The following is a 53,124-nucleotide window of genomic DNA, read 5'->3' as shown; positions in this document are numbered from 1 at the left end:
CACCGCAGCGTATCTCGCTGAATCATTATTGTGGATTTCCTGAATTTCACTCTTAAAATCTATGACTTTAAACCAAAAATGTTACCGCAATGCATACTTGGTGAGTGAATTTCCTTTTTCTCAATAAGAGGAAATCGATGTGCAGTGAATGCAGTAAATATTTGGTAATATTTCTCAAATTGGGATTTAAATTGCGTATTTCGAATTCCAGCTGTCATGATTAACTCATATAACGTAGTGGATGCATGGAAGGGTAACCCAGCAGAGGTGGTTAGTTTCTTTGTTTCAGCACTCAATGAGTTAATCTGAGGTTGATTTAATGTGTTTCTTTGTGAATGCCCTCTGTATCTGTTCTGGCTAGAGGTGTCATCTTCCCAAAGGACCCCTGTGGTGATTCATGGCCTAACAGATAAGGACCCTGAGTTATAGGAATTCCATTCCTATCTTAAGTGGAGGGGTTTCCATCACCTTTACCCCACCATAACTTATTGGCACATCAAAGATGGGACCCGATTCTTGGGGATGGTGTCATATAATCAGTCATGTGGTCAGAGGGGCGTTTGCTTGCAAAAGTCTGATTTAGGGACAATGCAGCGACCTCAAAGCAGAACTCCATGATATACTCTGATCGGAACAACATCATAAGAAACCATCTGGACTTAAGGAGTTCCCACAGGCCTACTTATTGGAGAAACTCGTGAGTGAGGGTCCTGTGTTTAAGTCCCTTTGTTTTTAAGAACTGTTTGCTGTTTTATTTTTATTTTGTATGTCTTGTTTTTTGTAATTCTGGCACTGTGTAATCTTTGTCTTTTTGTTATTAAAATATTCATAATCCAAGTCTGTCTTTGGGCTCTAGTATCGATATCCACGAACCCTAAGAGAGGATAACACGTTACCATATTGTTGTTATTACGTTTTACTGGATATATATATATATGTTGGTTGGGTTGATATATATATAGAGATAGAGGTTCTAATTCGGATTTCTCACGAATCCGGTATCAAAATCGTGAGTGGTGGCAGACTACCTGGGGGGATACAGGCAGGATTTGGGGGTTAATTTGGTATAGCTTATGCCTTGTTAAGAGGTCAAGTTAGTAAATCCAGAGGCCTGGTGCTATTAACCCCTTCATGCCCACGCCCTCCACACAGTCACGGCTTGGCAAGTAGTCCTGACCGTGACACCAGCTACTGGCCAAAAGTTCATACGTCTTTCTTCAGCACCCAAATCTTTGTTTCTAGAAGCTGCTCTGGAATGCTCGGGGGGAACGAGAGTCTCATCGGGTTCTGGAATCCACGATAAAACAAATAAAAATGTTTATAAAATAAATATTATAAATCGAATGCATTCTTTTTGTAAATGATCTGTTCGGCTGCATAATCCGTTCTCAGCAGGTCTCAATGATCCCTGGATACCGTCTGACGACAGCCCTAAAACGGCACGTTCAGAATATATCAGGTGTGTTGGGGGTGTGGCTATGTGTGTGGATGGGCGTGGCTACCCCCAAAAGCCCCCCTCGTGGGGCTCAGCTACAGGTCTGTCCCTCAGCAGGACAGCGCTCCATTGACTTTAAAGCTTCAGAGGATCTCCCTGGGACTGTTCTGTTAAAAACAGGACACTTGGGAGGTACGCTCTCCTAGAAGAATCGCTGACTGGTTTAGCAGTCATGGTTTAGTATTGATTTTTCCTTCGGTGTAAAGTATCAGCCAATTCCCAATACAGACCAGATCTTTCTCGGCACTTTAATGCATTTGATAGCCGCTTGGTCCCCGTAGAATCTCCTTAAATCCATTTGCTGCCCCCCCCCCCCCCGAGCTCCTAAGTTCGCAAGAAATGCGTCAGCTTAACACATCTGGTCGCTAAAGCACACGTGGGATACTCAGCGCTGTGCTCTACGGCTCTGGAGCTGCAGCTTCTCCTACAGGTGAGTGCTTTATTTTTTCCTTGTTGTGACGATCAAATAAATGACGTAATCTTATGTTTCTATCCAACGAGGGGGAGTCCTCTCCTGTTTCACTCCCACCCACCCCTGTTTCACCGGCTAGATTGTAAGCTCACACGAGCGGGGCCCTCTTTGCCTTTTGTACCAGTTTGTTATTGAGCGTGATTTAAAATTATTCCTTTTCGACCAACGTGAAAGTGCTATTTTGGGGTAAATAAGTGGGAATTTGGGAAACTGGACGGCGCCATCAATTCTTCAATCTAAAAATGGATTGGTTCCCAATATTACCGGGAGTTCTGGGGGATGCAGAATAGTCTGACGGGGTCCCTGCAGACCCCGGGCTCAGATCCTTACTAGCAGGAGGAACGTTAAAGTGCCCCCCGCCGGCGGCAGATACCCCCCCCCGGGAGGCCGACTGTTTTCACAGTTGTTTGCACTAAACTTTTGCACGGAACTTTGTACTAATTGTAGCTTTGAAACGTTGTTACACCTGGTGCTGTCCAAACAAGGAAACGCTATTTTAAGCCCTGTCAACGGTCTGTGCAAATCCCCCCCCCCGATTACAAAATCCCCCCCCCCAATAGGGATAAATAATCGTAAAACTGATCAAACTTTAGCTTTGACAGCTGGAGGTACATGTTACAGGGAAGCTGCAGCCCTCATATGCACTCGATCGCTGAGCGGTCCCTTTAAATTTACATGGCGTCCTATCTGCAAACCCCCCCATATGCATTTGGCCCCCAAACAGATCACTTGGCACAATCAGGGCTAGCTGTGGAGCTGCAGCTTCTACCGAGGTAAGCACTTTATTTAACCTTTTTTTTACCCAGAATTACTTAAATTTGCATTATTCTTAGGAATAGCTCCCAAGGACATTAAACGGTCCGCTCTCCCAGAAATAAACCCAGACGCCAGTATTAGAGTGTAAGCTTCACAGGGCAAGAGCTTTGTGTGTTACATTTATCGGGGCCTATAAATATTGGCAGATACGTAACAAATACTACAAAGAATAACAATTTTCATTTACAGAAACAAACGGTAAGAAGGGCCCTGTTCAAAGGAGCTTACAATCTATACCCAGATACTATGTATACCGGCTTTCGGGGCGCGTACTGATTTCTGATTTGTATTATCATGTTATATGTCGATAATTATTCAGGATAGATGTATAATAAAAGCGATTCTCCCTTTAATAAATATCGCTATACGCGCTGCACTCTCTCTAATGGTCTATTCCTGCTCATCCGCGGGATTTTATATCGCCCCCCCCCGTCCGGTTTAAGGCATTTTGTATATTAAGGTCATTATTTCTTTTCGCGAGAGCCACGCGGAACGCTTCTCATTAATTACCTACGTGGCCCCTACAGAGCAAACCGTATTCAATGCCCAGAAACCTCCCAGGTGGTCCCGGTCGACAAATGGCCATTGTTATAAACAGACCCTTATCTCCCGGCCACAGCGACCACTCGGCAAATAATACTCCCCAGGAACATGTTTAATAAAGAGCCGGAGACATTGTTTCTTCTTCTTGTTGAAGATAAAGGACGCAGTTATAAAGTAGACATTTAAGCGGTAAGGGCGGGGGGGGGCTATTTCATTTTTAGGGATTGGTACGGAATGTAAATCATTGTTAGGCTCTAGACGGTTCGCGTGAAATCTCCCTCCAGGAATATGCTTTAGATACATTTTCTCCTTCCGAGAATCCCCTGTAACATTCTCAGGCCTGCAGAAATTAGGAAATGTTTAGCTATCAGTCTTGTGCATTAAAACCATAGGGGTTCTCATTGAGAAGTGAAGAAGAAAGAAAGAAAGAAAGAAAGAAAGAAAGAAAGAAAGAAAGAAAGAAAAGAAAGGGAACCAAAAAGAAAGAAAAGGAAGGAAGGAAGGAAGGAAGGAAAGGAAGAAAAGGAAAGGAAACAGAAAGAAGGAGGGAAAAATAAGAAAGCAAGTAAGAAGAAAGGACAAAGGAAGGAAGGACTAAAGAAAGAACAAATGTATCAATTATTATAAATTATTCATCTTTTGGAAAAACCAAACTTGAGTGTATTTTCATATTTGTAGGGATATCGTTTGATAGAAATCGATGCTGTTTGCTGGGCTTGGAAGGTAGGAACCATACTGACCCCGCATTAGGGTGGCGCATGAACTGGCAAATGAGGATTGTACTGCGCTACGGAACATGCAAGAGCTTTAAGAGTCTGTAGGGTTCCTCTCCATCATCATCAGAGATCAGGGATACGGGACAAGGAACCGCGTTATCCAGAATTTGGTTCCAAGCCCAGTAAGTAAAATGTGAATTAACGGTAGATTTAACCCTTTGAGTGCTGGGGCCAACGGGATGTTCAACCAATAGGTACACAAAGAGTTAAGTGTGATGTCAGCCCTGAAGTAAATAGCGTTCTCCCTGCCGGTCGATATCATCCCACCATACACTGCAGATCCGCGTCAGGAAGCTGACCGCTGCATTTAACAGCAGACCACAAGCAATTAACCCCCATCGGAGGCAGCTACCCATCAATTATACCCCTACCCCCCCCGCCACGCCACAGGGGCACGTCATAGCCTTTAAATGGCTTTAATATCAGTCTGACGGTGAACAGACCAGTTATTATTACTTATTGTTTTATATAGCGCCATCATATTCCGTAGCGCTGTACAACGGGTAAACAGGACATAACAAGTAGTATGTAACATAACGGTCTGACTTACAGCTGAGGAGGGCCCGGCTCAAAGGAGCTTACAATCTAGTGGCAGTTAGTTACGGTATATATACCGTATATATAATATGATATATTTATTATTAGTTATCTCGTACGGGATAAGCGACCCGTTAGCCAAAATACTTTTTAATAGGAAGCCTTTTTTCCTCCTTTCTTTAATTTGAGATTTACTGGAATTTGTATTAAATAATTATATATTCGCAATCCTCGTGCCGCTTGATCAACGGGGCCCTAGATTGTTCCTTAAGCCGGTAATTTGGTTGCAAATAGGGAACGATCGTCTGTGTCCTCCCCGCAAGCTCAGAGGGAAGTGAAACCTACGAGGTTTCAGAGGGGAACACAAGGTCACGGTCTAAAACTAAAAGAGGTTTTACTTTACTGAGAGGGTGGTAGATAAAAGGAACAGCCTCCCAGCAGAAGTGGTAGAGGGTAATACAGTGAGGGTATTAAACATGCATTGGATAGACATACGGCTCCTGAATCTAAGACGAGACCAATGACTGATTAAGATTTGAGTCTTTACAGCAGGAGAAACGGGCAGACTAGACGGGGGCCGAATGGGGCCGATCTGCCGGCGGGTTCTATGTTTCTGTATTAAGATCTGAAACATGGAACAAACCAGGATTGAATTAAGACGCGCAGTTAAAGCGATGGTGTCCACCGGGGTATATTTAAAAAGGTTTTTACAGTTTTTAATATTAAGACAAATGACGGCCCGCGATGGTCAAGGAAAGATGCGTTTGCCTTAGTGGGTGTGGTTAGAGGTGTGGCAGGGGCGGAGCTTTACCAAGCTTTACCATTATCGGAGCTTTTAGGGCAGTAGAAGCCTGCGATACCCTCATACCCAGCAAGCATTCTGACCTCCTAGAAAAGAGGGGCATCGGGGGAGGAGAGAGGGGCATCAGGGGAGGAAAAAGGAGAAACTTTATCAGTGGGACAGGCTGCTACGTTTCAGCCTGAGAGGCAAAACCCAAGGAAATGACTCAGTAATATAACTGGTTTGAACCACAAACCCCTGAACGAGCATAATGGAGACATGCTGAGGTCACTAAAACTTCTGTAACCTGACATCTTTTCATGTGCTGGTCGAACAAAAAGGTGCGACTCCTTTTTAAACAGCAGAAGAAAAAAAAACAGAAAAATGTGCAGGTCTTTATGGCTTGAGGGCAATAAGGGTAAAATGTTTGGCGTAACAACTGAATTGCCACATGAGGGATAATCCTGTTCTCTACTCCCCCATGTGGCCATATGTGGAATAACAACAATACATTTACACATTGGTAAAATGTAACGATAATAATAATAAATGGATAGTTCCAGGTGTGTTCTTTTCTGTGCATGCACGAATAATTTTGTTTATTGAGAAATGTAGCATTTTCAGACGAGTAATCGGATTCCCGAGGCAATTGCTGTCAGTACCTGGCATGTTGGTGGGGCAGTGATTACCTTATTATGGGACCTGGCATTGCCGTACTAAGTAATGCTGCAGAACTCAAGCAGAAGACAGATGACATAGCAGGAGAGAAACCAAGTTCCCCATGTGATAGACCACCAGAGAGAGTTGCCCCCGCACTGCCCTCTTCCCCTCCCCATCCCATCTCGTTGTGTTTAGCACAGGTTGCGGTGATTGGCATGATATTCTGCGCCGAGTTGTAGAAATGCATCCTACATTTCCCATAATTCAATATTTCCTTCCTATTTACATTTACCTGCGGCTGCCTCCCATAATGCATGCTGGCGCCTGGAGATCACTGGTAAGCGATAGCCGGCGACCAAACAAACATTTTCCTTTTCGTATCAGTAAGAACACGCCTGGACCTGTCACCCAGTTGCTGTGCAACAAAGTAGCTTCTAGAATCGCTTGCAACAAAGTAATCAGAAAGGAACTCAGACACAGGTGGGAGAGGGTGACAGGTACAGGTGAGAGACTGATACAGGTGAACGAGACAGATATCAGAGGAAGGAATGGGACAGAATCTTTGCGAGACAGGCAAGGTGACGGAGAGACATTGATGATGACAGCAACTTTAGCAAAATTACCTTTTCAACAAGAAGAACCGGAAACTATGAGATGGTAACCAAGAGGTAACCAGACACACAGTGAGGCATTCATGATCCACAAGAACATCTAGGAGAAACTGCGCTGTAGAAAGCGTATACGAAAAAAAGAGACAGATCATAAATCTGAGAGACAGCAGAAGATCACATGGTAGCAGGAACCTATTCTGTGATTAAGAAGAGACAGACGTGAGGGACATTTTTCGTTTTGATTCCAGCATGGACCGGTTTTACAAACCTTTACGAGAAGAGCTGTGTCTTTTTGAGGAGCAGGTTCACAAATGTCGCGTGGACTTTGACCTGCAGACCCTACAAAGAGTGCTAGCTCTGCTGTCTGAGGCTCACAAGACACCCCTGGACAGCTGGAGGCAAATAGAGAATCTTGTGCAGAATGGTAACATCTTGGGAGGCCAAGGAGCGCAGTTTCGAGATTACCTCTCCTGGCTTCTGTCCTACGTGGAGTATCTGCGTACGATGAAGACCGCTTTCGACGACCGCATTGTTTTTCCGCTTTGTGATAACTTGTATGCGAATGACGAGGGGGAGGTTTTATCACCTAACGGTTTGCAGGTTCCTCTCGTCCCGGACAACATTGCAGCTACTGCTCGACAATTGTTTCACCATCGTAGAAGTTGGGCCCTTCTGTTGAGTTCTAGGAACCAGGGACAGGCCCAACAAATCCAAGGGGCATCTCACTCGACTCTTCTTCTACATCGTATCCCAGATATCTTCGAGGAGAGTCTGGTGACAGCTAACCTGGCGCGCCACTGGGTCCTCCTTCATGAAACTCGCCACAAAAACATTGTGGCTTCCCCCCATGACCACCTGAGCCGTGAATTTCACAAGGACTCTCCCAAAGAGAGAGAGCTTTGGAGAGAGTCTCAGGTTGTGGCCGATGGTAGCCCAGAAGCCCAGTCTCAGATAAAAGACACGAGGGAATACATGATGTTTTTGCTCTGGAGAGCTGGGAGAGCCGAGGCTCTAGAATTACAGGTGAAGGAAACAAACCATAAAGTTTGGAGTCTTCTACAGGATATCAACGAGATACAAAAATTAGAGCAGGAGAATGGACCGGGAGGTCTGGAGAAAATGGAGACGTTGAAAAGACAACTGGATCTAGAACGGTTCCACCAGGCAATTCTAAACTCTGATTGGCAGCTAGAACTCGAGGTCCGCCCTTCGCTGATCCGAGAGATTGACGCAGTGAGTTGTGCCAAATAAACACACGCTATTTAAAGTTGGAATTATACCCAAAATTCTAGCCAACCATGAGGAACGTCCCTAATGCCACCAGACATTTTCACGTGGATGTTGGTGATTTTGGGATCTACGTAATAAACAAATAGTAACATTAAGTCAGTAGAAGAACCATTTTCGCTTTCACAAGCTGGTGCTGGAAAGAATAATGGCCAAAATGCCAAACAAGAGAAGCCGGCTCTGGTTCCAACTACTCCATTCTTTTGGAACTATCTCGCTCCACTTTATATGTAATAAGTATATATTGTGACTGCTTTTTGTAGCGCCGTTTGTTAGAGCAGTCGCTCATATTGTTCATTCCGTGTATTATTCCGTGTTCTCTTTTCTTTCTGGCTAATCAAAGGACCATCTATGCGTTTTAGATAATAGGCCACAGTGCCCTCTACTGTCAGGAGACTAGAATGCAGAGTTAAAGGCGGATGCTCATTTTTTCTCCTTAGAGTTATAGTCAGGTATAAATGATTCATGATAAAACGGGAAATATTGGTTATCTGATAAATGTGGCCTTTTCCCCGATATCCGCAACTAGCATGGGCTAAAAATAAGGACTATTCTGTACCCTTGGTTTTTGAGGACTATCAACTCCCTGCTTCCACATTTTGTACACCCCTTTCCAGATTCGGCATTTGCACCATTTGTGCCAAAATCATTTTTATAGAGTAACATAATTCAGCTGGGTTATATAGTTTTTTTTACATTCGAAATAATACTTGATTATCGGTTTGTTTTGATTTTAAATGATAATTCCGAGCCATGATTGAGGCACCGAAATAAGAATGCTGACGGTATCCTTGTTTTTTTTTCAGGTACGAGAATGCTGTAGCCAGCTGGAAGCTAACCTTAGCCCGAAGAAACAAGATGGCGAGGAATCCCCCCAGGATTCCGTGGGGGTATCTAGCGACACCGAGTGGGACAGCAGCTCTGTCTTCTCCCACTCCTCAACCCGCTTGTCGGACGCCTTCACTCCACGTTGACTTTGGATACAATGTAGACAATGATCGTTCCAGGAAGCCGAGATACAAACCAACTCTCCCGATCCCAAAACCTCTGCCATAAACCTTCTGAATGTAATAAAATGAAATCAGATTTTACAGTTACTCCTAAATACGGAAACTGACCTAGTGACGGGACTGAGTTTATTGGCTGTAAAATGAACTATTTTAACTTAAATTTGGTTCCGGTGTTTATGCATATTTAGGAAGCTTAACTTTGGAAGCCGATGAATAGAAATTGTTGAACTATTTTATGATTCTATGTAATAGAATTCAGCTGATGGATACAATAAAGAGTACCTACGGAAGTTGGATACTGGGGTTATATTTGAAGAAGGGATCTCTGTGGCCTCTAAAGTTACACTTAACTCTCACCGAGTTAACTGAAAAGTATCCCAAACCTTTGGACTATCTTTTCTAGAACTGATTATTTTATATCCCACGGTCCTGATTTCATTCTAAAGTGTGTGGGAAATTGTGTCTGTGCAGAATTGTGTGCATGCGCTCTACCTCCCAATGGGTCCTGGTTTGCCAGGGGGGGCGGGGTTAATACGGTATTTTAAGAGTCTCAGGGTCAATTCATTTAGAAAGTTCCTATGATAATGTCTCAAAACCACAACATACAAAGCACTAGTCCTAGCGATAGAGCGCTCCAAGTCTAAGATTTAAGGTCGCCTCTGGTAGCCATGTGTTGCAGCCTTTCAAATACTTTAAGGTGTGAGTAGAACAGATCCTATCATGCGTGCAGTGATCAGAAAACCTTTATATAACACTATGGTTTGTTTTTTTTGCCTTGGTGCACTTTTAAGAAATGATGACTCAACAGAGACAAGCATTGCAGGAACGTCTCATAAAGTACCTTTATATCATCGAGTCTAAACAAGACAGAATGTTTAAGAAAGAAAGTCCATTCCGTCCAAAAACAAAATAAGACGTGAAGGGAGGAGGTAGAAACCCGAAGGTACGGAGCCTCAGACCGGCATGTGTAGCTCATTGTACTCATCCTGCCCGTCTTCGTCAAAGTTCGGCTCGACGTCTTCGGAATCCAGCTGATTAAGAGAAGCATGAGAAGTCAGAGAACACGGTTACTGGAATGCGGAGTTTAAATAGTAACCACAAAGACAATGTAAGAAAACCAAAAGGAGGGCCGGGTCTTTGTGGACAAGAAGACAAGCGGGGAACCTAAGCCTCTTTGTATCTGTTCTTCTAGAACAGGGGCGTGCAACATGCGGCCAGGGCAACCGATCTTACGCGGGCCGCACCTCAAGTCCTGCTACTTACCTGTGAGAGGGTCTTCTGTACTGCATAGAGGAAGCGGAACCTAGCAGAGTTCACGTGACATCACATGACTCTGCCCCAGTCCTGCTTCCTCTGTGCAGTACCAGAGAACGCAGAGGGAGGCCGCGCCCTCTGCTGAAGTCTGTGAGCGGCATCGAGGAGCTGCAGCGCAGGTAAGGGGGTGGGGAGGGTGTTTGAATGAGTATGCGTGATTTAGGGAATGAATCTGTGAATGAATGAGTATATGAATGAGTGTGTGTGTGATAGCATGGATGTGTAAGTGCTGGAACCTAGGCATGATGGGACTGTGATTGCTGTTAGCAATCACACTCCTATCATGCCAAGTCAGCCAGTACATGCTGAAACCTAGCTAGCTGTCCTCCTTGTGTATTGATGCTGCCGGCAGTATGGGGTCTGCACATCACTTACAGCCACCCTGTACCAGCATGTACTGGCTGACTTGGCATGATAGTAGTGTGATTGCTAACAGCAAACACAGTCCCATCATGCCGAGGTTCCAGCATTTACTGGTTGGATGTGTAAGTGCTGGAACCTAGGCATGATGGTACTTTGATTGCTGTTAGCAATCACACTCTTATCATGCCAAGTCAGCCAGTACATGCTGAAACCTAGCTAGCTGCCCCCTTGTGTATTGATGCTGCCAGCAGTATGGGGTCTGCACATCACTTACAGCCACCCTGTACCAGCATGTACTGGCTGACTTGGCATGATAGGAGTGTGATTGCTAACAGCTATCACAGCAAGCACAGTCCCATCATGCCTAGGTACCAGCATTTACTGGTTGCCTGGGTATGATAGGAGTGTGATTGCTGTTAGCAATCACACTCCTATCATGCCAAGTCATATTGCTATTTTTTTTGTCCAATTGTGGTGTGTTTTCTACTTTTATTAAAAATGTGAGTTTTTATTATTATTTATAAAGGTGGGGGGTCATTTTTGGTTTTGGCTAAGTGAACTGTGAATGTTTTGGTCCAGAATTTTCATTTCGGTGCATCCCTAGAATAAATAGAAGTATTTCATTTTTAATTATCCTGAATTTGCAGTCACAAACCTTTCTATGCCCTGAAATCAGTGAGAGGGAAAGTAAAGGTTTTGTGTCATTTACTTTTTTTTTATCTGCATATCTTATTAAAGGCCATATTTTCTCACAGTGAAAAATGAGTGCGGCCCTCGCACGTATACAATTCTGATGAAGTGGCCCACTGCAGAAAAAACTTCGACACCCCTGTTCTAGAACGTCAGCTCTGTCGGTGAAGGCGTGCGTTCCGGAGAGTATACACTTACGGCTTTCAGCTCTCTCTCGTGGAAGAATCTGGGGAGTATGAAGAGTCTGAGTGGAACCGTGAGAATGAGGAGGAACGGAAAGGCCAGGGATACCGGAGAGGACTTCACGACCCAGAGAATAACGATACAGGACAGCTGAACACAGGTGAAGAGGTGCATTCTCCACGTGCACACCTGCGGACAAGAATACATGTCACGTAGTGTTACAGGTACCACGTACGGCGCTGTATGTACTTAGACGTTCAGAACACATTCAGAACTTTGCAATCATGTATCTCAGAGGGGAAGTTGCTGGAAGAGTTTTCACTCACGTCACTAATTATCATGAAGGTCCAACCGCAATGAGCTTCTGCTGTAGCAAGAGATTGGCTGGTCCTTCATAATGTATTATTAAGTCACCCATGAGATTATGCATTTTACAGGGCCAGCTCTCCTGCTAACTCTCCCTTTAGTGAATAAACCCTGTAGCGTTTGAGACGTAACCCAGAACTAGCCCAGCTCGTATGATAATCATCATCATCTTCATCATCAGTTCTTGGGTACCTAACCCCCATCTAACAGTTAACTTGCCTCCTCTGCATTAACCTTTACCACCTCTTCTGGAAGACTATTGTTTATCCACCACTCTCTTGAGTTCCACCATGACTTGTCCCCTTGCATTTCTAACTCTCAGTATGGACCACGATTCACGCTTACCTTGACAACGTAGGGGTGGTCAGGATGATGTTTGGGGTGCATGAGAATAAGAAGAAGTCTTTCAAAAAGCTGGATGCCGGTAAGCGACGTGACCCCCATGTACAGGAATATCCCAAAGAGCACGGCCAGCGGGATCTGCCGCAACATCTCGCCCATCGCTATCGAGAGACCTGCAGCCAAGAACACAGGACACGACTCGACACAACTTTGACCGCAGCCCGACCCAGCGAGACAGAACATAATAGCTTATTACAATGTATCATTTCTTCCACTAAACCTCTTGTTCTAGCTGATCGGGGTATAATTGGGAGGCCATAGACCGGAGGAAAAGTGAAGGTTCCTTAAAAAAAGGTGTTAAATATGTGTTTCTTGTCTTTATGCAATCTGAGATTAAGCCAAAGAATGCTCCCTCCTCTATTAGGACTAAAGGGCTCAGACGGTACAATCAGTGCTGTGGTTACTCTTACCCACTAAAGCCGAAATCAGTACTCCAGTTACTCTCTGCTCCTTGACCTCTGCGATGCGCGGCCTTTCTCCCGGTGCCGTTTTGCTCATCAGAGTCAAAGCGTTGACGTGGGTCACAGAGCGCACGGTTGTTGCCGTCAGCCAAGGTAACCCAAAGAGGGCGCACAGTCCGCCCAGTGACCCAATAAGCAGCAGGTCCAAGTGGAACCCGCTACCTTTCTGCAATTGCCTCTCCTTCCGGCTGACAATCAAACTGATGGTGGGGGAGAGAGAGACAGCAAAAAGAGGACTCAGCAATGAGATTTATTTAAATATGTTTCAATAAAACATTCTTCTATTCATCTTGAGCTGCTGAGAAGATGGTGGATAATCGGAACAGACTCCCAGCAGAAGAGGTTTATACAGTGACTGACTTTAAACATGAACGGGACAGGCATATGGATCCTAAATCTAAGGCGTCTTTACGGTAGGCAGGTGAGGTGAATGGTTCTTATCGGTCTTCAAATGTAATCTTTCGATGTGTAAGACTGAGAATGGCTCAGTCTTAATCACCCAGCCAGACACTCTGACTAATGAAAGTCTATAGAGGAACGGTCATTAGCATTGCCATAAAGCATCAGCTCAATGTGGTGTTTGAGCCGGCAAATGGGGCAAATGAGATAATGCTAAACTACATTAATGTATCTAGGATACATCACTCCATACAATGACTGTCCCAACTAATACTGATCAGACGAACACAGCACCAGCCAGCGCAGGGGCCTACAGGCACACACATCAACACCAACACAAGATGTTAGAAAGCCCTTACACGTATAAATATACATAACATTTATTTGGGGTCATTGCGTGAGCCCCAGAAATACAGAAACTGGGAAAGGAGGAGGTGGGATGAGGAGGACGTGGAGGGATGTTGAGTTTATTGAGCGAAGACAGGGCTGGTTCTGGAGTTGACAGAGGACAATGGGTTCACTGGGTCCAGCAATGGCGTTTCCTTTATTCCTCACTTACGTGGTGATCTGTGTTTCCATAAAGATGAGAATAAATACCAAAAGTGCTGGGATTGCTGAAGCAAACATCATCCAGAGAGGAAAAGGACGTGAGGACCCCAGCGGGTGTATAAACCATCCACGCTTTCCTGGAGAGGTCACCGACAGCCCCGACGGCACATTCAGTTTCTACCAGAGAGGAAACGCGCAATAATAAAGCAATCTTTGGGATATAGAACTTTGCCAGTACGTTATGAACCTTCAGGGATAATGGGCTGAGTGAAGAAAATAGGAATTGTAGTCCAACAGCAACAGCAGGTTAGCAATAAGTTGGGTTGGACAACCGGCCAACCTCCAGGTGAATGCTTAACAATCATAATTCAAGGGTTCTTACAGCCAAAGAATAAAACATGCAGGAAGATTCTAGGCATTGCCTTCTGGAGATAAGCCTGAGTGTGAACCAGATCTTCTTGGTCTTTCTCAAGCAGCGAGGACCACTAATGTCTTCAAGAAAAGACAGGAACCAAAAGCCACCAAGAGGAGCCACATCTTCTAAGGATGCAGTTCCACTGCAGAACTTCAATATCTAAAGGCGAGTCCAGACACTGACCTCCTTGCACCTTATTAAGCTGTTTTCTCTATAATGTTTAAACAGCTTATATTTAATTAAAATAAAATAATAATATGGGAGAGTTAACACAACCTCATTGAAATAAATTCAAAGAAAATAATTATTTAGGCCATATCTATAGCCTATAACGTCATGTTATCGGCTGCTTCTGTCCCTCCAGAGCTCGCTGTTTATAATGCTTTTGGGCCCAAAACAAGCTATAGGTATACACACTGGGTATCATTTATTTACATGTGCTTTTTATGCGTACATTAGATACACAAGTATACCTGAGTGTACGTGTCAGTTATCGTATAATCAAGTAAGACCATTACTAGGATAGATATGGGAATCCCGAAATCTCCGATAACTCGCCGTGCCTGCGAAGAGATAGACAATAAACCAATGAATGCAGCGGATAGTAGCCATACTAACAAAAAATACGGAGGGTATCAGTAAAAGCGGGGCTGGCAGAAATCATCGAAAACCTAAAAAAATAGCGATAATCGATGTTGAGCCCCAGAGGTACATCTATAGCCCCCCACCTTTCCTCCAAGGAAACGGCTGTTCTTGAATTTACGTAGGAAGAAGGCGATGAGGAAAGTTCCTGACATAAGGATGAGAGAGAGCAGGGCTGTATTTGGCTGCATTCTTGGACCCACGGCAGGAGTACGGCTTCCCCCGGGTGGGTAGGTTCTGAGCAACGGGTGGTCGGTGAAGACCTGCGAGCCAACACAAAAAAGAAGCCATTATGGGGATGGACATTATATATGCTTACTGATTCAATGGCAAGCTGACGGCTTTTTATAAGTGGGGTGAGGTTTTCTACGGACTCTTTATATTTAGGAAAGGTCAACAAAGACACGGAAGATGAGGACCCTCAACTCTCAGTGCCTAACGGGCCTGAGTGTCATGGCAGACAGATTCTGTCTGGATTTCAATGGCGGACTCTCCCTGTGGTCAGGACAGAGATGTCTCATTCCCACCTTGTACAGCTTGTAAAATGTCTCATTGATGAAGATGAGGGAGATAAGGAAGGCAAAGATCTCCTGCGTGAATGGAGAGATATATCGAACAAGGAAGCTGCCCTCAGCCGCTACCATCACCAGAATGAACAGAATCAGCCAGAAACCAATCCAGACGCGGCCGGTCAGGTACTCGATGTCCTGTGTCTGACAGAACTGCGGAAACAGGAGATCGCAACAGCGTTTTCTCTATAGTGTTTAAACAGCTTCTACTAAATTAAAATAAAATAATAATATGGGAGAGTTAACACAACCTCATTGAAATAAATTCAAAGAAAATAATTATTTAGGCCATATCTATAGCCTATAACGTCATGGTTACCCGGGTAACACCATAAGAACTGAACATATCTCTGTGTTACCTAAATGGATTTTTTTTTAGGACCAAATATTTAGGTTCTAAGGCAGGGGTTCTCAAACTGCGGCCCTCCAGCTGCTGCAGGACTACATCTCCCATACTCCTCAGCCAGCCCCTTAGCTGAAGGAGCATTATGGGAGATGTAGTCCTGCAGCAGCTGGAGGGCCGCAGTTTGAGAACCCCTGTTCTAAGGCATCTCTTATCTACCTAGATACTTTTAGTATAGACCTTCCTATCACTGTCACAGCTCTATTTTCCCCCAACGTTCTACTATATCAGGGGAATCAATACTGTATCTAATATCTGTATCTAATTCCTGTGATCTTACCTTAAAAAAAGCCTCTTCGAAGACAAGCAAAGGCCCAGAAAACCCGATAATGAGCAGAGGTTGAGCGGCAAGGAGTGAGAAGATGACCCCCAAAATCGAGGTGCAGACTATAAGCTCTGACACTCCCATCAGCCCCTGCGTCTTCTCGCCTTGGGACAGGATACACAGTAACACAGATTACACCAACGTCCAACGTGCTCCTCGAAAGGACACCATGCGGCCAGAGCTTTAGGATTTCTCTAATTAACATGTAATCGCAACCATTAAGGCAAAGGGCTAGGTATCCTCACAAAAAGTGGTCCTCAAAACCCTGAGATGGGTGGCTTTATTGTAGAGTAATTGCACCATGTTTCTACATATTTAAAATAGCATAATTTCAATTTAAAGCCAAAATAATGAAATTAAAGCTCCTTTTCTCATTGATTTTATTAACCCCTTAAAAAAATTGCCAAATGCTAAGAAAGTACTATGGGAATTCTAATTCAAAGAGTTGCTCGTCTGTAATAACTGATTTCCTTAGATATTTACCTAAAAGACCCCCAAAGGTAATGGCCGGTGATAGAGCCGCAAAATAGATAAACAGAGCTGCCGCTAGACACTGGCTATTCAGACCGTCCTTAATGTCGCTCCAATATTGGACATAACGTCTGCGGATGTCACGGACCAAGCCACCAAACAGGAATCCAGAACGCTCCAGCGGATCCAGTTCATTGTCCCCATCGTTATCACCATCCTCGTTATCGTCTTGCTTCACCTGACCTAGATCTGCTTGGAAGATGAACGAGAAGAGAATCACCGGCTGATTTATTCATAGTGCATAGTATTCATTATTCATGTGTGTCTATAATGACACCAGATCTTTATGAGTCTTCCATAAGTTGAGGGACCACAGAAGTCTTCAATAGAACACGGACACCAAAAATCCCAGATGTAGATCGTGTTCCTTCCTGACCCCATCAGCAAGCGCAGAGGTCCACATCTGGACTCACCTTTACACTTGAGGTGAGCCTACGGGAAGAGAGGTACGAGAAAAACTCAACTGAGAACAGACAGCATACCTAATAGCCTGTCCCACTCAGGTGAGTTTTAGCTCACTTGTGCCATTACAGAATTAAAATCCCAATTGACGTATCAGCCGGATGCTGCCCACACAGGTGGTTCAGAACCGGCATGCAAATTCTCTCTAAATGAGGGGAAAAAATAGGTAGGTAGATGTCCTATTTTGCCCAGGACTGCCTTTACAGGGCAAATTGGCACCTTCAGGAGCCCACAGCCTGTTGTAATAAATGGACCAGGCTCTTTGTTTGTCTGCCCCAGATTTCTATATGACTTGTAGTGAGCTATCCTGATGATGTTTACCTAAGGTTATCCTAAACATTAAAACCAGACCTGCAGAGACTTGTCCTGTAATTTTTGGGGCTACGTTCTCCCTGGCCGAACGCCGCTGTTCCCTCTCCTTCCTCTTTCTCAGTAAGTCCTTCTGAAAGGTGACGATGGAACGTAGCAAGTCCTTGCCCTGGACTTCACACGGTGGAAGGACCATACTGCAGTCTAGAAACTCATTGATGGCGTTGAGGAGGTCATGGCGTTCTGCTGCCATATATGCTGCTTCATGAAAGACCTAGGAAGGACAAGATCGGATTACTGTCATATTTTGTCCTTAAACTTACTATTTCCATTGTTACAATGTTACTGCTCGAGAAGATTATATATACTGGGGAAGTTATACCCAACTGGAGAGTCTTCACTCCATTGAAGAAAGACTCTTTAGATAGTTCCTTAAACATTTAAGTGCTTAACCTGGTAGACGTTTTATGCACCATGATGTTCATCTTCAAAACGCTTCATTTAGATAAATTACGGCGAACAGGTTCATTTGCATAAAAATCTAAAGTGTACTTCTTTGGCCAATTGAAATGCTCAGAGAAGAAATATCAAGTGTATTAATACTTATAGAATTACAATACTTTAGAACCATGAACTTTTCGCACCGTATCATATCGTTATCATACCTTATCATTAACTATCATTTTCTCATAATTACTATTCGCGTTAACCTTTCAGAACATGTAAAATAACAATAATTAAACCAATTAAATGAAGTAAAAATATATCCCAGCTGTCCTCTGGGGAGTAATAACAGCGCAGTGTCACTGATCCCTTTTATTAGTCCTGAAATCCTTCCTTCTTCCGTGTGTCAAGAAACGTCTTAGGATGAGATACTTCCATTCAGGATGGTTTGTTTTTTTTTCATTACCTTCTGTAATCGGGAGGCAGTTAATTATAATAAATTAACCTCATTAAAGCAAATCTAGATGATCTCATTATCTTTTGACAGTTTCTAACTTAAGCATGTTCCACGGTGTTCCCAGTAAGGGAAACCGCAGCTACAAAGTATCGACGTGAAATATTTACGGCTGTCCGTAGAGAAAAGCAAACATTGGCTAGGATTGGTTGTTGAAACCCAATTTATTTTCGCACTTATATTTTGACATCACGTCTGGCCCTGTTTGATTCCATCATTCACTCCAAGCAAACCAGTAAGTGACTGAACTCACAACTCATGGGAGCTTGGAGTTTCTTGCTTCCACTCGTCTGCATCCACTTGCTTGCTAACATATAAAAAGAGAAACATAACAGCGCCCCCTATAGTACCTATAAGATGGGACAAGCTCTGGCCAAAAGGTTCTGAATAGTGAATACCCCAAGAATTGCCCCGCTTGCCTCTCATAACATAACATAATTGATTAAAGCTACTTGCGGATAATACTTTTTTTTTGCCTCTGTAACTCGATTCTTCATTTGGTGAAAAGACCTTCCTTTATTCTTACCTTGTCCGACATGAGAGTAGAAATGGAGCGTCCAATTTCATGGTAGTCCATATTAGATTGAGTTGGGCCAAGCAACAAAAAGAGGAAACGGACCGGGATCGGCACCTCTAGGACTGATTCTAGTAGGACAGCCTCATTCAGGCGGACAAAAGCCATAGCGGGATGGGCCAGGAATTCTACGCAACCTGTCAACGACAAAGAATGGGAAACAGAAAAGTGAGCAGTTTTGAGAGGCAGTAGACGGTGCAGGAATAAATAAATATATTTTATCGAATATGAAATAAAGATAATTTGCATTGATAACTATTTCTGGATAGAAAGGGTATGACCAGCTATCTTCACGCGATCTGAAAATATGGCGTTGACCTAATGAGAACAAATACTCTTTTTCCCAAATCAGGCGCATTGTACGCCCGAGCCTATTTGTGACAATTTTCCTGTTTCAAAAATGCTATATGGATAAAATGGAAACATAGAAGACTGAAAGAACAATTATGTACCAACCAACAAGAACAACCGTGGCCTCTGCATTATCTGGAATCTTCTCCATCAGCTTCCAGTGTTTAACTCGATGCCCTTCCGGACAGCTTGTTGCTTTCTGAAGTTGTTGGTAAAAGAAACAAGAAATAACTTTCTATATAACGATGCCATTTGCTACTCTGTTTCTAGGTAGCATTCCTTGTCCAGAAGTCCTCCAGCCATCTACTCTTGCTCCTCACCTGTTTATTGTCAGGGTCCTGAGGAACTTGGGGGTCTTTTGGTGGACTGCCAGGTATAGCATGGTTCCCAGCACTAGCGGTGGGATTGTTTCGAGGGTGATGTGAATCTCTTCCGTCATTGGGGTGACTAATGAGAAAAATCTAGAGGTTACTGCGGAGAACACTAGATTCGACATAATGATTACATTGGAGAGAACATGGATAGAATGTTATGGTGGGTGAGAAACAGCTGGGGGGCAGAAAGTAAAGAAGGACAGGTGTGCGGCCGAGATACCCACACAATATCAGACACCTGTGCTTCATTTGTATCAGACCTGCTGGCTTCCCGTATCAGCAAACCTGGCCCTTACATGGGACCCAGCCGGCACTTTGGCAGGGGCAGGAATTTGCCACCCCAAGGCATATTCTTTTGAGGGGGTTGTGTGAGGTCACGTCGGTTGTGACTGCGTGCTGGTCATGGGTATGTGTTTTGGTATGTTAATTTGTGTGTATGGGTATGTTAGTGTGTGTCTGGGTATGTTAGTGTGTGAGTCTGGGTATGTTAGTGTGTGTGTCTGGGTATGTTAGAGTGTGTGTGTCTGGATGTGTTAGTGTGTGTTTGGGTATGTTAGTGTATGTTAGAGTGTGCCTTGATATTACTGTGTGTAAGTGTGTGTGTGTGTTCAGTTGTGTAAGTGTCAGTGTGTGATAATGTATCTGGTTGTGTCGGTGTCAGTGTGTGTGAGTGTTAACATGTCTGGATGTGTTAGTGTGAGTGCGTGTCTGATTGTGTCAGATATATTTGAAACGATACGTTTTCCGCTACCTTTGCACTTGATGCACAGACGTATCTGGTACTGCCTTAGGAGATAAGATCTTGGCTAATTGCCTCTCGCAGTTACCTGTGCTTCAACAAAAGGGACCTCAGCACATTGGCTCGATCAATTGCCCTGATCTGCTCAGAAACTACCATGGTCTCCACCACCATCTGCGCAATCCCTGGCAGAGTTGTTTGATCCAGATCCAGCAGGACAGCTCCTGGGAAGGAATGACAGAAACGGTCAGGATGGACCCACATTCCCCAGTAGATACTTTAGCTTGGTGGTGGGCAATTCCGGTCCCGAGTGACACCAAGAGGTTAGGATTTTAAAATGGTCCCCCTTAATCCCAGGTGTGTTCTACAAACGGATCATTTTTCATGGTTTTGCTGCCTCATTTAGTGAACCGACACAAATAATATATATTTTTTTTAATATTAAGCTATGTTAGACATTTTTAATAAATAAAATTAACAAAATGGGATATTTGAAAAAACCCACTTTATTCACAGTTTTACAGGTATGTAAATTCTACCCAGCTAGCATAAATGAGAAAAATACCAAAACCAAAGAAATATCGCACGTGGGACATGACAATATGGGACCGCTTTTAACCCATGACGTACCTGGCATGTCATTGGTCACAAAGGGGTTTAAATATCTGAAATGTCAACGAATAACAATACACATATCTGTTGTCACCAAAGCAGCCTTAATGGAATTTCTGGTGCCTTCTCTTGCAACATACCATGTGCGATGGTTTTTCTGAGCTCGAGAAGGCTACGGAAAGACAGAGAAGCGATATGAGGCTTTCCCCATCGAGATGTGTCCTGCTCCACATCCTCCTCAAATTTTATCCAGCGTGCCGTCTCTTTCCACTGCATCTCCTGCACTCCATCACAGACCAGCTCATTTAACTCCACAAACACCTGGAAAAACAAATTCAGAGGAATTTTTACAATGCAAAAATCCTAACAGAAAAAGTTTTTCATCATCTTTTTTATTTCCCATTTTTTCGGGGGTTTCCTAACGCTAGCCATTAGTCATGTGACACAAATAATAACAATAATAATAATAATAATAATAATAAGTATCTTTATAGAGTAACCAGCATTGTGTGATTAACATGGAGAGATGAAAATGTTGGTCTTTCTGTGCAAACCCTTCCCAGGAATAATTCTTTAATCATGTAAGATTGGAGTCATGATGTCACATCTTCGGTTGTGATATGACATCACACTTTGCAATACCCCAGTCCTTTAAGGATACACTACGCCTGCTTCCTTGAACAAGGGGGATTAAACATGAGTGGGGCAAACCTACTCGTCAATATATACATCGTATACATCTAAAGCCCTCTTACTGTCTTACTTCGTGGGGTCCTTGATCAAAACGCTTCTTGCTCCAGTGCAGCTTTGGGGGGATGGCGGAGGCTTCCTTCCGGCTGCTCCTGTTCTTTGCCCCATGTTGTGTGCGTAGGGCCTGTGGCTCTTCCAGGGTCAGACCTGCCCAGAGAGACACCGGATTAATCGCCTTATTTACTATACCTACTAGATAGCAACATAAGCTGGTCTCTCTTTACATAAATACTCAGTAAACAACCTGTCTGGACGCCTAAAAAAGCCACGTTGTTATAGAATGTCAACAATTAAACATTTTATTCATGTCCCTTTCTATTGGCCAACAAACCCGTATCTAAACCTGTTATTTCTTTTCTACTCTACCCTGATGAGAGTTACCGTTTGCAATAAAGTATTTCAGGAAGAACTCCCAGTACTCACCGCTGTTGTTCTCCTCGGGATGCGTCAGATGGTCTTTTATGGATTCCCAAAGATCATAATCATCAAAATTCAGGACAAATTCTTCAAAGTCCTCGTACCCTACTGAGTCTCTCATGTTACGGCTGGAGCTCTCTTTTCTGACAATTAGGTCTCCCTTGGCTTCGTTTTCATCGCCTTCTTGTATCGTCCTCATCTTGATGGCCCTTCGTTAGTTGAGTCCTCGTGTTTCGAGTGACCTGAATGGCTTTAGCTTGTTCTAGAGATTGCGATGTCTGTAGCCCCTCGTATACGAAGACTAAATTCCTGGCAGGGGTCAGCTACTAAGCGTTGGGACCAAGTAAACACCGCGTAATAGGTCCCACGCTCCACACATACCACAAGCGGCGTCTTCACTGACGATGGCGCTCACTCTTGGTTTACGGAAAATAAATCCACTTACTCTACATCCTTAACCAACTCTCTTTCTCCTTGTGCCTATTACAACAGATACAATTGTTTCGAGGTCAACAAACAAATTAGAAGGGTCTGCTGGTTGTCCGGTCGTGGCCAACCCTTCCGTTACTTTGTTCTTCCTAAAAACCTCCCTGCGTTCTAATGTTTGAAATACCCGTCGGCTCTTCCGTTAGTCCCTCTATGGTTTCCACCCTCGGTGTCACTCTGTCATATTGAGTTCTCTCTGTGTCCTGGGGCCATCCTAATGGATTTCCATGACGTTTCATTCGTCCCATCGCAGAGTGGTGGCAGTCGGTGGCACAAGATCTATTTTTAGACTGTAAAACATGTGAGATGATTCCCTGGTTCATGTCCCAGATGCAAAATACAAGGGGATCGATGGGACAAGTGCATCACGAGATGATTTATAAGATTGTTACCCTTCTGTACACATATATTGTGTTTATATATACATTACCCTTCAGAAGTTTGGGGTCACTGACATTTCTGTCTGTAACAAAATTGCATAAGGGTTTCTACCTATCAATTTGCCTTTTTAACTTAAACTTGTATCAGCGAACACAACGTGCCATTGGAACACAGGAGTGATGGGAGTGATAAAGGGCCATTGGAACACAGGAGTGATGGGAGTGATAAAGGGCCATTGGAACACAGGAGTGATGGGAGTGATAAAGGGCCATTGGAACGCAGGAGTGATGGGAGTGATAAAGGGCCATTGGAACGCAGGAGTGATGGGAGTGATAAAGGGCCATTGGAACACAGGAGTGATGGGAGTGATAAAGGGCCATTGGAACGCAGGAGTGATGGGAGTGATAAAGGGCCATTGGAACACAGGAGTGATGGGAGTGTTAAAGGGCCATTGGAACACAGGAGTGATGGGAGTGATAAAGTGCCATTGGAACACAGGAGTGATGGGAGTGATAAAGGGCCATTGGAACGCAGGAGTGATGGGAGTGATAAAGGGCCATTGGAACACAGGAGTGATGGGAGTGTTAAAGGGCCATTGGAACACAGGAGTGATGGGAGTGTTAAAGGGCCATTGGAACACAGGAGTGATGGGAGTGATAAAGGGTCTCTGTACATCTATGAAAAGATTCCATTAAAAATCAGCCGTTTCTAAGTCACCCTAAACTTTTTAATTGTAATATACATATATATATATATACAGTATAATGCATAGTTAAAAAAAAACATGGTTTGTTGTTAAATAAATTACAAATTACAACAGATCAATGCCCCCCTCAGTGTGAATATTGATCATTGTGACATTGATTTTCTTCCGAAGCCTCCGGCCGTTCCTGCACTTGGTTCAATGTCAGAGTCCAGCTCGGTGTAGCGAACGGATGATACAGCGAGGAATCCTGACCTTCTGAATACAACATTATTATTACATTGTATACTTTGCGTATGCTTCTGTATATTAATACAATGTATATATATATATAACACTATGATAGATATATATACTTATACACAATATATTTATATATATATATGTATATATATATATACATGTATATATTATCATTATTATTACATTGTATACTTTGCGTATGCTTCTGTATATTAATACAATGTATATATATATACATTTATATATATATATATATTTATTTATATATAAATGTATATATATATTATCATTATTAATACAATGTATATTTCTATCCTGCTTTATACAGTTAGATATTAACACTTAGTAATAACTAACAAACAGTCAAGATACCTGTAAGCATGATACTATTGGCATTTCTTGCTGTTATTGAGTAATTTTAAGGTGTATCAACTAATCCCAAGTACCCCAATTTAGAATTTCCTCCCCAATGCCATTCTTTTCTAGGAGGTTAGAATGTTTGCTGGGTATGAGGGGATCGCAGGGTTCTACAGCCCTAAAAGCCCCAATAATGTGTATAGAAACAGCAGGAAACGGCTTTATAAATTAAACGTGTAAATAAAATCTATTATTCTTGTTCTAAACAACCCACTCGGTTACACAAATACCCAGCAATGGGGCACAAAGTCACATAAAAAGTCTCAATAAAGCCACACCCCTTATTACGCCTCTAACCACGCCCACCACACGATAGCGTAGCCCTTTTGGTGGCTGTTGTGTTTATTTGTATAATCAGCTGGAATCTATGGTAAGGGAGCGATAGGGTTCATTAGGAAGCCGCTCTTTCCGCCCAGCGCGCTCTATGATAAGCAGGAAGAGACGGGACGCTTCTGACTGTGGTCGCGTTTGTGTGAACGGTAACCAGGAAGTAGGGATCGTGTGCAAAGTGTGTGACAGGAATTGGAGCGTAGACTGGCCCGGGCGCAGGAGAAGGGACTGGGTCCGGAGAAGGAGGCAGCCGGCAAGCTGTAGGCAACCTGCGAGGGGTCACTGTTTATGTGCCTCACTGCAAGGTAAGCTGTGTGGGGGAGAGCTGGAGGGAGAGCTGGAGGGAGAGCTGGAGGGAGAGCTGGAGGGAGATCCGGAGGGAGATCCGGGGCTCCCAGCTTGGAGGGTCACTGTCCCTGTTTATTGTGCATGTGATGGAAATTAGACTGGTTAACCCCTTAGGTGTCAGGTAATGTAGTGCAATTGTTACACTTAGGGCCATGAAAAGAAAGTGATAGTAAATGCTAAAAGAAAACCTTTTTTTTTTTTCTTTTAGAAAATGCTTTTTATGTGAAAGCCTGTAATTTCCCTTTACAGTCCCTCCGTGCAGTTGAGGGGTCTTGGTGTATAATAGGGGGGCTTATGCATCATATGTCCTTAAATATATATATTTGGGAATAATGATAATCACATGTTATTTTTTGCCTAACCTTTCTATAGAGAGAGGGTAGGAGGGACACTTAATCCCAATTCTCCCTTTATTAACACTAATTATATATGTTCACGTATCCATTCAATTTTTAATATTTCCGTGCATGCCCATTAACCGTTATTGTGTATTAGAGCGTCAGAGGGATTGACGATGTGTTATCCTGCGTTAATTAAATAAGTACAAGTCAGGTGACCGGCCCCTAGGGACGCTTCCCGTAATGTCGCAATCTCTTTAGCACGCGCTCTGGGCCATCGTTGTTTTTCTGCGCATTTAAATGACCGACAACATAGAGGTATTCAGGTATGAAAAAATATTCGTCTTCTGACAGGGAATCATGTGACCCAAATCTCGTAGGGTGCATTACAGTATAATATAATTATAATTAATGTATTCTCCAAACTCCCCAGTATTCCATGGTTTTTAGCTGGGTATTTAGTTTTTTTAGTAGCGTGTTTTAGAGTAATTGCAAGTTTCTGATTAAATCGCTTTTCATATTTTTTTGTTCTAGGTCAATGCCAACTGACGCTCCGGAAACGCAGGTTCAGGCGTTAGCCCAACTGTTGCGGGATCATGGTGAGTCCTGAGCGGTGTTTGAGACATCAAAGTCTAAGGCGTTTTTAAGTAGTGGGGTTGACCCTTGTTGCGTTGCAGGGGATTCTGTGCTGGACGGATCCCGCGTCCTGTCCCTTCTCACGCCGTGCCTGCAGGTTGCCACCCGCCTATTCGAACAGCTTTTCCCGCGAGGGCCGGGATCTGGGTTCCAGGCGCTGCCGGCTCACCCTGCCGATAACCTCCCGGTTCTACGGACACAGTTCCTGCTAGACATGTTTCAGAAAGCGCCTTCGCTCAAGGTAACCCTTGTTACACGCCGAAGTGTCTCGCTTCCGCACCCATTGCTCACTAAAAATTCTATTCAGTGCCGCTCTTGTAACAAAATGTGTATTTTATGTATTTTTTAGAATAATTACAGGGGATTTGGTCGCTTTTATAGCACATTTTTCTCCAGAAGTAATGGGTTCCTTCCAAGACGTTCTTAGCGCACACATATTGTCTTTGATTACTAATGAACCATACAATTCATACCTAATCTGATTCTTTCTGCTCTCTAGCTCATTCACCCCTCTGATTCCCCTCGCCAGCTGGATGTGAATATTTTCCCCTTTAAGTCGCTGCGAAGTCTGGAGGTGAGAATAAATCGCTTGCGCGTGTAAGAAAGGTATAGCAGCAGGCGGTAAACGGGGGTGGCTGTAAGGGGCAGAGGACCCTCAAGGAAATTTTTGGGGGTGGAGGGGTGATGAGGCCGTGACGTTTAATCAGGGCCCATCATTCAAACTACTTGTTTCTTTACCAATTACTGCTTTGCCGGGTCTGCCTATTGTACAGCCGTGTGTGTATACCGTTTAACCGGTTCCATTTCAGTGTATTATATCTGCGTAATGATCTCTAACCGCCTCTTTCAGTTGCGTTCGCTGCCTCCGCATTGCCTTCGTGGCTTGCGTTCAGTTTATTCTCAGCTGGAGGTGCTGACCTGCTCCAAGTGCGTCACCAGCTTGGAGGTGAGTGCAGATACGTTGTAGCCAAGCTGAGCGCGTCGGGAGCTTTGTGACCAGACCCCATGCAATAATATGTTCTGATTATCACGCGCCGGTACGGTCTGTGTCCCGATGCAATTTACGGATTGCTTTATTCTAGAGGACAGTACATTTCCAGTTAAATCACCCCCCCACACACACACACAGATCTTTAATAGCCACTTGATCTTCCCAGACTTCCATTATTTACCAAAAAGCCATAAGATAAGATTTAATAGCCTTTTTTTATCTCTGAGATAAGAGAAGATCTTTGTACACAAATAGTGTGTATATAAAAGGACAGCATATGACTTGGTAGCTGTAAGAAACAATGATGGGATATATGCATTAACAAGCTCTGTTCCGTAGCCTGTGTGGTAAACCACGTCATGCTTCTCTTACTTTAGTATATGGTCCGAGTAACGGCATCTCATGAGAGATTTGTTGCTGTAACGGATTCGCTGTTATCACACCCGCAGCGTCTGTCACGCGGTATCCTTCCCTATTAGACAGATAATGTATTTATAAATCATTATTTTGCCTACAAGTGGCGCAAGGGGATCATCGCTTTACTGGTCAATTTTATTCATCCTCATCACATAAGTATATCATTACACACACAAAATAACCGTGTAACGCTCTGAGGCTGCGGGCCTCATTGGATAATTAAGTCTTTACATAGAATTTTCACAGCAGATAAGAACCGTGCGTCCCGTCTAATCTGCTGTATAAAGACTTAATCAGTCTGTGGTCGCATCATAGATTACTAGATATAGCTCATGCGTGTTTAAATTTACCGCTTCCACTGGGAGACTATTCCACTTATCTACCCCCCTCTCAATCCGGTATATATGTGTAACTGCATGCTTCTGATCTGCCGCAGGAATTGATCTCTCTCTGCGGGGGAGATCTGAGTTCGGCTTTACCCTGGCTGGAGCTGCACACGCTGAATTTTGGCTACAATACAATCAGTACTTTGGATAACTCCCTGGTAAGCCCGTGGCCATGCATAGATCTGCGAATCGCAGGTTCGGAACGTTTGCGCGCGTGCAAACTCACTAATCATTTGTGTTTTATAGTACTCTGTAGCAGCTTTTATTGCATCAGTCGACGTTGCATGTTTTTAGTGATTCTGCTGCTTTTGGGTGTCTTTTTAAAGCGTTGTTTGCCATGCATTGTTAGATGTTTTCTGCTTACTGTTTCAGGAATTATTAAACAGTTTGAAAATCCTGGATCTAAGTCACAACCAAATTAAAGAATGCGGGTCCTATTTAAAGGTGAGATCCCCCCCCCCCCTCTCTGCACACTCTAGAATTGTTTGGATAGCGATAGCATTTTGGGATAAGATAAACTGAAGTGCGTTGACTTTTTTAATGAGGGCCCAGCCTCCCAACGTCTCGTGTTTTTCTTCTAGGTGCTCTCAGAGCTTCAGTATCTGAATTTAGGATATAACCTATTGACGACGGCCCCGGGACTCGGCACGGAAGCCTACGCCAAACTGCAGACTCTGATCCTTAGACACAATCAGCTGTCCAACACCAGCGGTCAGTGTGTATGTATTTGTGTGCGGGGAGCGTGTACTATTTTGTGAATAGGTTAGTGCACGGACTGGCTTTAAATCATAAGGTTGGGAGTCGGAACGTCTGTCGTGTCTCGCTGACTCTTTGTGTCTCTTTACCCACCAGGATTGGAACTGCTATCCAACCTGCAGCACTTAGATTTGTCCTTTAACCTCCTCCATGACCATGCGCAGCTCAAAGGCTTGGCCAGACTACACAATCTCAGAAAGGTAATGGACCCTCCATTATTGGGTATTCGGTATTCGGTATCGTTGTCGTTGTAGTTATAAGGTCCATTGATGATTTTGCTCTCCTGGCTGTGCCACTTCTGATCACACATACCTTGAAGAAACCTATAGCAAGGTGTTTTTTTTTAGTCGAGTCTGGGTAAGGGTCGTTGTTGAGGGTGGGGTGTGAGTGAATATCCCCTGCCCCCTTCGCTTGCTCTCGGTGACTCAGATGGTATTAGGCTGGGTGTAGGTTCGTTCACTGACCTCTGCTCTTTTCTCGCAGCTTTACCTGAAAGGGAACCCCATTTATTTTCATAAAGACTATAAAGTGTTAACAGCCCAGCATTTATCACCCAAAAGCTCTGACAAGGTGAGTAAACCCATATATTCTATGTTCTCTCCACGTCCGGATACCTGATGTTCCTGACATGTCTTTGGGTCTTCTGCAGATGTTTTTGGATGGGGTGTTGCTGGCCAGGCTAGAGCTAATGGTAAGATGACCGAGGGCATACGTTGTGTTATACTGTATGTTTTTTTTGTGAGTATATAGATGTTTGTGATCATTCAGTATACAAATACGTGTTTTTTACGTGTTGCAGTTACTTTCTTTCTGATTATAACTGTATTCCACCTGCAGAATATACAGGTAATGGGTGAAACGGTCAGGCAGCCTCCCACAGGCTCTGCGAACGAGAGCTCATGCACCGGCGATTTAACAGACAGCTGCTCGGCTTTGGCCCGACTCCCGCGGAAGAAATCCAAGGTGAGACCGTATTTACGCAGCGGCGCTTAGGAGATCGGCCAAACGGTCTGCGTGACTCCCGTATTTCCAATTGCTTCCAGGTTAAAGTCCGTAGGGCGAGTATCTCTGAGCCGAGTGACAGCGAGTGTGAGCAGCGAGGACAGCCGATCGGTGAGTTCAGTTCTGTTCTTTTTCCCAGTATGTGTGTTGCAGGCCCTTTTGTCTATTAGGTGTCTACAGAGCAGCCACTGGGAGGCGCTGCTGCACTTTGGTAGTATATATAAGTTTGGTCACTATTTGCACAAAGTATTTATTAAGAGGGTAGTAATTATTATGCAGGGTCTATGGAGAGCATAGAACATAACATTCTGTATTTCCAATATGTCTACCCCATACCTGTGGGGTTAATTATGTTTCTGCTCTTCATTGCTCGTTTATTTTTTAAGACATTACCTTAATCAAACGAGTAAGTAGTTTGCTACCATTTCATTTTTAGTTATTATTTTTAGTTTGTGCTTTGTGAAAGTTCTTCATTGTCAGAGACATGCTCCTTTTACATAATGATCTATAATGTATCAAGTCAATTCTGATATATATTCCAAGCCTTGAACCTCTTGGTCGTTCTGTCTCCTTTTGTAGAGCCGGTATTGCAGCACCAGAAGGATATCGAGCGTACCGACAGCTTTCGGGAGCAGTTCGGGGTGGACTGGCTGCAGTACAGAGCTCACTTGGAGAGCGAACTCGGTCAGGATCACCCCGACGGTCACGGTCCTCCTCCTGCCAGATGTTCTCCATCTCCTGTCCAGAGCCCTTCTGTTTCTCCTGTACCAAACAGCGAGATCAAGCGGAAAAGCCCATCCCCTGCTCCGGAGTTACCCAACCCTACCCCGGCCTGGTCTCCTGACAAAAATAATAGCCCCGATGTGGCTGTAGACAAGCTGATAGAGAAGATTGAAGATGTTCTGGAGGATAACTTGTGGGGGCAAGAGGACAATAGCCAACAAGAAGATGAAGATGATGTCATAAAAGGTGGACCATGAAACATGAAGTTTTTTTGCAATTTTATCAATATTGCAATATTATTTGTGTCTTGTGAAAAAGTGCCTTCATATTCAATTTCTACCTGTTTTATATATTTGCTTTGGGTTGGACCCTATTTGTTTTTGATTGTCTTGTTGTCCAAGGGAGTATAATGCAATATTTTATAGCTTGCTGTGATGTTATACACTTTATTTCATATAAATAGTTTGTACGCAGCACACATTCGGTTTCGTGTCATTTAATTATTTTTTATTTGTATTATTTTGGACTCCTCCGTAGATGCCCTGTGTCCCCCCGTAACGGTGTGCCCGGTCCTGTATGGACAGCCGCGTAACCCGGATTGGCCTTGGGTATTTTTGCGCGTTACGCGCCAGTTCCTGTTGGAGATAGACCTGGAACGCGGGAGGATTTTGGCCAAAAGGGAACTGCGCAGCCTACGGGACATTCAGATGTCTGTGACGCCCTGGGAATGGAATGTGAGCTCACAGGACAAGAGTCTGATTTTTATATAACATTTATATGAAAGGGCACCATTGTCTTATTGAGTTCTAGAATCCCCTAATCCCTGTATCTCTGTTCTTCTCTAAGCATTTACAGAGAGCATGTATCAGAATTTCATAATCAGCAGGGCTTTACGAAACCTGGAAAGAAATATTTAGTGAAGTCATCAAGGTGCTATTTTGGGGAAAAACAACTATTCGTCTTGCTTTACCAAAATAGCATGTTTTGGCGATCCTAATTTTTTTTTTTTTTATGTTCCAGGGCGAGGAGCAAGAACTTCCGGTCCTAACACTGATCTTTGATTCGGTTTGCGAGGAGAAACAGAGGTTGCAATTTGTGGTCCTAGATAACACCCCGCAGATCTCCGTAACGGTAAGACTGCTATTGCGGTGGAAGTTTTCCTGCAATTCACTCCTCTTTTGGGGGAAAAGGACCTCATTTTGGCCCAGTAAATTCTGATATAAAGTAGTAACTAGAAGGCCAGTGAAAAAGGAAACGCCAGACAAATATCACATCAAAATATAAAGTAACTGGAATAATAGACATTGTCTACCAAATGTCCTCCTTGCAAATTACAATTTTTAAATCCCCGAATTTGACCTTTTTTTGCCCGCAGCGTCGCCTGGGGATTTGGTTCAAAGTCACGTTGGCGCGACAGAGATTCTGTTGCGGTAATCTTTCAACTGTAAATCCCGTTCGGCCCCCTCTGCAAACCTGCGTTCCAGGGGGTTAAGGGGTTGTTGGGTTCCATGCTGACGCAGGTTCTGCTCGCCGCTGAAGACGAGGGTGAAGGTCGCAGTTACAGGAGACGTATGCTTTAGACAGACCTGTTCTCATAGTGAATGTGTTTAAGCATGTGCTTGACAGTCGCTGTCTAACAAATTGACGTTTGCGGCCCGCGGCAAGTTTTATGATTAATGAAAAAATTCTAGAGCTACTATAAAGATGTAAAAAAAGTGAAATTTTATGGATTGATTATATACTATATATACAGTCTATCGCTTTGTGCTAAATACTGTATATTATATCTTTTTTTATATTTTTTAATTTGAATGTAGATTCATACACCCGTACATGATGACTTGGAAGCCTCCTTGTTGGAGACCGTTGATGTGGTAGTTGTAGCAAAGGAGGCGGTGGTAGATCATCTTCATATGCAGAATATCCTTTTCGGTTGATGACGTTTAACCTCTGCCTTCTCGCTGTTTGCTTAGACGCTGCTTGAAGTGTTGGGTCCCATCCTGGAGGACAACCGCAGAGAGAAATCCGTGTCCGGCGAACAGCGCACGAGTTTTCAGTGTCTCAAATGCAAAGCTGAATTCAATCCAGAAGAGGAAGATGAGGACATCTACAGGACAACCTCCGAACCAAAGGACCACACAGCGAACGGCCCCCTCGGTGATCCCACAGGTGACTCCATCCACGGTATTTCACTGGAATAAACCTGGTTCTTAATGTAAGGGACACTGTTACTGAATTTTACATTTTAAATCGTTGATGTTCTTTTGGTGACGCCACAAACCTATAGTCAAAAAAAACAAAACAAAAAAAAACAGTAGAAAGTACAATGAAAACATTTTCTTAAAGTCTCAGCTCACGAGCATTCCGCTTGTTGAATGAAGAGTTCAACAAGCCTGGTGTGATGTTAACCAGAGTCATAGTTACACACCAGGTAGGCAGAAAACTGATTTTCTGTTCTCTAAATGAATGCTTAATGAATCCTTTGTAGATGGGGCAGAGGGTAGCGGGGAGAGCACCAAATGGGACCTGAAGTGGAGGATGAAGCATTGTTCGTCTCCTTGTCTCTTTCAGCTCCCTATTAAAGTGATGTTCTAGACTTTTCCTGACTTTCTACTTTTCCTGATACATTTTGTTATGGAGCTGTTGAAATGTTTCTAGCCTTGTACGGTGCAGCAGTATCCATTATAGCTCTTTTTATTTTTATGTCGCATTGCAGGAGATGCTTGTTGCCCATCGTGTGGAAGTTGTCACGTTGTCCTGGCGCCTTTAAATCAGAACAGAGGCTGCAGTACGCCTGTGATTTCCGTGCCCAGCGAACAGACGCAAGGAAGGTCCGAGACGGACAACCAGACGTCCTTTTACACGGGAGAAGGGGATGCCGAGAGCCTGGGAACGGGCAGCAGCTCCATCGGCACTCGAGACGACACGGAGAGCAGTATCTTCTACAGCTGCAACGCGGAACAGCAGGGACTGCAGCCCCCGGCAGACACCAGCTACAACAGTCTGTCCGGCAGCTACCGATACGGCACTCCTACCCCGGCGTTAAGTCACAGCAGCCTTTTACCAGAGGACTCGTGTAAGATCAGTCCAGGTGTGTACAGAGTGAGGGTGCAATGATAGGTGCTGAAAAAGGTAAACCTTTATTACGGAAAAAGACCTTCAATTTGATAAAAATAGAGGGAAGTGTCTAAGCAAACTAAAAAAAAAAACTTTACCCCATAGCACTAAAAAAGAAACGAGAATGAACTGAGCTTGGTTATTGTATACATTTTAGTAATTTGAAATTGGTCTTTCCTCGTGTCCAGGGTCTCGGCAAAGTTTAGACTTTCGTCTGGTAGATCATCGGCTCAAGCTGTATCTAGATATGGAGGTCCTCGGAGGGGAGATGGAAGAGTTTCGATGTTGCATTAGGGTAAACCCGAGTATTTTGTTATAAGTATATTTAATTGAGCAGACATGATAGAGATTTGTTTTTCAGTTGGAGCATCGATAGTCTCTATGCCCATATATTACTCAGTAAGTAACGCAAAAAGGTAACTCGGAAGGGTTACAAAGAATTACTTGATTACTTGTAGTTTTATTTTAGTAAACTCTGTAATAACCCAAAATGACACAATATTGTGTTTCTTGCAAATTCTCTGACGTCTTTTCTGTTTCTTTAAGTGGTTTTTCTGATTTTCTCCCAGGTTCCGGTCGTTCGATTTGGACGTTCCGAAGAATTCCGGGCTCTGGTAGTCGTGTCAAACCAGAAAATCTATTTCTTGGAAGTGACCGGGGATGTTAGGTACAGGCTGGACAGACTTGTGATTTATAGCGTGTGGGACGTGGGGTTTCCTGTGACTAGATTTTCTCCCGCAGAGGACCTCCGTGCGACTGGCTTCAGCCTGGAGACGCGCAGAACCTGACGTCGCTCACGCGCCTGCACGTCGGGCTCAACCAGCAGACTCTGCACCTCGGGTTTGACGGCCCTGAAGCTGCCTACACCCTCCTGACCAGGAACCGCTTCTACAGCGCGACCTTCAGCAAGGACATCCTGGGTACGTTGATGGCTTTCCCTGGCTGAGAGGCATAAGTTCTTCTTGGCGTTCTACAGGTTTGTGAGATAACGGAGTTTGTCGTTGTAGACACCCTCTCCGAGTTACCTCCACGGTACCGCAATAGTCTGGTACACAGTCTAGAGGAGCCCATCGCAGCCGAGCATCGCCTTTGGTGAGGGAACGTTACTTTACAATTTTCTGAAATAATAATATATGTTTTGGGTGCATTTCTAACTTTTGTCCCCAACGTTCTCTCCTTCTTCTGCTCTCACATATATAACTCCTTTTAGCAAAAGAGTGCATGCCTTCCATGCTACATAAAAAACACTACTGGGGTGGAAAGTGTAGTTTTACATTTAGTATGTGTATAATACCTAAGACTTTACAGTAATCATCAAATCCAATGAAGCGGCGGCCAAGACTATGGCTATTTATTATTATTCTATGTAATATTTAATGCCCCGCAAGCTTCGACTGCCTGTTCCACTTCTACCCTCTCTAAATCCCTTCTGCACGTACGCCAGGCCTCTTCTGCAAGATAACCTTAAGGCGGAGAATAAAAGCCCCCCGGAGTTTCTGTACCTGCTGGTGTACTTTGTGAAAGGTAAGGTTTGTTTTGTCTGGCGCTGTATTCTTATAGACTTATATCTGCCTCCCTCCTCAAAGCCCCTACAGCAGATCAAAACACGGTTTAAGGAGGGGTTGCGCATGACTTTACGGAATACGTATTGTTCTTCTGCAGAACCTTGGGATTCCGTTGACATGTTGGGCCTTGCTCTCTGCTATCGTTCAATCACCTCTTGTTTGTTTGTAAAGTACTTTTCCTCCACCCAACCTTTAGAGGGAACCTTGCAAGTACGGGCCGTGTGCTTCTTGTTGATTTTCTGGTTATCTTGACCCGATAAGATGTTCTGTCTCTTCTGCTCTCTCCGTCAGAGGATGTTGTTTCCCAGAAATCCACCGAATCTCACATGGCTGAGCATAACGGCGAATCCTTTGAGGCTGTAGCGACCGGTGCCTCTCCGGCGTCCCTGCTGTTCACGCAAACTCACATGTACCTTCTGGAGGAGAGCCACCAGTGGCTTCACGCTCTCCCCGCCGAGCCGAGCGACGGCCTCTCGGGACACCGGGACGCGGTGCTAGTGACGGAGAAACAGCCGATCAGCAGCATCAGCTCCGTGCACTTGTTTAAGTCGGCCTCTTGTCACCTCCACATCCGGCTGTATAATGAGGTACAATACTAAGGAGCCAAAAAAAAGACAAGCGAGACACGTTTGGCTCTGTGACAGTCCTGCTAACGCCGCTCTTTTAAAAACAAGGACATGTCTAAGTGACCCCAAACTTTTGAACTGTAGTGTATATTTATTACCAACCCACCTTCCGCATGTACCATGGGGGAAGCCATCTCATCTTGCTGTTCTTAAGAACTACATCATTATTCCTCCCCATTAAGTTATTACTCATGCGGCTGCTGATCGGTTATGTAGGAATTTGCGAGAGGGATGAGAATGGAATTCCGGACGGGAAATTGAGGAGATAACGCTGGTCCTGCCGCGGGCCGACAGGGGTCTCGGCTTCCGTCAGGTTACCTTTTAGAATTGGGTATTTCCAAAATAATTGCAATTTTGCTAAACTGACAAAAACAAAGCACAGGTGACGGGTGCTATTAATGAATGAATTTAGTTACCGTACCTAAAAGTAGTGATTTTTAACCTGAAATGTTGAAATCTAGAAACAGTTGTCGGTAGAAAGGGCAGAGCGGTATAATAAATTCTGAGTAATATTTGGGGAGGATTGGTTACTGGCACAGCTTGCTGACTGATGAATAGTTCAGGAAAGTGAATGATCTCACTGAAGACAAGGAAATAAAGGTTCCATCTTTAACTCTTTAGGCCTTGCTATCCCCTACTAATTATGGAAAAGGTAAGTAATTAGTGATTATAAGCAGTGAAGGGGCTGACTTACCGGATAGCGCGTGCCAGCAGGACCATCGCTGCCGGCTGCCGGGAAGGAAGCAGGAAAGCACTTTATAATCCGCTGATACCGTTCCTTTAACGTTCAGTCCCAGCAGTTGTCTTAACCCTTAGATTGCCAGTGCATTGTACGATTGTGCCTATTCCAACAGACGCTTGGTGGGTAATAACCCGCACTTTCTTCTTCTCCGCAGACCCAGCAGAGCGAGAGCGCGTGGCTTCTATGGACCGAAGACGCGTCGCTGCCCCGGGAGGTCGTGGAGTGGCTCCGTGCCCCGTGGGAAGCAGAATACCACATACAGTTTAACCCGGTCATCCATGACCCGCCGGAGTGATGCGGTCCTCGGCCTGAAGGAGAAAAATTAACTGAGAACCGGCACGCTGGAGCATTAACGGTCCGCTCCGAGTCTGCTTCTCGCGCAAAGTCCTTTTCGACGCGGGTATTCTTTACTTATTGGAGTTAGAAAATAAGACTTCGACCTCGTTTTCTTGCTCAGCTAGAACCAGGAACAACTTCTACGTGCATGCGCCGCTCTGCGTGCGGGAAGAGGCATCGCTGTCCAAACGAAATAACGTCCAATATGCCTTAAAATAATAATTCTGAGGACTAGAATGTCCCTTTAATGTTCTTACCAGCTGTGACCGCTCGGTCTGTGGTTCTTGCGTGTCTGCCTGCGTGTGTGTATGTATGTATGTATGTATGCGTGTATGTGTGTGTGTGTATATATATATATATATATATATATATATATTTCACATTATCTGCCAGTATTAAGATAAATGGCTCGCAGCGACTCTCTTCTCTGCTGCAGCGTTGCACCTGATCGAGACGTAATGAGAAGTCCGAGGATCGGAGGCTTTGCGCATTAATGTTTTCTATTTCCTGTTTTAATTTAAGTAAATAAAGTTTCCGGCTTGTTTTAAAGTATTCTCTGTAGGGAACATCAGTTTTGCTTTAAGGGAACTATATGGGCCGTTGGAATCTCAGCATATCATCATTTACCATCCGCCGCGACAACAAAGTCTTCAACGAGCCGACTTGGCCGTTTAATTTTCGCGGGCTACGGTGTTGCTACAATGCTTTTCTGCATGCTTTCGCGTTTTCATTTGAATTTTACTTTACGACATTCAGTGGGTTACAGAGACACGGAGCCGGCCCGTCCACGGGACCCGGGCAGCGTTTTCACGGGACATATTCTATTACTTATTTAACGCTTCGTTGCCCATACCTGCCTTTTAATAAACTTTTTCCAAATGTCCCGCTCCGTTTTAATTGCTCTCCCAATATTATATAAACGAAAACGATATTCTTTATTGCTTTTTCTGATACGTTGTTTGGAAGTGGCAACATCTGTTACAGATCATTAGCGCGCACTCACGCCAATGGCCTCCTTTAATTACTAATTGGCTCTGCAGTTTTAGTAAATATTTGCTTTAAATGCAATTAAGGATCCCCCCCCCTTAAAATACCCGGCCAAGCAGACGTGACGTTGGTCCTTTATTTTTAGCGGCCGTGCACTTATTTTCTGTTAAACTCTCTTAACGCTCTGTTTGTCCGTCCTGCCTCTCCCTATGTTGATAAGATCGAGGGTTTCTCCATCAGAATGTGAGGTTAGGGGCCCTTGAAGGATTTCCAAGGATCCTATTACAGCCGTGGTGATTGATGGCGTCCATCCCTGACAACTCAACCAAAGGGTCCCTTTAATGCCATTCTCAGGTTCTCGCGTAGCTCGTTCCTGGCCGTCCCCAGGAGCCCCCTGTGCCTGATGGTAATGATGATCCTTTTAGTTTTGTTATAATGCTACCGGGGAAGTTTATAAATGTGAAAACTATTAATTCTAGAAACTAGTGAAATCTGGTAAAAAAAATATGGACAGATATATCATGTTTTCACCCCCCCATCCCACCCCAACATTCCGGGTGCCCAAAGTGGCACAGCTTTTGATGCGACCAGAACAGAATGTCCAGATGTGACATCGCACCTCCGCGCTCTGCCTGAAATTATTCCTAGTCATATGGAATCCCTGATTAATGTCGGGTTTTTAATGGAATCTCTTCCCTTTATCACTCCCATCACTCCTGTGCTCCAATGGCCCTTTATCACTCCCATCACTCCTGTGTGCCAATGGTCCTTTATCACTCCCCTCACTCCTGTGCGCCAATGGCCCTTTATCACTCCCCTCACTCCTGTGCTCCAATGCCCCTTTCTCACTCCCATCACTCCTGTGTTCCAATGGCCCTTTCTCACTCCCATCACTCCTGTGTTCCAATGGCCCTTTATCACTCCCATCACTCCTGTGTTCCAATGGCCCTCTATCACTCCCATCACTCCTGGGGTCCAATGGCCCTTTATCACTCCCTTCACTCCTGTGTTCCAATGGCCTTTTATCACTCCCATCACTCCTGTGTTCCAATGACCCTTTATCACACCCATCACTCCTGTGTTCCAATGGCACGTTGTGTTCGCTGATCCAAGTTTAAGTTTAAAAGGCTAATTGATGGTTAGAAACCCTTTTTGTAATTGTTACAGCCAGAAATGTCCTTGTTTTCCATGAAAACAGCTCAGTGACCCCAAACTTTTGAACAATCGTGTGTATATATATATATATATATATATAATTAAATTTTTTTTACCAGCTATAAGACAATGAAGTTATTGTAACGCGACGCTTGTGATGAAAACCCATGGTACATTCGCTTTGATGTTGCTGGGTTTCAGGTGTGGCGTCTAAACCCCGAACTATCAAAACAGCTTTTGTAACATGAGATTTTTTTTTTGTGCGAAACAAAAACAGAATTTTTTTTCTTTTCCTGTTAAGAGGAAAATCCATTTTTTTTTTTATTCTTCTTTGAAATCCTTTCCCGAACCCCGCAAATAAATGACTGTAGTTTTTTCTGTATTTTGGCAATATTTGCAGATTAATTATTAATAAATTAGCAGATAAATCCTTCCTGCCGCGGGGAGGGGAAAAATTACCATTTTTTGGGTACCGAAAAAACGTCTCACCAATATGGTCTCTACGATTCCATGATGTAAGAAAAGGCAAAAACAAAACATTAGCGCACAAAGTAACAACCAAAGATCAGAAGAGGATCCGTAACGAACACAACTTTCCAATAAATCGATTATTTCGCCCCAGGGGAATGGAGACGTCTCCCAAAGAGGTGGTAATTATTAAGTCATTATTTCTGTTCAGGTGTTATCGCCTCCTTTCACCTTTACACAGCAAGTAAAAACAATCAGCTTTCATCAAAGGGATGGAGCAATTTATCATGTAGATCTTAAAAAGAGGAGGCTACTTATTGATTTATATAGCGCCATCCTATTCCGCAGCGCTGTACAAAGAGTACACAAGATATACCAAGTTAGTGCATCACACTATAATGTGTAAAGGCCAATATAGCCATTAACCCTTTCCAAAACAGAGAGGTATTTTGGATAGGCGCTGTCCTAGGCCTGACCGAGGGCCCCCGCTATTACCTCCGCGGCCCCCGCTATTACCTCCGCAGCCCCCGCTATTACTTCCGCAGCCACCATCTACAATGCTTTTGGATATGACGTTGATGAGGTCACTATGGCAGTTGGCCACAGGTCCCCTAGGTCTTGCTGGCCTTGGTAGGTATGCGCCCCTGGGTATAGGATCTGACACCCATCGCAAACATTTGTGGCATCACACTTTTGTTGTATTTTCTTAGTTTCCCTGAAAATCACAATTATATAGTTTTTTAACAAAAAAAAACCATTATTGGATGCTTTTTTTTTTCATTTTCTGGAACTAGTGGGATCGGACTGGCGATGATGGAGCGGCGCTGGCACTTTAAGGCCAGCGGGCACCTGATGACGCAGTGAAGCCGACGGCTCGACGTGTGGCAGGTGTCCGGTCCGAGGCCGATCGGGATCATTTAAATGTCTCCGACGTCAGAAGCTTCGGAATTCGTTGTTAAGATCGGTCTAAGACGTTACTACATTTTAAGGGCTTTTCCCCTAAACGGAGAGTAACCCCTACAACTCCCAGCGAGTCTCCACAGTCATCACCGAGCGGCTTCGGAAATCAATGGAAAAGAATATGCGGCGACCTTTCTAATGCGCTGTATTATTTTTCATTATCCTCCGAGGAGCGAATCCGGTTTCGCTGGAATCCGGGCCAAGCGAGAATACATTTCAAGAATAGAAAGGAAAAGACAAACATGTTTTCGGGCACCGCGGAGATGCACGGCTGTAAATCATCCGTCAGCGCATGGATGCCACGTCTTCTCAAAGGTCTAGAGAGAGAAGAAGGGTCAGGACGTGTTGGAGCAAAACTCTCGCAGAATGATGTCATCGCTTACAACATTCCAGAGCGGGGCAATGATGGAAGCAGGGCTGGCTTTGGAGATTTCGAGTCTCTTTACTAAGAAGAGGGTCCCATATAAGACAGTGACCAAGGGAGACGTGTATCTATATGCTGTCCAGCTAGTCTTTTGGGGGTCCTGAAGCATTGGGGGGGGGGTCATCATGATGTAAGCAGATTAAATGGGAATGTTTTTTTGTTGTGTTGTTCGTTTTTTAGGATATATTGAAGGGCTCCTCCCCTGTAAAGCATCGCCGGGGGGGGCGCGATGGAGGGCCGACAGCTTCCTATTAACCCCCCCCCCCCCGAAATACAGAGAGGAAGCTATTGTCTTTAAGGAAGGCACACCCTACCGTTCTTTTAATGAAGTTCTTATCAGAATCGAGAGTTTCTGCTGCTCGGAAATTTCCATTTGCTGCCCTCACGATAAGACTTCCAAACCTCAATCACTTTTTTTTTATAGAGGTGACTCCACTGGGAGTGCACGTTGGGGGAAAACGGGCTACAACGACCCACAATGGCCATTAATGGCTAAATGAAACTTTGTATTGTAAGAAGCGCTGCGTAAATTGTTGGAGCTATATAAAAAAAAAAAAATAATAATAAAAGAAAGAAAGGAACCAGTCAAGGTGGAAATGCTACTAACAAAACTGACTCCATGTGCCCCCTGTGGCCACATGTGGGACTGCAAGTGTCAAATAAGCTCGGGTTAAATTTTACGCTCTACTCTTGGCCGTGTCTTTATCTTTCACGCTAACTTACATCTCTCCCTCCTCCATGAACTCCTCACTCCTCACTGATTAAAGAAAGGCTCGTCGCATTAAAGTAACCGCCATGTTTGGCTCTTGCTGTTGCTACATTGTAACATTAAGCTCCCATCGTGTAACATATAAGAGTTCTTCGTCCCGCTGGATCCCCGGCCAGCTCAATGGGATATAACTCTCCACAGCCAGGTGAAACGGAGCGAGCGCTCATCTCTCCGGAGACTGTTAACCTGTCGCTGCCGGTGTAGGTTTTTTGAACTCGGTTTTGGGCTCTTTTGGCTCTTTTCTTTATTTTCTGAAACAATAATCGTGTTTTGGATGAAGCATATAAAGGTTCCCCTTTACTGCAGCTCGCTCAAGAGCTTACGCTTCATTCCAGCAGAACGCGTCTCCCGGGGGAAAGCTGAATTTATTTGACTTGTTGAGTAGATCTCTGTGAAACATACATTTTTTCTCTAATGATAATAATATTAGGTGTTTTTGCTCATATGGACTGCCATGCATTGTACAGCTCCTGAATCATACATCATAATTATGTATGCCGGCCGCAGTAGCTCATGTGAAGCGATCAAGCGCGGCCCCCATTGCCGTCAGCATAATCCCAAAAACGGGGAAAATGAACATAAAATCTAACGTGCATTATATATAAATAATATATATAACATCTATATAATATAAATATTATATATATATATATATATATTATACATATTTTATATTATATATATATTATTATTATGCTGGAGAGCACCGAGCTTGTAGCGGAAAGTCGTAGAGCCCCAGACAATTGCTGCCTATCCATCATGTAGTCATGGGATGATGGGAATTGTAGTCCAGGTGGGCCACAGCTGTTGTGCTCCGGCTTTCCCCAATTAGTAAGGGGTCTTAGCCAGGTGTAGTAGCCACAAGTCTCGCTTCCCATTAGTTTCACACGCCAATCCAGCTGTTCTCGGCACTCGGCTCGCACATTCTAATGCGGTCTGAAGCTGATCGCGGTTTTTGCGTGGAATATTTGCTCGTCCGCAGCTGGGGAACACCTCGGACCCCCCCCCCCCCCCCGATCCACATGTCATCGTCAGTCAATCACGGGCTTGTTCCAGCAATTCGGAACCCACGCTGCTTCGTTACAACCGCACCTCTTACTGTCCAAAGAGACAATCGGTGTTTGGCGGGTGACTCACAACCCGTTTCGTTTTTTCCAGGATAAACATTGAAGAAAAGAAAGAAGCGCAAAAAAAAACCCACAACTTCACGGCAACGCCGGAGCCTCCAAAACTTCATACATTTACGTAATAAATACTACCCAGCCCTCAGACACCAAAGAAACCATCCCCTCGCTCCGTGTGTTACACCGGACCCCTATAATTTCATTGGTAGAGAGACTTTAGAGAGTCTTTAGTGAACAAGAGCTGACAATCTAAGGAAGGTGTCAACTAGGAAAAGGTTTGCAGATCTTATGTTTACTTAGGGATTTGTTAACTAAATGGTGAGTGAGCGATAGGTATCATAACCAAGCATCAGCCGCACTTGGTCGGTGTCCACTAATTCACCATCAGGTTTGAGGCCAAATATCAGAGACTTAAATGCAGAATTTTTGACGTTGGGGATCCTGGGATTAAATCTTCTAGTTGACCATTTTTGGGCTTTCCCGTAGGAATTGGCGATTTTATTGTGATGGTATTTATTTATTTACAGCCATGTATTGAACTGGGTCAGGCCGCCTCCCACCCGCTCCGCGCTGCTGTCCTTCTTTCTGGTTGTCGGCATATGATGTCATATCCCAGCGCCCCACTTTTAAAGGAAGAGCGACACAGAAGAAAGCCCTCCATGGTGTTAATGGGCCGGCTGGGGAAACCAATGATCTCTCTTTTAGGCGGCCCATGGAGTAGGGATCTGAGGTCCCTGATTATGCCGCTTAGGGGCTGCTGCTTTATGGATAAAGAAAGCATTTTGACATCCCATAGTCTGACCTTTTCCTAAACTGGGAAAGAAGGGGTTACTTACAATACCTTGAGTAAAGAAGGAAGGATAATAACTCTGTAAGGCGTAGAACAAATAATATTGTTTACACCAAGATTCCGTCGTTCTGCTTCTTAGCTGAAACCAGAACAGCTGTGAAGATTCTATGAACTCGTGCGATCATCGCAGAAACGGCCAAAGAGCGTAATACTGCCAAACCTGTCCGGAAAAGAGTTAAAAAGGGTTTTCTAGCGATCAATTAGCCTTTTAAACTTAAACTTGGATCAGCGAACACAACGTGCCATTGGAACACAGGAGTGATGGGAGTGATAAAGGGCCATTGGAACACAGGAGTGATGGGAGTGATAAAGGGCCATTGGAACACAGGAGTGATGGGAGTGATAAAGGGCCATTGGAACACAGGAGTGATGGGAGTGATAAAGGGCCATTGGAACCCAGGAGTGATGGGAGTGATGAAGGGCCATTGGAACACAGGAGTAATGGGAGTGATAAAGGGCCATTGGAACCCAGGAGTGATGGGAGTGATAAAGGGCCATTGGAACACAGGAGTGATGGGAGTGATAAAGGATCATTGGAACACAGGAGTGATGGGAGTGATAAAGGGCCATTGGAACACAGGAGTGATGGGAGTGATAAAGGGCCATTGGAACACAGGAGTGAAGGGAGTGATAAAGGGCCATTGGAACACAGGAGTGATGGGAGTGATAAAGGGCCATTGGAACACAGGAGTGAAGGGAGTGATAAAGGGCCATTGGAGCACAGGAGTGACGGGAGTGATAAAGGGCCATTGGAACACAGGAGTGATGGGAGTGATAAAGGGCCATTGGAACACAGGAGTGATGGGAGTGATAAAGGGCCATTGGAACCCAGGAGTGATGGGAGTGATGAAGGGCCATTGGAACAAAGGAGTAATGGGAGTGATAAAGGGCCATTGGAACCCAGGAGTGATGGGAGTGATAAAGGGCCATTGGAACACAGGAGTGATGGGAGTGATAAAGGGCCATTGGAACACAGGAGTGATGGGAGTGATAAAGGGCCACTGGAACACAGGAGTGATGGGAGTGATAAAGGGCCATTGGAACCCAGGAGTGATGGGAGTGATAAAGGGCCATTGGAACACAGGAGTGATGGGAGTGATAAAGGGCCATTGGAACACAGGAGTGATGGGAGTGATAAAGGGCCTCTGTACATCTATGAAGAGATTCCATTAAAAATCAGCCGTTTCCAGCTACAATAGTCATTTACAACATTAACCCCGTCTGTGCTGGACTTCTGACCCATTTCATGTTATTTAAATGGACAAAATGTGCTTTTCTTGTAAAATCAAGGAAATTACTAAGTGACCCCAAACTTGAAAAAAATGAGTATCTACCTAAATGTAATTATAGTGAGCAGCTATTCCAAATGGGCCGCTTTAGACGCCTAACGAGATTTCTGGGGTACCCGTCTCACACCCCGAGTTTATAAGAAGTCATTCCAGGTCCTCCTTATAACGAGCGTTTCACCGGCCACTGGCTGGAACCTCATGACTTTAGTTTTTTTTAGCATGTTTCTATAGGGCGGCCCTTTAACCTGACATCGTTATACATTATACATAATGCAGGTCAGTCGTGATTGTAATACATTGCTGCTGTATACATTTTCTAGAAGTATCCATGTCAGGCCCATGGGGCCATTTGGAAGAAATGTAATCCTTTGGTGAAAACCTTTCTTTTTGTGATAAAGACGCTTAAAAGTATCAAAAATGGGTCTTGAAAGTAGGAAATGGGAGCCGTAGGGTTAAAAGTAGGATGAATACGGGCAAAAGGGGCAAGCGTGTCATGAAGCCCCCGGCCTTCCTCTATGTGATGATGATATACGTTGATCCGGTCGGATTTGCCGCATTTCAAATGCGTGCAAATTGATGCAAATTCCTCTCTTTGTTTGTCCTTTTGGGGCAACTGAAAATGCGCAAATGGCTTGTAGACGTTGCCCTCAGGTCTCATTAAAGACCATAGTAACCGAGCCAAGCCCTCGGGGGGGTAGGAAGGGTGCATTTGCATCGCTTCTCATGCTGGGGTATAGGTGCCTCATGGTCTGGGGCTGTCTGGAGTCTTTCAGGAGGGCTCGTGACCAAGTCTAGCCAAGTGGCTCAATAACAACGCAACAAAAAAACCATAAAGGGATCCCAGAAGGGATCCAGTTAGAGCACAAATACCCCCCTAAATCCCTGGTATACTAGTAGGAACTGTATGAGTGACTGCCAGCAAAAGCACAAAGTCCAGGTAGTGGCCCGAATCGGAGCATTAAGAGGACACTTTTCTCCCTTGACCCCATGCTAGGTCCTGATGGCACAGGGCTAATGTATCCATGTCTCTTGGCTCCTAAAGTGTAGTGACTAAGGATGTGGCTTGAGATGAGGGCATGACTGGCAAGGGTAGTTTGAAGAAAAGGTCTGCTCCAGATGCCTCCTTGATCTATTTCCAGGACACCCAAGTCCTTCCAGCATCTCGTAGGTCAGTAACTTGGTCCTTCATTGCGTTCCATGGCGGTGGTAGAGAAGCAGAACGTCCTTCTCCACTCCCAGCACTGCCACGCCATCCACAGAAATCCACCCAACCTTCAACCAGAAGTCAAAGTAAGTTTAGTGATGTCATGGCAAGGTCTACATGATTCTGATGTCACCAAACATCTCTATTTCATAAATACACAGTCATGTTTTATATGATGAAACCGGTTCTGGTTCTTCCAAACCTTTTATAACCGGAAGGCAGTTCAATGAAGAACTGTTCAATGTGAGGAGGACCTTCACCCAGGGGCCCTTGGGGGCCAATGAGTTGGAGCCCAAAGGCAAAATGCTGGAGCTTGTGTCCTATTCTGCATGCGACGTGGCAAAACCATTGATTTTTTCGACCCGTTGATATCAAAAGTGATGAGAAATTGAATTCTCTGAATCGTCACATGGTTATTGAGCGTAGAATCCGGATCCCACCGTAGCCTAAACACCAAACTGCCCTCCAGATGCTCAAACTGCCCTCCTGATGCTCAAACTGCCCTCCTGATGCTCAAACTGCCCTCCAGATGCTCAAACTGCCCTCCTGACGCTCAAACTGCCCTCCGGAGGCAGAAAACATTGATTCTGACGCCCTTTTCTACACAGCGCCCGACCTATTGTGAATCCCAGGATCCGTGTCCGTCCCGGACCTCTCTCTTATTATAGGATCGGTTATTCTTTACACTCTCCTTACGCTTTGTCCCGGCCGTGACCAGACCGTCTCTCTCCTGCGCGCACTCGGGGGCATCGGTCACACCGTAGAGCGCAGCTAATAACCGACGGGCATCGGAAACGTGTCTCCCGACCTAACGTCCTCAACGCGACGGGTCTCCCCAAGAAGAGACCACGTCCGGACCTCCTCGAGTGATTTCCTTGGGTTAGATGGTGGAACCCTCGTTAAAAGGATTAAATATGCAAAGGGTTAATGGGGAGGAATAATTGTGAGGTTAGGTGGAGTATAAACGTGTACATATTTTCGTAGAGTAATCGCAAGCAGCATTATATTGGTTTATTAAACCGTAAAACGTGGGATTGAGGAGGAAACGACCCAAAAATTCTAAAAATAGCCGAGTTCAGGGGAAAACAAGAAGACAAACAAGGAAGGTGATAGATGTCATCATACGAGGTACGGGGGGGGGCGTGACGCAGTGTCGCAAGAATGGGTTTAAGGAAACCGGGAGGATAAGGTCGACAGCCGCCCCCCCACCGAGTACTCAACAAAAAGAACTAAGAGCCGCTGTACCAACTTGGGGGGCATATGGAGGGTTATGTATAGGGGAGAGTATGGAGCAAATACACGGGAGGAGAAATGTTACAACAAGAGACCAGGCTTAGATGGGATGTAAGGAAGTTTTAGTTTACTGAGAAGGTGGTAGATCAGTGGAACAGCCTCCCAGCAGAAGTGGTAGAGGGTAATACAGTGAGGGTGTTAAACATGCATGGGATAGACATACGGCTCCTGAATCTAAGACGAGACCAACGACTGAATAAGAGTCTTTAGAGCGGGGCGATGATAACGATTTGGGGCCGATGGCAGATAGGAAGGGCTTTCGGGGCAGGCAGGCAGTGAAAGGGTGCGAATAGCATTAGAAGAAGGTTTGGGGGCTGGAACAGGAAGGAATTAGGAAGGAGAAGGTTTTTTACAGGCTGAGGAAAGGGATGGGGGCAGGCGGGGGCTGGGAGGTGGTTCGCTAATTCTGCACCCACCCTAATTTCCTTAAATCCACGACTCTTAACCACGTCCCATGAGCTGCTCGGCAAATTTACTGAGTTACTGCGGCGAGCTGGAGGGATAGCGAGCCCCCCCCCCCGCCACGTTACCGAGCCCCCCGCCGCCATATCGAGGTAGGACCCTGCGTCTGCGCCAATCCCCGTATCCATCGCGCTCGGAATAACGTACTTTGTGTGTTTTTACAACTTTCAGTGTTTCGTTACATTGTATCCACTGCTTGTTTTTTTTTTGTTTGTTTTGTTTTGTATTCGCGCTGCTTTTTTGGGGGCTTTTATTTATCCCTGGAGATAAATCCATCTCCGTTTTTGCGTGATGTAAAACCGCGAGGGGCGGTAAATCCGATGACGCTGTTTTTATCTCCGCTGATAGAAAAGGGTTTAAAAAAAAATTTGTGTTTTTTCAGAATAGAATTTGCTAAATCAGGATAAAGAATGAACTTTTTTTGTGTTTAAAGGTCAGTTTAGTTCTTCCAGAATGATGATTTTTTTTTGGGGGGGGGGGGGGGTCCTGGGTGGGGGAGGGGATTGAGGTTTGAGATCATTAGGATGATGACTCTTGAGTCTCTTGCACAACGCTTCTTTACTTAGATTTTGCTGATTTCTAGGTTTTTATATAGTATTGGTTTTTTTTTCGTTATACCTTCCGGGACTTTCTTTTGTTACCTGAGGCTGCAGGCAGGAGCGACCCCCGTGGACTACAACTCCCATCATTCTTGTCCATCCTAAGTAATAATCCCGCGTTTATTATAATTATGATTTGCTTTCGTCCCAGTAAAGTAAACTCGCATTAAATACCAAAACCTGATATTTTAGCGTCTGTACGGGGTCTTCGATGTATTAACTAAACCTCGATTCGCGGGGGACGAACCCTCTTCTTATTAATGTTTTTATGGTAGTAGTCGCGTGGAAGTGTCCCGAGAATCTGTCTGGTCGGTCGAGTCAGAAAAAGTTCATTGTTGGGATAGAAAGTTCGTTGGTTTTTAGCCCCAAAAAGACTTTTTATTACCGCGGGGCTCGTTGGTCTGCGATTTACTTGTTTTCACCTCCAAGACCAGAAGTGATTTGCGTTTAATTTTCTTCCCGTTTCTTTGGATTAAAGTCACACGAAAAACATAGAATCTGCCGGCAGATCGGCCCCATCCGGCCCCCGTCTAGTCGCCCGTTTCTCCTGCTGTAAAGAATCAAATCAGTCGTTGGTCTCGTCTTAGATTCGGGAGCCGTATGTCTATCCCATGTATGTTTAGTACCCTCACTGTATTACCCTCTACCGCTTCTGCTGGGAGGCTGTTCCACTTATCTAGCATATATAATATATCATATCCGCGTTGAGTTCCACAGGGGCTTATCTTGAAACACTGACGCAATTATCTTGAACAATTTAATTAAAAAAGAGCAAATCTGGCAAAGTTGATACTTTTTTTTGGATAACTGACATATAATAGATTGCAAGCCTTTAAGGCTATCTAGGTCCTGTTTCCATATTGGGTCCTTGTACAGCACTGCGGCGTATGATGGCACTATATAAATAACAATACCCCACAAAGAGACCTAAATAGTCTCAAGAGCTTGCGCCCTCCGACAGCTTTATCGACAAGATCGTTAAAGAAATCGCCCGTTGTACAGCGCCGCGGAATATGACGGCGCTATATATATATAACGGTGCGTAATAATGACAGCGGCGGCAGGAGTTTAATTGCTGACGGGCTGGCACCTTTAACCCTTTGCGTTTCCTGCCTCGCTCTGGCATACAAAGTGTTAACGCGGGCTATAACGCACACTTTGTGCCGGGCCGCCGATTTCTCGCGGATTCCCTCGCTTTGTGCGAACGGATTACGTTTCAGGTTTGGAGGCCCCAGGAAGTAAAGGGGGGGGGGCATTGACAGGGGGGGGGTAAGAATGGAGGGGCTGAAATGAATACACATTACGGGGTAGGGGGGTAGTTATTTGCGGGTCCCTGCACTGTCCGAAGGGCTTTTCATAAAAATATTCTGAAATTATTTGGGAAAACAAATGAAATTCCGTAATTATTCATTTTAACCCTTAAGACTCGGCCGTCAATACTTTTGGAAACAAAACAGCTTTGTAAACCACCCTGGCGCTGAGAGGGTTAAATTGCAGTGTACGGGTTATTTAATAGGTGTTAAAGCATGGGGGGGGTACATGCTGGGGGGGGTCGTCAGCCCAGGCTGTGGGGGTAGGGGGCAGATGTTGGGGGGCAGTGGGTACATATGGGGGGGGGGGTGCGGGGCTTTGTCTGGACCTCCTTCTTAAATCCCAAACTTGCTGGGAGGGCAGACTTTCATTAAATGCCCCCACCCCCCCGCGTCACGTGACTAGCCACGCTGCCTTTGTCTGACTTCGCATTTGGCGCTTGTATCGCAGCCGTATACCGGAGAGCAGACGGCGGGGAGCCTGCGGGGTAAGTGCCGGGGATCGCTTCTAAACCAGACCAGTATGTCGGCTAAGGCTTAAAGAGTAGTCGATACATGGATTCAGCACTTTCAGGCTGTCTCTCCACTCTTACCTCTGTTAATAACAGTTGTCAGGGATGTTGTCTATGCGGTGATCCTCCACCTGGCATAGAGGGGTATCTGGCGTCATGATTCAGCACTTGCTTGTGTTATAAAGTAGTAGTGCGTACATGAATCGAGAACCCTGCAGCTGAGTTAGAACTTTTTCCGTCTGGGTTCTGTTGGGGTTCGAGTACCGGGTGGGGTATAATTTGCCATATGGAGAGAAATGATCTGCCCCATACGGACGGGTAGAGTTGGGAAAGCTTTTGCCCCTGAAATGGTTAATTCTGCAGCATCTGATGCTTTGGGGTCCCCCCCCTCCCCCTTATATATTAATGATATTGTGAGTGATGATTAAATGTCACGGGGGGGGGTAATAGGGTGACATATGGAGGCAGCAGACTGTTAATACCCCCCCCCCCCCCCCGTCTCCAGTGTAAATAATTTAGTTTGTTGCCCCTTTCAGACTCTATTCTGCATTTCCTGGTAATTTTGTGCGTTTGGGGTCTCTGGGATGCGAAGGGTTAATGGCCTTTAAATACCCGCCAGCGAGCCGTGAAACTCTTTTACTCATTCATGATCTTGGGTTTCTTTTTAAGACCTCGGAGGTCTCCTTCTCGTAACACTTGTTTCTTGGCGCGTTCTGTTTGCGTTCTGACAGCTGGATTGCCCCCCCCCCCCTGCCCCCCAGTGGGTAAAATAAAGATTTATCGTTTTTTTACAAAAAGACATAAAAGCGCGGAATCTGCAGAGTTTCTGGGTTCCTCGGTTTGCTGAGATTGTAGAGCGTAGAGCGTTAGCTCTTCAGCACACAGTTGTACCGCTCCGCGTGTTCGCTTGGCAGAGTATCCGCTCTCTCTCTGAGTAAAATCCGGCTAATAATCTGATATAATCCGGCGTCGGGCTTTGACTCATCGCTTCTAGATTGTCAGCTCTTTGAGCCGGTCTCTCCGCACCTTTTTGTTTTTGTGATGCGCTGCTTGTCGCGTCCTGTTGTCACGGCGGGAATTCACCTGTTTTCAGGGGGGTTTGTTGGGCTTTGCCACAGGTGTGTAGAGGGGCTTTTTGTTAGGGAAGACAATGGGTAGCAATGCCCCAGACTGAGACATGCGGGGGGGCCCGGCGTTCTGTGTGCCGGGGGGGGGGGGGGTGCGCTCTCTGTATGAATGCAGGTTTTGTCTGTAAAGTATTCCCAGATGCCACCTATAACCCCTCTGCCCCCCCCCCCCCGCCTTCTTTGAATTCTGTGCCTCCAGGCTACCAAAATATTCCAGATTTCCTTCTCCCGGCCGCCGCTGATCTCTTCTCCTCCTTCTTTGAACCGTTTTACCGTTTTTAGAGCGTCTTGAGTTTTTTTCCTTGGCAGTCGATCTCCTGGATGGACGGTGGCCGCCGGCCGCCAGCTTTCTGTTTCTTTACCAGATAAAGGAATCTCGATTGATTCTCCTACCTCGTGATGTTTATTTGCCGACGGCGGCACCTGACCCGCCGTGATGGATTTTGGCAGGGAAGCCGGTTGCCGTGGTGGCCGCCGTGGCGCCTATCGTTACGTGATGTCGGCCAGGCTGACGGCGACGTCACGTAACGATACGCGCCACGGCGGTCTTGGGCTGAAAGTTGCCGGGAGAGGTTCTGATGGCCGTCGCCAGGACTCGGCTCAATACTTCGTGACCTCTAAACGAGGACGCTCGGCACCTTTATATCTTCCAGCTGTTGCTCTTGTGCCCTGAACCATGGATACTCCATAAGTGGTCCTGTCTGCTGGTGGAGGGTCTTACCTGAGAGAAACCGACTGCCCGGCTGGGGGGGAGAGAAGAGACAGGGAGGGCACCAAATATATGGCCGTATAGTGCAACGGAGCCCCAATATTTATGCCCCTGGGGCATTTAAATCGTGTCTGCCGGGGGTGCGCGGGTTCCGGCTGCTCGCCGATATCGTTCCTGAAGACCGGACGCCCCACAAAGGCTGCCAAACAGGACTTTGACCTCGGGTGTTGCGTTCCATTGACAGTGGCGATTGGTCGCATTATGATGACATCACAGTTTTCCCCCTCATCCCAACCAGTTTTTTCCACACGTGACGTCTTGGCGCCCACAGGCGGTGGAAGAATACGTAACGCGGCTCCCTCCCGCGTCTCGCGTGTATTTACTGCAACTCGGTCCTCAAGTGAGGGTTTTAATGCGGAAGGAGGGCACAGACTCGCGTTGCTCGTTAAAGTTTACTTTATGGAAAAACAAAAATTATTTATTTGCCCTCTTTGACCTTTAGCCTTGCTCGTATTTGCTGCTTAAATTTGCCACGGGGCAGTTTTTTTGTGAAGTATAGAGAAGCCTCGGATGTCCCCGTTGGGGGGGGGGGCGGCTTCCCATCTTGCTCTCTGACGAGCGGGGTATGTTCCCCAAAGTGCCACTCTGTGCGTCGCGGCATCTCCGGCTTGGATCCGGCGTTCAGCGCCACGCAGGGCGGCTTTCCCATTGTCTGCGGAAAATGTTTACCCGAGAGGGCGTTGGACAAACCTCGGTGTCACAAACGGATTAACACTTACGGGGAAAAATCTTTGTTTCTTCCGTTTATATATTTATATTACACGCTACTGTTTGGGGTCGCTCAGAAACTTCCTCGTTTTTGAAAGAAAAGTACAGTTTGTCCAGTAAGATAACATGAAATGGATGACAAACCCAGCGCAGACGGGGTTAATGTTATAAATGACTATTGTAGCTGGAAACGGCTGATTTTGAATGGAATCTTTTCATAGGCGTACAGAGGCCCTTTATCACTCCCATCACTCCTGGGTTCCAATGGCCCTTTATCACTCCTGGGTTCCAATAGCCCTTTATCACTCCCATCACTCCTGGGTTCCAATGGCCCTTTATCACTCCCATCACTCCTGGGTTCCAATGGCCATTTATCACTCCTGGGTTCCAATGGCCCTTTATCACTCCCATCACTCCTGGGTTCC

At 45.0% G+C, this 53,124-nt stretch overlaps 2 protein-coding genes across 2 annotated transcripts; one reads left to right on the top strand and one right to left on the bottom strand.

Moving 5' to 3' along the window:
- Positions 1 to 9,941: 9,941 nt before the first annotated feature.
- LOC149285156 (anion exchange protein 3-like) lies at positions 9,942 to 22,345 on the bottom strand. The gene is made up of 18 exons (XM_089495709.1): positions 22,153 to 22,345; positions 21,743 to 21,876; positions 21,120 to 21,300; positions 20,456 to 20,591; positions 19,575 to 19,701; positions 19,360 to 19,453; positions 18,856 to 19,040; positions 17,414 to 17,645; positions 16,553 to 16,789; positions 16,025 to 16,173; positions 15,300 to 15,494; positions 14,859 to 15,035; positions 14,604 to 14,693; positions 13,726 to 13,892; positions 12,717 to 12,967; positions 12,250 to 12,419; positions 11,554 to 11,727; positions 9,942 to 10,019 (listed from the first exon to the last, which is right to left on the bottom strand). The coding sequence occupies exons 1-18, from the start codon at positions 22,343 to 22,345 to the stop codon at positions 9,942 to 9,944; spliced, it is 2,970 nt and encodes a 989-aa protein (XP_089351835.1).
- A 3,585-nt stretch (positions 22,346 to 25,930) lies between these two features.
- LOC149285155 (serine/threonine-protein kinase 11-interacting protein-like) lies at positions 25,931 to 36,648 on the top strand. The gene is made up of 24 exons (XM_089495708.1): positions 25,931 to 25,991; positions 26,070 to 26,269; positions 26,528 to 26,602; positions 26,879 to 26,974; positions 27,873 to 27,980; positions 28,195 to 28,266; positions 28,404 to 28,533; positions 28,675 to 28,778; positions 29,062 to 29,148; positions 29,228 to 29,269; positions 29,416 to 29,541; positions 29,622 to 29,691; positions 30,160 to 30,549; positions 30,841 to 31,037; positions 31,324 to 31,434; positions 32,277 to 32,472; positions 33,020 to 33,394; positions 33,609 to 33,715; positions 33,990 to 34,087; positions 34,162 to 34,340; positions 34,428 to 34,512; positions 34,865 to 34,944; positions 35,277 to 35,572; positions 36,508 to 36,648. Exons 1-24 carry the CDS (start codon positions 25,931 to 25,933, stop codon positions 36,646 to 36,648), a joined length of 3,426 nt encoding a protein of 1,141 aa, XP_089351834.1.
- The last annotated feature ends 16,476 nt before the right edge of the window (positions 36,649 to 53,124 follow it).

The sequence above is a fragment of the Sceloporus occidentalis genome, unplaced genomic scaffold, assembly GCF_023333645.1.
Source record: "Sceloporus occidentalis isolate IW3139 unplaced genomic scaffold, rSceOcc1.0.p SCAF_83, whole genome shotgun sequence".
Classification (NCBI taxonomy): domain Eukaryota; kingdom Metazoa; phylum Chordata; class Lepidosauria; order Squamata; family Phrynosomatidae; genus Sceloporus; species Sceloporus occidentalis.
The sequence above is the reverse complement of the archived record's forward strand: the minus strand, read 5'-3'. Positions and strand labels throughout refer to the sequence as shown.

What these genes read in the sequence shown, in the direction of transcription:
- LOC149285156 (XM_089495709.1), bottom strand. Translation starts at nt 22,345, where the DNA reads ATGAGGACGATACAAGAAGGCGATGAAAACGAAGCCAAGGGAGACCTA. An exon ending in TCCCGAGGAGAACAACAGCG is followed by an intron (nt 21,877 to 22,152) that starts GTGAGTACTGGG and finishes CTCTCTGGGCAG; the next exon opens with GTCTGACCCTGGAAGAGCCA. An exon ending in CTACTCTCATGTCGGACAAG is followed by an intron (nt 17,646 to 18,855) that starts GTAAGAATAAAG and finishes TGTCCTTCCTAG; the next exon opens with GTCTTTCATGAAGCAGCATA.
- LOC149285155 (XM_089495708.1), top strand. Translation starts at nt 25,931, where the DNA reads ATGCCAACTGACGCTCCGGAAACGCAGGTTCAGGCGTTAGCCCAACTG. An exon ending in GACTACACAATCTCAGAAAG is followed by an intron (nt 28,779 to 29,061) that starts GTAATGGACCCT and finishes CTTTTCTCGCAG; the next exon opens with CTTTACCTGAAAGGGAACCC. An exon ending in AGTTTCGATGTTGCATTAGG is followed by an intron (nt 33,716 to 33,989) that starts GTAAACCCGAGT and finishes ATTTTCTCCCAG; the next exon opens with GTTCCGGTCGTTCGATTTGG.